Here is a 72,089-nt window from a genome sequence, read left to right on the forward strand (position 1 = left end):
CACAGCTCTGATCCTACTGTCTCATTGGAGCCCAATTATCTGTCTGGTCCTAGATGCTTCAAGTACTGTGTTGGGTTTCCTGAATTTCTACTTGACAGAGGACACTTTCTTTTTCAGAAAGCAGGCAGATCAATTCCTTAAAAATAATCAGTCTTAACTATCAAGACAAATCAACAAAACAACCTCCCTCAACCCAGTCATTTCCTAGTTCACTCATGATGAACCCAAACGTTTTATTAACTTAAATACTGTGTGTCACTGCAAGCTCTAAGAATGAGTACTTATAGGATCTCTTCATATTTGCCTTTTCTGCTTTAAAAACACCAACTTGAATATAATTATAATTTACAATTTTTGCTCAAATTTACTTCAATATGGTTTTTCCCAAACACAGTTTCTGTCTTTCTCTCTATCTCTCTCTATCTGTTATCTATCTATCTATCTATCTATCTATCTATCTATCTATCTATCTGTCTTCTCCCCTAGACAAGTTTTGCTGGGCAGGCAAAGCTTGAACTCAGATTTGGAAGGCACTTATCCTGTCTAATCTTGCACAAGCTGGGGTTTTAGTCATGTTCCCTGTACCTGACTTTATAGTTACATAGTTCTAAATAAATTTTTTATACATAGACACATATTTTTAATATTAAGTACAAAATTTTCCATTAAAAAAAGTGATTTGTTTTTAATCATCATCTTTCTATGAATTGCCATTTATTTTTTGTGTTGCCAAATATTTGTCGAACTAGGAAACATATAGTAAAATCCAATATTGTTACGACAAAACTGCCAGTTTTGCGTTAAACAAATGCAATTATTTGTGCCTATTGTGTGTCAAGGCATAATTTAAAAGACAGTGTGCAAAGAAAACCAAACTGTAGCTTTGGAAGAACTTGCTTCAGTGTTGATTTACAGAGGGCTTTCACCATATTGTCATTATTTTATCTGAAAAAAAAATATAATTTTCTTTATAATTTTATTGTTTGTTTGTAGCTGAAGTTTTCTCTGGTACTGCTCAGACCCACGGACCCTGTAGTGATTATAATATACATCATAATATAATATAGTATATGTGGGAGCCCGTTCTGGGGTTCCTCGTGGCTTTACCCAGCAGGTCCGAATAGAGGATGATCAGGACCACGGGCCTGAGTGCAGGTGTCTGAGATGGCCTGCACTTGGCTGTGCTGGGGGAGGAGGTCTTTTGCTCCACCCCTTGGCGTCTCTATAAAAACCCTGGACCAGAGACAGTCCGGGCCCGTTGGAATAGGTTCCAGGCCCTCTCGAGGCTATCCTTTATTTTCTATCTGTTTATCTCCACAAGATTCTCTGCTATAAATCCTTCTATCTAATATTTCCTGCTGATCGCACTCAAGAAAACTCTGGGAAGCTGTGGGGGTGGTGGGTAAACGCCCCACAAGTATAATATAATATAATATAATAGAATAGAATAATACAATATAATATAATGTGATATGATATGATATAATATAATGTAATATAATATAATATATAACATGTATAATAATATATAAAATAATCACTCAGAAGCTTATATTAATTAAAACTGCTTGGCCATTAGCTCAGACCTACCACTTACTAGCTCTTACTTTGAAACTCAGCCCATTTCTATTCATCTGTATGTTGCCACATGTTCCATAGCTTTACCTGTGTGCCATTACATGCTGCTCTCTGGATGGCAGGCTGGCGTCTCCTCTCAGCCTTCCAGCCTTCCCACAATTCTCCTTGTCTGCTAATCCACCTATACTTCCTGCCTGGCTACTGGCCAATCAGCATCTTATTTATCAACCAATCAGAGCAATACATATTTACAGCATGCAAAACCTCTCACAGCATTTGTTTGTTTGGTTTTTGGAGAGAGGGTTTCTCTATGTAGTCCTGGCTGTCCTGGAACTTGCTATGTATACCAAGCTGGCCTCAAACTCAAAGAGATCCACCTGCCTCTACCTCCCTAGTGTTGGGATTAAAGGCATGTGTCCCAATGCCTGGCAGAACTTCTTAGCTTTAATACTGCTGGTGTCATTCTTGGTGTGCCCTCTTTCTGTCACCTGATTCTGGAGCAATATCTAAACTCTCAGCTAATTCTTTATCCACCTGCTGCCTGCACCTCTGATTCACCATCATGGGCTCTAAACCTCTGAAGCTGCAAGCCCCAAATAAACTTTCTTTTCAAAGTTGTCTTGGTGATAACATTTTATCACAGCAATAGGAAAGTAACTAATACAAGTAATATGTACTCTATCTTTGTTTTTATTCTATGTGTATGGGTGTTTTGCATTCACATATGTCCACAGTGTGTGCAGCCTGGTGTCTGTGGAGGCCAGCAAAGGGCATCAAATTGCCCAGAACTACAGTTACAGATGGTTGTGAGATGCCAAGTGCATGCTGGGAACTGAACCTGGGTCCTCTGGAAAAACAGCGAGTGTTTTTAACAGCTGAGCCATCCATCTTCCATTCCCAATATCTGAATAAGATTATGAGGATAATATTAGGCTTCCAGACACAGTACAAAGACAAGGAAACAAATTCATCAAAATGGGTTTAAGGAATAGAATGTGAAAATGTTAAAGATTTCTCTATGTATGATTGATTATGATGCCAATTGATTTTGTAATTGATCTCATACAACATGATATTAAAATGTATAGTTTTCTATGGCTATCATAGAAAACTATCACTGACTGGCAGACTTCAACCACAGAAATTTATTTCTCCACATTTCTACACACTATAAGTCCAAGATCAGGAAGTTCACAGGATTAGTTTCTTCTGAGGCCTCCCTCTGGACTTGTAGATGACCCTTTATCCCTAGGTCCAAACATGCTTTTCTAGGAGGATATTCATCTATACTTCCTATATGAACATCATAATCATTTAATTAGAGCTGACCTTACTTTGCCTTGATTATTTTTTAAAGGCCCTGTCTGTGAATACAGTCACATTCTGAGGTTCTTAGGGTTTTAGCTTCAACATAAACATTTTGGAGCGGGATCAATTCAGGGTTTATCAGCCACGACAGAATATATTACATATGCATGAAGAATGTAGACTCCTCCATGGTCCAGTGTACTTATAAATTCTGATAAAAAAGCAATAATATACATCCTAGATGATGAGGTTTCTCCACCTTCTCCTAAATGCAATTCTAGAGGAATGAGAAATGTGTAGCATTAACTCATCAAAAATCATGCTTCAAACTATGGAGCTAAATAGACCAGTGTTAAAAATTAAGAGCAATTATTCAATATAAATGTGTTTTCCTCTGTAATTAATAAAATAGGATATGGAATTCTCTTAATTTTGGTTTTATTTATTTCTGTAGCTAAATTGTCAATTTTTATCAATATTTTGATTTTGTTCATTTCTGCATTTCCCAATTCTCTTCTTGCCTGAACATTAATTCTACTTTATTTTAGCCTTTTTATCCTCTCTTCTCAGACCTCGGCTTCTCAGGAGCTATTTCAGTTGAGTAATTTGCATTCCCCCTTCACCACCACAGTTATTAAGTTTTGAGACTTTGATTTGCTGGGTGTGGTGGGGTAGTAGATGAGAATGAGTGCTATGGTCCCTGCACACAGGGAGAGCAGTGACAATATTGTTCTAAATTGTTTTATATTGCTTTGATGAACACCAGGACCAAAGACAGGGGAGGAAAGGGTTTATTTGAACTTACAATTTACCCTTCATCATGAAATAAATGAGGGCAGGAACTTAAGACAGGGTCCTGGAGGTAGGGGACTAAACAGAGGGCATGAAGTAGCGCTTCTGACTTGCTTGTTGTTTGTGGTTTGCTCAACTTGCTTTATTATACGACCCAGGGCCACCTCTTCATGAGTTGTACCACTCACAGTTCCTTGGGTCCTTCCAGGTCAATCATTATTTAAAAAAAAAAAATGTACCATATCCACACCCACAGGCCAGTCTGATGGAGGCAAATCCTCACCTGAGATTTCCTCTTCCCAGATGACACTACCTTGTGTAAACTTGACAAAAAGTAACCAGTAAAGTGAATTCCTTGACATCTTGACACAGAAATGCATCAGTATTAAACTGTATGCTTTCTTATTTTTCCCCAAGATCTCATGCAAATATAAGAATATAATGGACAGTAAAACCTTAAAAGTTCCACAGTCTTTGAAACTCAAACATTTTTAAAAGTTCAGTCTTGCCAGGGGTGTGGGGTGGTGGTGGTGCACACCTTTAATCCCAGCACTTGGAAGGCAGAGGAAGGTGAATCTCTGTGAGTTCGAGGCCAACCTGGTTTATACAGTAAGCTTCAGGACAGCCAGGACTACTCAGAAAAACCTTGTCTCTATAAATCAACCAACCAACCAACCAACCAACCAATCAACCACCAACCAATCAACCAACTAATAAACAAACAAACAAAACCAAAAAGCTTTCCCCAGGTCCTCTCTTCAAACCTCCTTCAACTTAATGTAGGTTTTTTTTTTTTAATTACTCATTAAGTTGGATTTGTGCTGTCCACATAAAATGGAGGTGGGGCACCCACAAAAGCATCATCAACTTACCAGGTATCATATTACTGAAGCAGACTGACTCTCTCTTCCATAGAAGCTATCAACCACTAATATGGCTCCTCAGCTAGTGGTGGGGGCTCATAAGCCCCCCTCCCCCACTCTATGTCACAATGTTGACTGATTTAATCACATTCAGATCTTCTTGTAGACAGACAAGTGTTTTCCTTTCCCCACATCCTCACCAACAAGTTCTGTCATTAATTGTATTGATCTTGGCCATCTGACATGGGTAAGATGATATCTGTTTTTACATGTACAAGGACCTAGATACTGACATATGCCTTACTATTAAGATCAGGGAGGAGGCACAGGGTAACATCCATCCTCAGTTCAGTTCCTGTCCACCAGGGGGTGCAGTTTCCTAACACAGGCTCATTTCCTGCATGATTTCTATCTAAGCAGACTCATTCTTTCTCTGAGTTAACATTTCTTCATGCTAAGCGTCCAGATCATTTTCTAGATGACATTAAAGATGAACTCTTCTCCAGGCTTCATGACTGCTATACTCCTCATTCTCGGTAAGTAAAGTGATGTAAACAGCAAAGTCTTTAGCTGTAAGTTATCTAAGAGCATTATCCTCAGGGTGACACAGAACTAACTCTCTCTCTCTTTCCTCTCCTTGCACTCTAGGAAGGACCCATGGAGACTCTGTGACTCAAACAGGAGGCCAAGTGACCATCTCAGAAAGCAGGTTCCTGACAATAAATTGCACGTATTCAATCACAAATATAGTATTCCCTGCTCTTTTCTGGTATGTTCAATATCCTGGAGAAAGTCTACAGCTCCTCCTGAAAGCCATTACGGCTGGTGAGAAGGGAAGCAGCAGAGGTTTTGAAGCTACATATGATAAAAGATCCACTTCCTTCCACTTGCAGAAAGCCTCGGTCCAAGAGTCAGACTCGGCTGTGTACTACTGTGTTCTCCGTGACACAGTGGTGGAAACCACAGGGGGAGCTGAACACAAACTGAGAGGCAACAGGTGGTCTGGCTGCTGAGAATTTCTGCCTCTGAAATCCCTCTGGCTTCAGCACACCCTGTGCTGTGTGGACTCACACTCTCTGTTGGTGAAAAAATGTAAATGTTCTCATGCCAGACCATGCAACTTCACAAACTATTAAAAGAATGAGCAGTCTCTGGGGCCGAATCTTAAGTTATTTTCCTGCAGTGCTGAGAATCAACCCAGAGCCTTGAACTTGCCAGGCAAGTAGTCTGCCACTGAGCCACTTAAAACCTTATCTATCATTAGATAATCAAATGTGCTGGAGAAAGAGACATCTGCATAATGTGAGCTAACAGGGTTTGGCAGGAAAGGTGCCAGTAAGCTGCAATCCTTCCCTTACAAAGCCCTGTGGGATTCTTAAGGAGAAGGAGGAAGAGCAGGAACTCAGGTGCAAACAGCAACATGAAGAGCTGAAGGGAGGGACACTCATTGTGCAGGAGACAGGTCACTTTCCTGGTAAATCAGACAGAATTTCTTCTATTTTTTGGGAACCCCATCATTTTTCCTCCTCTTCTTCTTCTTCCTCCTCCTCCTTCTCCTTTTGCTCTTCTTCCTTCTCCTTCTCTCTTTTCCTCTCTTTCTTTGAGATGGGGTCTCTTTATGTAGCCTCGACTGTCCTGGAACTCTTTGTAGACCAGGCTGGACTCAAACTCACAGAGATAACCCTGCCTCTGTGTTCTAAATACTGAAAATATAGGCAAGAGTCACTATGCCCGACTATCATTTCTCTCTTATACCCTTCAAATGATCATATGATATCCACCAGTTTCACAGTGAGATTTAGATTAGTGTTAGATCTGGGTACTGTTGGATGGCCACACTGTCATAAAACCAGTGATCACACTGCCTTTACCTCTCATAATTTTCTATTAGGAACATGTTTTGTCCTGTATGAGTGGACTATTCTGGTTTCCTTTTGATTTCTCAGGCAAGCTATGTTTCCATTCCTTTGCTTTCTCCATCTCTATGCATCAGATCTCAGATGTACAGTAAACCTTCACTTATCTAAACAACTTTCACATTTTCATTGGCTTCAGTTTCACTGAGAAATGAGAAGCACTAAGAAAGCAATTTTCAAAACCTTCATTACTTAGCACTTTTCAGTTCCTGTGCGGGATCCTTGACTTTTCCTCCCTCAGTGTTTAATTCAGGAGCAGAGAGCACTGCTGATCCTTAGCATCTATGACAGGATTTGACAACAGTAGGTCTTGAAAAGGATTGTTGAACTAATAATGGCTGATTAAAAGTCCTACCGTTACCACGAGAGCAGAATTTAACATTCACTCAAAAATACACTGTATGCAGATGTGAAATTGTCAAAGAATTAAGAAAAATATTTCATTTTTAAACAGAATTTTATTGTATCTGTTTCTTGACAAAATTCTTTTTTTAAAAAACTGGTGACACAGTAGCAAATAGAACAGGGGGAAAGTCACATTCTAAAGGAAATTTCCATTTTAGGTTCAGACTAAGCTCAGGCTAGTCATTACCACTAGCCTCTGCCATGAATCATTTCAATTCAAACCTTGAAAAATCATTAGGCATCTGCTTTCAGTGAGGAAAGTAAACATTACCTGTCCTGTGTAATGTCCTATGTAGAGCCAGAACTGAACTGAGGCCCTGAAATAAAATCTAATTGACACTCTATCATGTGTTTCTATGGATAGGTAAGAATTTACACCCTGAATCACTTTGCCAGCAGTGAAAAACAACTGCAAAAATTTACCCAAAGGTTTTGAGCAAATCCAGCTCTCACCCCAAGATGGCAGTGTTTGCACTGGTCCTGTCTCCAGGAACTGAGGTGTGTATCAGGTCTCTGATTGGCTGGCTGTACTTCCTGAGCCTTCCTTTATGTGACTGTTTCTATGAAATAGGCAGCAGCTTTGGGGGCAGACTTCTGCAGAAGCATCAATGGAGAAGCAACTGAGTGCCTGCTGGGTGGTTTTATTGCTGTATTTCCAGTGTAAGTTAGAGGAGGATTTAGCCAGGAGCCATAGGAAGTCAAAGAATATATATATATATATATATATAGAATTTGGGGAAAAGATGTAATACCTTGGGATAAGTGGAGGGAGGAAAATAGGCCTATTCCTAGATCACCTGAGATTCACGTGGAGAGTAACGAAGGATATGAACTACAATTACTAAGTATGGATGATTGATTTCTGGTATTTTACACTCTTTTCTGAATAGGGGTTGCTGGGAAGACCCAAGTGGAGCAGAGTCCCCAGTCCCTGACTGTCCTGGAGGGAGAGAACTGCGTCCTCCAATGCAATTACACTGTGAGCCCCGCTGGCAACTTAAGGTGGTACCGACAAGACACAGGCAGAGGTCTTGTGTCCCTGGCAGTCATGACTTACACAGAGAACAAAAAGTCAAATGGAAGATATTCAGCATCTCTGGATGCAGATGCTAAGCACAGCACCCTGCACATCACAGCCTCCCAGCTCGAGGACACTGCCTCCTACATCTGTGTGGTGGGAGCACCATGCTCCACAGATACTTGCAGCCAGTACCAAAACCTCTCCTGGAGGCTTCAAGGAGGCAGAGGTGACAGAACAGTCTTTTTAACACTGTACTAGGGAACTGAATTTCCATTTTTGGCTTATTAGTCTCATTAGAAAGACAATTTTAAAACAGCCTGAAAAGAACGCTTGAGGACAATTTTAATAGATTTTTTTTTTCTTTTTTTGGTTTTTCGAGACAGGGTTTCTCTATGTAGCTTTGCGCCTTTCCTGGAACTCACTTGGTAGCCCAGGCTGGCCTCAGACTCACAGAGATCCGCCTGCCTCTGCCTCCCAAGTGCTGGGATTAAAGTCGTGCGCCACTACCGCCCGGCTTTAATAAATTTTAATAGATTTTGAGAGAAAAACAACAGTATAAGAAAGTAGAGTATCCTGGCAGCTGCCATGATGTGAGGAGATGGAGAAAATGTTAGCCTTTTCAGTTCACCACAGAGGTCAGGAAACAGTGAGAAAGCTTAGAATATCAAGGAAATAAGCTCAGGAGTGCTGAGCCATGGATCTGTATGCAGAGGGCAGCAAGTACCACACTCTTGTGTCCCAGGAAAAAGGATTGCACCAAAAACACATGCTTAAAAATGGAAACAGAAATAGCTTATTAAGGAGGAAAAACACTCCTAAGAATGAATGTGCACTAATGAGCTGAGGAGAGAGTCCAAAAAACATCTGATTACACTGTGTACAGCTCTTCACAAGATCCATTGAACCCCCATCTCTATCATGTACTTTGCCTGAGCATTTTTGCACAATCCAAGTTCCTTAGATGAGTTCCATGTGAGGAGAGGCTTCCAGTCTTCCTTTTTTCATATGTTAACCTTTTACAAAGAGGAATAATTATTTCTAATTTAAACATTTTTGAGAATTTCATACAGGTGTGCCATACTTACATAATTTCTACTTCACCCTCCCTCTTCATCTGCTCCCACATTTTCCTTACTCCATCTCAATCTCATGTCCTCCTCTTTAATTACTGTCACACACACTCACACACACACACACACACACACACACACACACGCTACATCTTGCTGAATCCATTTAGTGTTGCTCCTATGTGTATGTGTTTAGAATGACCTCTTGTGATTGGACAATCTGTCAAGTCTTACCCCTGGGGAAAGCTGATTCTCCCCTTCTCAGCAGTCATTAATTGTCTGCATCTTTTCATCCAGGAGTGGGACCTTATGAGATTTCCCATATCTATACTGACATGTCAGTTGGCACTGTCATTTTGCAGGTCTTGTTTAGGTGATCACATTTTTTGATATTTCTTGGTTGCAACTTCCCTGTCATATACAGAAGACACAGTCTCACAGCAGATGTGCTGGTTCTCTAGCTCTTTCAGTCTTTCATCTTCTCCTTCCCCAATGTTCCTTGAGCCTTGAGTGTGGGGGGTGGATTGTAGACATATCAGTCGAGGTTGGACACTATATGGTCAGTTGTGCTCTGCACTTCGGTGAATTTTGGACATTTGTAATGGTCTCTTGTTTGCTGCAAAATGAAGCTCCTTTGATGACTGGTGAGAGCTTATCTGTGTGTATAATGATCAATATTTAGAATTTTCTTAGAAATTATACTGGTTTAGGGAAGTGACATTAGTATGCTCTCTTGTAGGGATCATGGCCTCATCGGCCATGGGTAAGTGAGCTAGGTTTACAATACCAGGCATGGATTTCTTTCCATGGAATGGGTTTTAAGTCCAGCTAGACAGATGTTGGCAGCTACTAAGATAAACATTGTATATAGCTAGTCATTTTTTTGTGGTTCATACACAGTATACATAATTAGGACTCTTGATTACATTTCTCCTTCAAAAGCATGACCAGCTCCTTTGGATACTGTGAGAGCTAATTCTTAGAGAAGAGGTTTCAAGGATGGGCCCAACTTGATTCTCCAAAATCTTGAATCTCAAGTGTGTGCTGTCTTAAATAATAGGCTCTTATCTTCAGGTTCTGGGAGGCAATCAGTGACAATGGCAATAAAGAATGTTAATTTGTCAGTCTCTTTGGCTTCTCTGACCAACATCTCAGAGAAATTTTTCCATGCTTAGCACTTGGGCTTTGTTAGATAGTTTGTGACTCTTGGGGAGAACATTATCCCTCGAAGTGGAACGCGTTCATTCAAACTATCACCTATCATCTACTATCTGCCTATCTCTATCATCTATCTATCTATCTATCTATCTATCTATCTATCTATCTATCTATCTATCTATCTATTATCTATCTGTCTGTCTACCTTCCTTCCTCCCTTTCTTTCTTTCTTTTCTTCCTTTCTTCCTTCCTTCCTCTCTCCCTCTCTCTTTCTTCCTTTCTTTCGTTCTCTTCCTTCCTCCCTTGCTCCCTTCTTCCCTCCCTTCCTTCCTTCCTCTCCCCTTCCTTTTCTCTTTTCTTTTCTTTATAATCTCTTAGTTATACCTGAACCTTGTTCTGTAAGTGAGGCGGTTTGAATGAGAGTGTCTCCCATAAACTTATATATTTGAATGCTTGGTTACCAGTTGGTACAATTATTTGGTAAGAATTAGGAGGTTTGTGCTTATTGAAGGAGGTCACTAGAGGCAGGTTTTATGTCATTTCAGCTTTCTCTTTCTGCTTCATGCTTGTTTATCAAAACGTAAACTCCCAACTTCTGTTCAATTGACATGTCTGCCTGCTGCCATGCCTCTTGCCATGGTGATCCTAGACTCACTCTAGAAGTGCAAGCTCCCAATAAAATCTTTCTTCTCTAAGTTCCTTTGGTCATGATGCCTCTTCACAATAATAGAAAAATAACTATGACAATAAGGAAAAAGAGAACAAGGGTAAAGATAGTTTTATGAAATTTGCAGAGATTCATTGTGTTTGCCATTAGAACCTCTTGGACCACTCTGCAGTACCTAATGGGATAGTGAACTAATCATGCCACTAAACACAGAGAAGGTGAGTTAGTGTTTAACTAGAAATTTCATCCCTACTGACTAGCATTCACAGTGCTGGAAGGTACACGGCATGGTACTAGAAAAGAAAGGTAATTGTCATTACCACCAGCTACAAATTCTATCACAATAACCCCTGCAAGATGCATTGGAGTAATATCAGCACAGATGCTATGGGAGAAAGCAAACACTTTTAAAAAGTGGATTAATTTCTAACCTGTGTCGGTCACTGCTGAAGTGGACAAGAACCTGAGACTGGATAGGTCACTGGCCTAGGGGAAGACCTAGTACTACTAATCTGTCCAAGGGTACATGGCAATAAAATCACTACTAATGACACATTTACATACCCATGGATGAGTGCATTACAATTCTCAACCATATCAGAGAAGCTTCTTCTTTCAGTAGATGAGCAGTAACACAAACAATCACAACTGGGCAATGTGCAGAGAGTGAGAGACTTTGGAGTACTCAGTCCGAAATGGGATGTCTTCATCATTCCCTCTCCTAAAGACTCAAGAATTTTTGTGTAAGAGGAGGTGGAAAGACTGTAACAGTCAGAAGTGGTGGATGACTCCAAGCAAATAGTGTCTTTCTGACAAAACAGGACTGATGCTCATGTGCACTCACAGAGACTGTGGCAGCAGGCAGAAGACCTGCATAGGTTCAAACCAGACAGGGTCCCAATGCTGAGAGGGGAAGAGGGGGAAGTAAAGATGGGGTCCTACCCATAACCAAGACGCTATTTGAAGTGATACCTGCTGGGAAAAAGAAAACCTGTTTTTTTTTTTTTTTCCTGAGTATACGAACCACATGCTGTTGTCTCATACCCAAGAGTAGTTGACCAACAAAAAATGAACTCCATGCTTGTTTGTTGTTTGTCTCATTTGGTTGTGTTTGTTTGCTTTGATTTTTGTTGTTATAGGATATTTATTTATTTGGTTTGAAAGAGAAAGAGGGGAAATATAAAGTTGGGTGGGTAGGGAGAAGGGAAGAATCTGAAATAGGGGAGGGTAAAAGCATGATCAAAATACGTTGTCTGAAAAAAACTGAAACTACTCCCCAAACAACAACGAAATTAAATAAACACAAGAAGACCTCAGAGGAAGAAAGGGGGGCTAGAAATGCTAGGAAACTTTGGACGTAGGAATGGTAGACTGCGGAATTTCCTGGGCTCCCTTTTGTTTCACAACACCCGTCAGATCATGCAAAGAGTAATAAACTGGAACTGGGAGTGGGCACAGGTTAAAACACTGTCCCAGGAGGAGCCTGTTGCCTACAGTCAGAGGCCCACGGTAAGGAGAGTCTATTATTATTAGGCCAGCTGACTAGTCCAGAGTAGCCAAAAAACACCTAACATTTATCCTGCACAGAACTTAGGAGAAAGGTAGCTGAAAGCTGAGAGAAATCCACCATGCTGCATTCTCTTGCTTTTGCTCCATGTTTTTTATTCATTGAAAATAGATGTTTTTCTCATGTAACATACACTGATAATAGTTTCGCTGTCCTCTACTCCTAATTTATCCCACCTCCTCTCTCATCTGGATCCACTTCCTTTCTGTCTCTCATTAGAAAAAAACCAGGCTTCTAAAGGATAGTGATAAAATAAAATATGATAAGATAAAACAAAAACCCATATGTTAGAGTTGGACAATACAAACCAACCAAAGGAAAGAGACGAAGAGTAGGCTCAAGAAACAGATAGCCACTTGTTTGTACACTCAGAAATTCCATGGAAACTCTAAAGTGGAAGCCATAATATATACCCAAAGGACCTGGTGAAGATCCATGCAGGCTCTGAGCATGCTGCCTCAGTCTCTCTGAATTCATACGTGCTTTGATCATGTTGAGTTAGAGGGCCTAGTTTTCTTGGTGTCCTCCATCCCTTCTGACTCTTAGACTCTTTCTGCCTCCTCTTCAGCAGGTTTCCTTAATCTCTGAGTGGAGGAATGTGAAGTAGACATTTTATTTATGGCTGAGTGTTTCAAAGTCGTAAGTCTCTGTATTTGTTTCTGTCTGCTGCAGGAGGATGCTTCTTTGATGATGACTGAGCATGACACTGATCTATGAGTACAGCAGACTGTCATTAGGAATGGTTTTATTGTTACATTTTTTTTGAAACAGTAGTATTTCCTTTTACCCTAGGACCCTGGGTATCTAGTCTCCAGTTCTTGGTCACCGGAGCAGTGTCAAGTGTGGTTTCTATCTTCTGGAGTGGTTCTTAAGTTAAACCTGATATTGGTTGGTTACTCCCACAAGTTTTACTACCTTTGCCTTAGTACATCTTGCCAGCAGGGCACCATTGAGGATCAAAGGTTTGTAACAGGTTTGGTGTTTATATTTTTCTTTTGATACTTTGCAGAGTACCTTTCAATAACAAAGATGCCTTATATCCCCATACACTATGGATAACGGCTCTATGTAGGCATCAGTGTAACTTCTCCATGATTAATGAGTTGTGTGTTGTCTAAAGCATGGGTGCCTTGTCATCAGTTTGTGGAGAGCAATATATAGTTCTGACAACAACCTGGGTTGGTTGGGGATTTCTATGGATGGTAGATAAGATGTAAATAGGATTAAAATACATTATGTGAAATTCTGAAAGAATTAATAAAAAGTAATTTTAAAATTTGAAAATTGAAATCACAAGGATAATATTGTAGGCTGAAATGAAAAAGGAATATGCAATAGTTTGGAGCCATACAAAATTAATGAACAATGATAAACATTGCTACATAGATAAATAAAAAGTTAATATCTTTTGTAGCATGCTCCCTTTTACCTAGCTTAAAAGATAAATGCATAAGATACTATTATAGATGTGTTCCTAGCAACATAACAGGTAAATATATGTGTAGTTTTATGTGTATAAAAGATTTCTGACATCATTTTAATACAATTTGCATATATGAAATTCATCTAATCATAGGATCATAGCAGCTTTTCCTGTGGAATAAATTGTCATTTCCTTCATTGAAAATGAAGGTGTGCCATTGAATGTCATGCTGGTTTTTTTGGTTCATGGTCAAAGGTAATACCACCCTCCATGTACCTGTAGGACTTCATACTCCCTTACCATCAAGTTTAGCCTTGGCGGGACAACTGTGATTTCAGCTGGATCAACTCTGTTAAAAATTTTGTAGCAAGATATGGTTCTTGCATCTTGTGGACTTGGTGTTAGAGAAGGAGCTGAGAGTTTCATATCCAGATATGCAGGGAGCAGGAAGAGAGAGTCTCCTGGACTTGGCTTAAGTACTTGAAAGCTTAAAGCCCACTCCTAGTGACATACTTCCTCAAACAAGGCCACCCCTCTTAATAGTACCACCCCCATGAACCTGTGGGGACCATTTTCATTTATACCACCACATCCTGTCTTAGTCACTTCTTTACTAATGTGATGAGACATCATGACCAGGTAACTTATAGAAAAGAGTTTAAGAAGGTAAGTCCATGGCCATCGGGGCAGGTAGCATGATGGCAGGCAGCCAGGCGGTAAGGCATAGTGCTGGAGCAGTAGTTGAGAACTTCCATCCTGATCCACAAGCAGGAGACAGAAAGAGCTAACTGGGAATGACTTGGGGTTTTGAAACCTCTGAGCTCATCCCAATGACATACCTCCTCCAAGGAGGCCATACCTCCTAATTCTTACCAAACAGTTCCACCAACCAGGGACCACACATTCAAACATATGAGCCTAAGAGGGGCATTCTAATTCAAACCACTGAAGCAGACTCTATCTCAAAGAAAAAAAAAATTGTTCCTCAGATTTTGACATGGAACCATATTTACTAAGTGAGATTTTAACCCAGTCAGTTTCTCTAGAATTCCTTTAATTAGAAGAAATTCTTTCAAAAGTCAAAGAGGATGTGTTTTATACAGCTGCATTGTCTGGCTCAGAGAGAAGTTATGGAGTGTGAAATACTCCTGAGCTACAAGAACCTCACTCAGAGTTGGTGATATACAAAGTATGAATCACTGAATACAAGGAAGTGGCTGTTAGAGGTAATTCAGGAAATATTTGAAGTTTAACTTGAAATTCATTCATACGTGCTCCCTCACATTGAAGCAGATGTCTCTTAAGTTTGTATTTAACTAAGATGCCAGATTTTTACTTTTAGCTTCTCACATAAGAATGTTTATTTTTAGCAAATCTTTGGTCGCTGACAGTATCCACAAGATGGCAGTCTCTTCTTAGAGACATGGGGGACCTCTCAAGTAGTTTTGAGTGACAGTTTGGGAGGAGGGGTTTGCTGGTGTCACAAGGGTGGGGAAAAGAATTTTGTTTTCCTACTTGGTGGCACAGTATCTTGATGTTTCCTGAAGAAGAAACATTAGAAACGTGAAACTGATTTTTTTTTTAAAAACCAGGCTTAAAATCTGGATCCTCAGTGAAGAGAGAAGAAAGAATAATGAAATCCTTGAGTGTTTCACTACTGGTCCTGTGGCTTCAGTTTAATTGTGAGTTTTGGCACTTCTTTTGGATATAAGGTGTGATATGTGAAGTTGCTGCCTACTCTAGGATAATGGTAGGAACACAGATGTTTTTCATCTCTAGTTAAGGGGTGGGAGGCCCATGGAAAAGCCATTGTAGTGTTAGCATCCATGCGCATCTAGTCTTCCTTGTGTGACCTCTGTCTCTCTTCACAGGGGTGAGCAGCCAGCAGAAGGTGCAGCAGAACCCGGAATCCCTCAGTGTCCCAGAGGGAGCCATGGCCTCTCTCAACTGCACATTCAGTGATAGTGCTTCTAATTACTTTTGGTGGTACAGACAGCATTCTGGGAAAGGCCCTGAGTCGCTTGTGTCCATCATCTCTGATGGTGAAAAGGAAGAAGGCAGATTCACAGTTCACCTCAACAAAGCCAGCCGGCATGTTTCCCTGCATGTCAGAGACTCCCAGCCCAGTGACTCAGCTGTCTACCTTTGTGCAGTGAGAACACAGTGCTCCCCAGGCACCTGCAGCCTGCACAAAAACCTATTGGGCCCCTGACAAGGCCTGAACTAAAGTGTGCTTGATCAGAAAAGTATTTACCTTAAGAAAATCCTGAACACATGGTGCTCTAAGCTTCATGTCTCATATTTCTTCTCATCCTCTTTTTTTCATTACCCACTGAATCTAATTATTGCTGCTCATATGCTTATGGGTGTGGGATCATCTACTAATACACAGGTAACCTACAAGTGGCCATTTTCCTAAAGAAAAATGACTCTCCTTGTGCCAAAGGCCATCAATTGCCAATAGCTCCTCAGCAAGAAAAGGGGCCTCAGGAGACCCTTTCATCTGATGCTTGAATTTTAAGCTGTCTTGATTTTGTGTATGTCTGGTACAGGTAACCACAGGTCCTGTGAGTTCATGTGTGCAACAGCCTTGTCATGCCCAGAGAAAAGTATTTTGAAGCTCTTCTCCTCATCTTCTAGGTCTGTTTGTTTTATTTTGTTTCACTTTTCTTCCAAGATATTCCCTAAGAGTTGTTGGGATGAAGAGTTGGTAGAAGTGTTTCATCTATGCCTGAGCACTTTTCTTAGCACTTTGAGCATTCTTATGCTTGGGTTTCTACATTTTTCAACCCCCTCCTTTGTGACTTTTTTCTAGCATTGGAGAGGCTGATACAGATAACCCACTTAGGTTTGGACACTCAACACCTATTCTCAATACTTTGGGCGGTTACGCATCTCTGTGTCAACTCACGGAAAGAAAGCATCTTTGACCAAGTTTAAGAGCAACAATAATCTGATTGTTGGCTCTTGTCTGAACTCACATTCCTTCTTTGCAGTTGGGAGATACTCTTTGACTTTTTATTTGGATGATTAGATTATCACTGTTGGTTCAAGGCAAGTGCTTCATAAATGGAGTCTCAGATCTGCTTATACCTCTCTGAAATTCCTGAGGTATCCAGGTGCAAACCGCTGGTCCTGCCCGTTGAGTCCATGGGAACATCCTGTGTACTTCTTGGAGTCTGTGTCAAAGTTCTCAGGTATATTTTGGTTCCCACCAGTTTCCACCTTGCTGAATTTTGTGTAGTTCCAATTCAGTTTCCTTTTGCAATCTCACAGTATTCTCTGGGTTCCATGAAGATGTTTCTTGTTAGCTATGAAAATAAAAAGTTTAATATATTTACTAGCACTAGAGACACCTGCAAGGTAGAAGTATCAATACCAGTCAGTGACTATCAGCTGTGAGGCAACCAAGATCAGCATTCACGAAAGCACAACTCAGAGGTGGGTAGAGGGAATCTTTAACATCTTCTGATTGGGTAGGTAGTACCTGAATATCACATGATCATTTCCCAACTTGGGACATGCATAGAGCATGTGGGGCTTAGACTGGTTCAGCCTGTGATCACCCAGAAAACTAACCAATCCCAACACAATTATGTCAGCACTTGTCCAATCCCTTCCGTAGCCCTATAAAGACCCTAGACAAGGAGGGTGACAGTTCCCTCCTCTCTGAAATTATTCTTTTTCTGAAATTTCTCTTACTTTTCCTTAATTTCTCACTTTTCTGTAACTCTTTTAATAAATATTGCCTTGACTTTGCATACACATACAAGAGTCCACATCTTTTGCCTTCATTGATAGCAGATCACAAACTCAGAGACACTGTTCCAGGTCAATTTTTGGTGAATGTCAGTGTCTGGCACCAGGGACTTTGGTCATGTACAACTGAGTTGTGAAAGGGCCTGCTATCTAAAAGCCAAAAAACTAAAAACCAACCAACAAAGCAAAACACAAACTCTGCATTTCTGGGATCCATATACAACTCTGTCCTCGTTCATGAAGACATGAATTAGACTGTTACCTCTTAATCTGTTCTAGGACAAGACAGAGATCAAAACTGCTTTGCAATTTCTTCTGAATCAGCTCTGGACCCTCAAATATCTCATACCTTGTTCAAGTAGCAAAATGAGGTGGCAAACACCAGATGACAGATGGCAAGGTGGCGATACTTCTGTCCATTAAGACTTGATTTTAAGCCATGCCTCCCCGTGTGTGTGTGTGTGTGTGTGTGTGTGTGTGTGTGTGTGTGTGTGTGTGTGTAGACTGAGTTTTCCTCTGACTGCTTAGGTTAAACCCAGAGCTCTGGGAAATAGACTAAACACACACTCAATTGGGGAACTAAATTTTCTCTCTTAGGAACCTAGTTCCAAATCAGAGTCCAGAGCTGCATCCCCTGTGAAAAAAGGGAGACTGAGTAAACTCTGGGAGTTCTGGTGGCTGTATGCCTACAACTAGCTAGTGAGTTCAATCTATTGGTAATGGGAACAGGGACATCTAAGTTCAGGGCTACATCATTGAAGAGGCCAAGTGTTTTTGATAATTTGAACATGCACTTGGAAAGTATAAATGCTGACTTTTGATTTCTAGCTTGTGTCTCTGTCTACAGGTGAACAGCCTAGAAGCAGAGAGAATCCTCAGGCCCTAAGCATCTAAGAAGCTGAAAATTGCCACTTTGTTCAAATGATGATATACTTTGCCCATATATACACTTTTCAGTTTTATGACTTTCCTCTCTTCGATTATTGTTTCCAGTGACCATTACTATTAGTGTCTTATCCAGAAAGCCTTTTCCCATACCAATGAGTTCAAGACTATTTCACATTTCTCTTCTATTAAATTCAGAGTATTTGGACCTATTTTTTGGTCTTTGACCCATTTGGACTTGAGTTTTGTACAGGGTGATAAATTTTCTCCTTGTATTCTTTTACATGTAGCCATTCACTTTGAACAGCATCCTTTGTTAAATATGCTGTCTTTTTTCCCTGGTATGTATACCTGGCTTCTTTATCAAATGAGACATTCATAGGCATGTGGACTTATATCTGGGTCTTCACTTCTTTTCCATCCATCAGCGTGTCTGGTATTTATGTTGACACCATACTGTTTTTCTGATTACCACTCTGCAATACAATTAAAATCTGGGGTAGTGATACTTTATGAAGTTCTTTTATTTTTCATGATTATTTTAGCTATCCTGAGTATTTTGTGTTTCATTATGAAGCAGAAAAATTAGTTGATTTCTATTTCCCTGGAGAACTGTGTTGGAATTTTGACAGAGATTGCACTGAATCTGTCAATTACTATTGGTAGGATGACTGCTTTCACTATATTAATCCTACCAATCCCTGAGCAGGGGAGATGCTTTCATCATCTGATTCCTTCTGTTTCTTTCTTCTGTGTTTTAAAATTGTTGATGTACTAGTTCCTCACCTGCATGATTAGTTTATCCAGGATATTTTATTATGTTTGAGGACATTGTGACTTGTGTTGTTTCCCTCATTTCTGTCTGTTGTTTTTAGATTTCACAGTTTTTTGTTTTGTTTGTATGTTTTCTATTTTTGTTTTGTTTTAACGTGGGGTGTCCATTTCTTTTACCTTGTCTGCAGTGCCTGGATTCCTTCTTCTGTTTCTTCTGCTTCATTGGTAAATCTTACCTCTGAGTCTTTGGTTTGACTTCCTAAATTGTAATTTCCCAGTTTTATCTCAGTTTGTATTTTCTTTAGTAATTCTATTTCTACTTGTAGGTCTTAAAACTGTTTACTTCATTTTATTCCACTGTTTGTTTATGTTTTCACAGACTTCATTATGGGATTTATTCATATTCTCTTTAAGATCCTTGGAAAAAATTATAATATCTATTTTTTAAGTCCTTTTCCCTTGTTTCAGCTATATTGCATTTTCAGGATCTGTTCTAAGTATGGGTACTGGGTTCTGGTGGAGACATGTTGTCTTGGTTATTAATGATTGTTATGTGCACATGTCTAGAGTTGGGGTGATTGTATTTTTATATTTTAATAACTGCTGTTTTTTTATTCAGTGGATGTTTTATTCCTTGGTTTCTGATGAACTCTGTGGATCTTAGTGAAGCATGGTTGTTATTGCCTTGTAGGGAGTGCTTCTATGGGCCAGTTTATGGCAGAAAGGCATAGATGTAGACTAGGAGAAAAGCTGAGAGGCTTCATTAACAAGCTAAGGAGATGCTGTTCACACCTAAAGGTGGGATCCATAAGAAGTTGGGGGTGTGGTTCGAAGAGAGTATCCTGAAGTAGGTTGCAGTAAGGCAAAGAATTATGTGGAGACATGGGGATGGAAGGGGTGGGACCCTGGGTCTGACCCAAGAGTTGTAGTGTCCAGTGAATGAAGTTGAGGAAGGGAACTGTGAGCAGGTTGTTACCAGGCTGAGGATGAGAATGGAGAGACTGTAATGGAGGACAGGAAGGATAGTGTGAATGACCTACCTGAGTTCCTTCCAGTGTGGTCACTGGGCTGGAAACTGCTTTTGTTTGTCGGACGGTGAGAGGAAGGGAAGGGGGTGGACTGGAGGGGATGCTGATGTAGTCCACAGGAAGGAGGGAAGCTGAGGCCTCTGCAAGGTTTGGTGGAGTCCCTGGGGGAGGGAAGCAGAGAGCAAGGACAGGACCTACAAGTGGTCTGCTACAGTGCTGGGAATGGTACCCGGGGAACTGAAACAGAGGACAGGAAAGTCAGTGACTCTGGCCCATCTGCTTCCCAACCCTGTGTGTACACTGGGTTCCCTGCTGTGGGATGTTCGGTATGTCCTGTGGGAGCCCTTCTTGGGTTCTTTGTGGCGTTACCCAGCAGGTCTGCATAGAGGATGATTAGGACCATGGGCCTGAGTGCAGGTGTCTGAGATGGTCTGCACTTGGCTGTGCTGGGGGATGGTCTGTATGTCAAGTTGTTCTGATTGATCAATAAATGAAACCTGATCGGCTGTGGCTAGGCAGGAAGGATAGGCGGGACTAACAGAGAGGAGAAATAAAAGGACAGGAAGGCAGAAGGACTGACTGCCAGATGCCAGATGCCGCCAGCACAAGAAGCATGTGAAGATGCTGGTAAGCCACGAGCCACGTGGCAAGGTATAGATTTCTAGAAATGGGTTACTTTAAGATATAAGAAAAGTTAGCAAGAAGCCTGCCACGGCCGGCCATACAGTTTGTATGCAATATAAGTCTCTGTGTTTACTTGGTTGGGTCTAAGCGGCTGTGGGACTGGCGGGTGACAAAGATTTGTCCTGACTGTGGGCAAGGTAGGAAAACTCCAGCTACAGTTCCCAGACAGACAGTTTATAGCTGTTCAGAGTTGACAGGAAGGAAAGGCAATGGACTAGAAGCAGGGGATGCTGGGAGGGTCCACAGGCAGGAGGAAAGATTGGTTTATTGCAAGGTTTGGCAGATTCTCCAGGGAATCCACGACTTCTCTTTCATCAGTAATTCAATCTAGATGCTGTGGAAGTGAGTGAGTGAAATGGATGGTACCATCCTCAAGACCAAATGACTTCTGAGAATTTTACTAAGAATAGGTAAGCACTTTTGTGATTCAAGGCAAATATCTCTGGAAAGGAAGATACATACATAAAAACATATCTGTATTGTCAACAAGAGTTCACTGAAATAGAACATTTTTCTCTTGCAATTCAAGCCCATGGGAGACCTAAAATAGCCTTTTCCCAAGTGCCATACCCCTCAAGGATAAATACTGCCTCTGAGAAAAGAGAGAAATCTTTGGTGAGTGATTCAGAATTCTGAGATATGGAAGTGGATTATTAAACACAGTTCTAGACCAATTAAATGTTGTTACACACACACACACATACACAAACACATCGAATATGTATATTTATATATGAAAACATAATATATATTTATATGTGAAGCATTATACATATGCTATGTTAGATTTAAGTACAAGAAACAGGCTCACTAGTGTGTACAAATACTATTCTTGATCCCTCAGCACATGGACCCCCTTGATATGACATACTGCTGTTTTACATGTCTGAGTCCTTCGCAGGCCTCACTGGTTACTAGTGCAACCACAAGGTGGTAGCAGATCTCAGCTGCTGGGGAGTATGCAGAGGATTCACTTCCTTGTGCTGATTGTGCAGGCTTAGGGCAGAAGCCCAGCCTTTCTCTCAGTGGTTGAGTAGATGACTCAAGAGCAGAATTGTTACTGAGAAAGAACAACACCCTGGTTGCTGTAGCTGACCTGCTAGTCATCCCGATTTTGCCCTTGATCTTAGTTTAATTGGAAGAACAATGAAGACATTTGTTCCTACTTTATTCATGTATCTGTGGTTGAAGTTGGATGGTGAGTTAATATTTTAGGGTCATATGATACTCAATGGGCATTTCTGAGACACTCAGGTGGAACTATACTTTATTCAGGTTTTCTCTGTTATAAAAAAAAAAAAAAAAAAAAAAGACAGAATTCTGCAAACTGATGACCTGACAGCCTTTCTCCTTTCTTTCCATCTTTCTGCACAGGGGTGATCCAAGGTGAGCAGGTGGAGCAGCATCCTTCCACCCTGAGAGTCCAGGAGGGAGACAGCGCTGTCATCAACTGCACTTACACAGACAGTGCCTCGTCCTACTTCTCTTGGTATAAGCAAGGACCTGGAGAGCATCCTCAGCTTGTCATTGACATTCGTTCAACTGTGGAAAGAAAGCAAAGACAGATCATTTTACAGGATAAGAAAGCCAAACACTTCTCCCTGCACATCACAGACACCCGGCCTGGAGACTCTGCCTTGTACTTCTGTGCTGCAAGTGCACACTGCTCCACAGGCACCTGCAGCCTGTCCTCAAACCTGCCGCAGGGACTGGAGCCCCATCCACATCCTGTGTCTCAGGCACAGCATTTGTAAGTTGGTAGTTGGCAAGTGCCAAGTATAGTGTAGATATTTAAAACACAAAATAAGAAAGTTATCTTTGAGTCACTTAAAACTATTTTGGACAGTGGTTTTTTTTTTTTTTTTTTCTTTGCTTCATTTAAAAAAATTACTCTAGCCAAGCAGTGGAGGCACATGCCTTTAATACCAGCACTTGGGAGGCACAGCCAGGCAGATCTCTGTGAGTTTGAGGCCAGCCTGGTATACAGTGGGAGAGCCAGGACAAGCAACAAAAATACACAGAGAAACCCTGTCTTGAAAAACCAAAACAAAAAAAAATTCTAAAAATTGATATAAAAATTCATGATTCTTTTTCCATGGTTGTAGTACATATGATTATCACAGAGAACCAGAACTCACTGTGCTGCAGAAAAGAAGAGGCTGTGGCACACTTAGCTCTAGGTAGGACATCTAGATCAAACACCTTCCTCTGAAGGTCAGAGGTCACTGAGGAAGAGGGGATGGAAAGACTGTAAGAGCCATAGGTGGGGAATGACTACAAGGAGACAGTGTTTTCTGGACTCAGCAGGGCAGCTGCACACATGGACCCACAGAGGTTAACAGCACACATAAGACTTGAAAAGGATCAGACCAGACACAATCCCAGCAAGCAGAGGGAAGGTTGGCATCCCACCTTCAGCTAAGGAACTAGGAACATTTTGCAGCTGCTAGGAAAAAGATTCAGGTTTCTTTGAAGATCAATCCCTTAGTGCATAGACAAACCTCCACTGAAGGCCACACATCTATGAGTATATAAACAGGACAAACTGTAATGCAAACCTTGTTGTATTTTTTTTAAAGTCAGGGCAGAGGACACAAAACTGAATTGGTAAGGAAGACTGGATGGATCTTTCAAGAGTGGAGGGAGCAGTTGAATATAATCAAAATGAATTGTATGACATTCTCTAAGAACTAATAAAATGAGAAAAAACAGATAAGTTTTATCAGAGGTGTTCCTGTGTGTGTGTGTTTGTGTGTCTCACAGCTGATGAGAGCAAGTGCAGAGTCCACAGCCAAACACTGGGCAGAGATAAGAGAGTCCTGCAGAGGAGGGGGAAGAAGTACTGGAGGAACCAGAGGGACAACAGAAGTGCATTGCCTACAGAGTCAACTGACTAAGACTTATGGGGTCTTGCTGAGATTAGGGAGCCTGTAGGGGTCTGACCTAGGTCCTCTGCATATGTTAAGGCCGAGTGCCTTGGTCTTCTTATGGGATTCCTAACAGTGGGAGCAGGGGTTGTCTCTGAATCTTTTGCCCGCCTATGGGTCCCTTTTCCTCCTACTGGTTTGCCTTGTCCAGCCTTGATGTGACAGTGTTTTCTTGTAGTTCATTATGTCATATTTCACAACAGATCGTTCTTTGAACAGTCAACTCACAAATAATGACAAGGAGACTTCTTATTAAGTATAAAATCTTGGCCTTAGCTTAGGCTTGTTCCTAATTAGCTCTTATAATTTAATTTTATCTATTTATATTAATCTACATTTTGCCTCATGGCATAACACCTCTCCTCCATTCTGTACATCTGACTTCCCTCATGTCTCACTGGTAAATCCCCCGTCTCAGATTCTCCCCAGAGTTCCTTACTACCTGGAATTCCCTCCCATCTTTTCCTGTCTAGCTATTGGATATTCTGATATTTATTAAACCAATCAGAAGGCACCTGAGGGAGATGAGGTAAAACAGCAACACATCTTTACACAGTGTGATCAAATATCCCACAACAGTGTTTGGTTGATATTCCTGGGTGGCCTGCTCTTTTCTGAAGTTAAACAGAAGGGCGGTGGATCTGGAGAGATGGAAGGTAGATGGGGAGAGTCTGGGGGAAGGAGAGGGTGGGGAATTTGCCATTGGCATATAATATATGAGAGAAGAATAAAAAATAATGTCATAGAACATGTAATGAGCACAGCAGAGTAACTGGCCTATCAGTTAAAAAAAAAAGTACACTCTATCTTATTGGTTAGGGTGCAAAATAAATTGTCAAATTGCATTTCTGAACTCCAAAAATCTACTTCAAATGGCACAGCATAGAACAGAATCTCTGAGGTGAGTGCTTGCCAAAGCTAGATTGAATGCTACATCTAATAAAACCTCAGTGCCAGGCATGAGAAACCGCCTTCAAGTTGTTGGTCAGGGGCTTCAAGAGCCTCTTCCAAATGACCTAGGCTATTTCCATCGGTTTGATTGCCTCATAGAATTTGTAGGTAAGGCTATTTTGCTAAGAACACCACATGCTTTAGACATAGGAATGGAGGAATTTATCTAGAAATGACCTGAAGACTCTTCCCAAAGAATGAGTTCTCATAGTATGTGCAAGATTCCAAGGGAGAAAAGCAATAAATATTCCTACCAAGCTATATAAAGGCTATGAACCAAAACAATGACCTCAATGTCAAGACATCCATAAGGATGCAATGTAGCACTTCTATGTTGGTAAAAACTAACACATATGTCTTACTGGATTTAAGGCCTGCTAAGTAGGAAGTAAATAAGACCCAATACTGCAAACCTAGTTAACTACCCATGTCTGAAGAGGTCGTAGACCATAGGAGAACCTACTCTAGCCACTTTCTTAATTAATGTAGCTTGTAACAGTATTACAAAAACTTATAATTTAACACACATATAAGAACAGTTCTCACCCCTCATTAAAGAAGTTTCATTTTGAAGCAGATGTAGGTTACTCCAATCATTGACAACTGATGAAATGCAGAGAATAAGCGGCTGTGAGGTCTCCAGTCCAAGTTATTATATTTAAAATGCAATTCCTACACCTAAGGCCAGGGAAAACCACAGAAAAGGAGCAGGAGGGATTGTAAGAGCCAGAGGACCAGGACACCAGCTGAGAAGATGACATCAGGGGGAAAACTTCCTCAGTGTCAATGTGACTGCAAATAGATAGGGTATAAACCTTATAGAAATCAGTGTGAAGGTTCCTCCAAATGCTGAACATACATCTACATAAAGATCTCTTATACCACTATTGAGGATTTAACCTAAAGAGTCTGATATTTCTATAGGGATACTTGTTTGTCTATGTTGATTATGTTCTATTCATAATCACTAGGAATTGGAAACACCTACTGATGTTCACCAACTGAAGAGTGAATTGTGAAAATGTGGTACATTTACACTGTGGGATATTACTCATCTGTTAAATGAAATTATGAAATTTTCAGGTAAATAGGAGGGGAGGGATAACTAACACTAAAGGCATTTTGAACAAATCAGTATGGAAAATCTGTTATGGAAACATCTTGAAACACATGCTCCAACCAAATTTGAGCCTAGCTATAATCTGTGAGTAAACACAGACTTACAAGGCAACTTGACATGATTATTTAGCAAAATACCAATAGTAGTTCCCCTATGCTTAAGGCCTCCTGAACCAAGGGATTTTTGGCCACATTGTGGTACTAGGCATGAATTCCCTCCTGTTGAGGAGGCTTCTAATCCAATCAGAAAGCATTGCTATTCTGTAGCAGTCAGGCCACTGCCGCAACCCTGAGCACATATTATGTGGAAGTTCAGTACTGTAGCATGCAGGGTCCAGCTCTGGTCAAAACTACTGCTATGCTTTCTTCCCCAGCAGCCTGCATAAGACCTTCCAGTGCTATGAATTCAAGCCAGCAGGGTGGACTTCCCCCAGTCAGTTCAAGGTTGGTTTCTCTATGTCATGTAACAGTAGAATGTGGTGGCTTTAAGCATTGCATCTCACCATCTAGTTACAGTGGGCAGCCAAGAACTATGACAATATCCAGTGTTGTTTTGTATACCTCTGGGGCCTCCCTGATCAATAACTGAGATTGTTATTTAGTAAACTCACCTAAATTCTCCCAAAGCTAGATTTATGCATGTGAAAGACCATAATGAGTATTAAAGTGATAAATTATTGATATTCTTTGTAGAACATGTAGGTGATAGATTATTCATATTGGAAGAATATTTCATGAGGGGATAATGAAGCACATGCTCCAGAGTCCCTTACCCAAACAGACTCAAGGTCTAAGGAGAGCCCAGTGGATGATCACATGGTCCAGAGTTTTAAATTGTGTTCAAAAGTGAACCATGATTAAGAGTTATTTCCTGGATTCCCCTCAATTACACTTTTCATTTGCCAGGTGAAGATAAAATGGCCAAAATCTTATCTTAGATCTGGCTGGGATGAATGCTGGGTTGGACTTATTAGTATAACCCACTGTTATTCATTCTACACACAGGTCTTGCCATCAAGATTTCACAGCCTTTGGCTAGTGGTGTTCAAAGTTATGTTAATTTGCTTCTTGACTCCTTAACTCAAAGTCACGTTGGTTTATTTCCAGACAGTTTCTGATGTTGGAATCTGTATCTTCCCTCCCTAAATTACTGTTTATAATTCTGCTTCCAATATTAATTTCTGCCCTCACTGTTTGCTGTACCACACAGTGCACTCTGATCTGTCTAAAGAAGATTGAATCCTTTGTGTTCTTCATTTTGTGCAAAAATGCCTCATTGAATGGTACCTTTTTGGTTCTCAATGACTTCATATTGACTGACACCACACACACACTCTTTCTCTCACATACACACATTAACACATATACATACCACACAGAAGGAGGTGGAGAGGGAAAGAGAGAGAGAGAGAGAGAGAGAGAGAGAGAGAGAGAGACAGAGACAGAGACAGAGACAGAGACAGAGAGAAATGAGAATTGTGGTAGTGGCATTGGAAGGCTATGCTCACAACTCCTGCCCCCTGGTGTTCATTCATGGCATAGTCTCCTCCTGTGGGCAGGACCTAGAATATGGTGTGTGACACTTAGGAATGATGTTGTACTTTATAAGAAAGGCAAAGGGACTGCAGGGGGGGGGGGGACGACGACAACGACGACGACTAAATCTCGAATTAGACTGATGTTTGTTGAATTTGACTTTGAGTTCATCAATGTGAAGATTGTCCCTCAGGGTCCTTTCCCACAGGTGCAACACACTAATCTGGGTCTTCAGTGCCTCCTGAAGCTCGCACTAGGAAGCCAGCCTTTCTCAGGCATGGAAGGCTTTCAGACTTACTGTGAGAAAGGTGAAAAGACATGTCACCTATAGATCTCCTGACGATGGGATTGAGGGAGCTGGATGGTGATGTGCCCTGAGTCACAAGTACAGAGCTGGACACAAATGATTGGAGACTAGCAGGTAAGAGATCAGATCCCAGCTTCAGACTTGTTCAGGGAGTTGGCATGTTCCAGGAAGGCGACACACAGAGAAAGTGGAATCTTGGGAAATGCTTCACTCCTATGGGACAGATCTTAGTTGCATCTACTTGTTTCTCCTTTTGCAAAGAAAAGACCTGAGTTCTCTTTCAGTAGAATTATGACCCCGAGGGACAAGAGATGAGGAACTGCCCCTCAGCCTCAGAACAGCTGCTATAAACACACAGATGCAGCCATCAGGCTGAGGCACCACCTGGGCTCTGCATCCTCCTGCAGCATCAGTGCTGTGTGGGGAGCTCACCCGAAAGGAGGGTCCTGTTCAGAGTGAAACAGCACAGTTTTCTGGGACACCATTTTTTACCTCCGTCAAAATTTCACCCAAAATATCATACAACATTGGGGGACGTTCCTAGCTCTAATACTATTTGAGACAGTGATGGGTTGAGATGAGGTAAGGTCAGATGTAAGTTGTTTTTGAAAAGCTTCTATGCTTGCTTTTTATTACTAGTCTCATTTCTCAAGCAGTCAACTTTTTGGTGACGTCTTTAAACTGCATGTTCTCTGTTGTTATGAACTCATGGTGCATTGTTTCCTGCCTTCACCACACACAATATCACACCAGCGCTGCTGTCCCTTTCACTCTGGATGCAGAACTCCTACATTAGCTTTGCCCAATCCACTTCCTTCCTATGTGTTCATATTTTTAATCAACATTCAGAACAAACTTTTATTGGAGCAGGAGTATCCCAATTTTTTAAATGCATTCCAAAACTTGGAAATCATTACATTATACTTACTCTGGGGTTATGTTCTTGTTTCTTTTCTTTTTCTACTGTGATGATTTTCTTTAAATTATTTCATGTGTGAAGGTTTTTTTTTTTTTTTTTTTTTTTTTTTTTTTTTTTTTTTAATGAGTCTGAGAGTGGTTTTGTGTAAATGTGTGGTATTTATGTACAGGTTCTAAGGAGGAGAGAAGAGAACATCAGGTCCCCTGGAGCTGGAGTTACAGGCAGCTGTGAGCCACCCACATGGATGCTGGAGCGAGAACTAAGGCCTCCTTGAAGGACAAGGACCCTTATCTGCTGAGCCATCTCTCAGGCCCCAGAAAAGGGTCTTTAGTCAGAACACATACCTGTTTCCTAAATTAAACCTTTACCTGTACTGGGCTGAGCTTGGGGAGTCTAGTTGAAGAGACAGAGGGGGAGGGGTTATATAAGCAAGGGGGTTAAAGGTCATGACAGGAGAACCCACAGACACAGTTGGGAGCTCATGGACTCTAGACCAACAGCTAGGGAGCCTGCATGGGACCTACCTAGGCCCTCTACATGTGGATGATAGTTCTGTAGCTTGGTCTGTTTGATGGGCCCCTAGCAGTGGGACCAGGATCTGTCTTTTTGGAACCTATTCCCTGTGGTGGGAGGCCTAGCTCATGCAGTGGGGAGGAGCTTGGTCCTGCCTCAATTGATAGGCCCTGCTTTGTTGACTCCCATGGTAAGTTTTTCTTTTCTGAGGAGCAGATGGGGGTGGGGGCAGTAGAAAGGACAAGGGTGGAGGAGAGGAGGGAGGGGAAACTGTGGTTGTTATGTAAAATAAGAAAAAATTAACAATAAAAAAACTCAAAACAACACCTTTAGCTGTTGCTTCTCACATCCTTTTCTTGGGCATTTTGATGGCATTGTGTAGAAATCTGGTAACTATGCAGTGTTCTGATTCCTATGTCCCTGCTACTTGTTTTGAAATGTGTAAAGATGCAGTGATTTTCTCACTCTAAAATATCTTATTCTCCCATTTCAGTTCATAACTTTATATTCTTCTTTTCTAAAAACTCATGAATTTCTACTTAGAAAGAATTGAGTTTCCTTTGTGCATGATGAAAGCCTTGGATTCACACTCAGAAGTCAACAAAGACGGGGAAGTCTATTGTAGCTGTGAACTTGTTATTTCTCAAATGAGCCTCTAGAGGATGCTCCTTTCTCAAAGGTAAGTGGTGTTTTCACAGATTAGAATAAATTCACAGAAACCTTCCTTTCCCCCTACCCTGCCACACCTCTCTCTCCTTAGAGCCCTTCATGTCCCTTTTGACATTACATTACCTGTGTTCTACTACCCTACCGCTTTCTCCTAAGCTCTCTCTTCTTTGCAGGGGAGGGGAATTTAATGGGTTATGAGAGGAGTTGTAGAGGAAGCAGGGTGGTAGTGATGGATATGATCTGAATACATTATGTACATGTACGAAGTTACTAAATAGTTACTTTTTTTAAACCTCCTCTACTGCTTCGGTAGGTGTTCTGACAGAACATACTTTATGCAGATGCCAGAGACAGGCCAAGGGAAAGACTGTCCCTTCCTCATGTCTCTCCATTGTCCTGATGACAAAGGTATCTAAACCTCCTTAAGTTCAGAGCAACCCCTGCCTACCTCTCCCAGTTTTCATGCTGTTCATGTTTCACTTTTAGTCTCATTTCTCAAGCAACTGTCTTTGTAGTGAAAACTTTGAAATGCATTCCTCTACTGTTATGAACTCAAGTGCATTGTTCCAAGCAGTCACATGTGCAGTAGCACACCACCGCTGCTCCCCCTGTCGCTCTGGAACACAGGACTCCTATATTGGTTTTCCCTATTGCACTCCCTTCTTATGCTGTCATTGAAAGTTTTCTGTACCTTGATAGTGGGTTTCTCTGGTGATGCAATAAATCATATCAGGCCAAGTTAATAAGACCAGGTTTAATGCGAGCAAAGCAACTCCTGGGTGACTCTTGGAAAGGAATCCGGAGAGAAATCACATTGCAGGTCTAGAGACCATGTCGTAAGTACCCTGTACATGTGGTCTTGAGCATCTCTAGGAGAGGAGCCCACCCTTGGTGGGCTTTCTGAGGGGCAGGATCTGGAATTGGAGGAATGGAGCCTGAGCAGAGATTCCCAACAGTAATATTTAAAACAATATTTGGAACAAACCTTTACTGGTGCAGGAGTATCCCAATTTTTAAAATGATTCTAAAACTATTAAACCATTGCATCTATACTTACTCTATCATTATGATGCTGTCCGTTTTGCTACTGCAGTCATTTTACTTAAATTATTTCATGGGTGATGATTCTTTTTATTTTTCAATGTGTATGAGAGTGGGTCTATGTAAAATGTATGGTACCTGTGTACAGGTTCTCAGGAGGACAGAAGAGACTGTCAGGTCCCAGGAGCTGGAGCTACAGACAGCTGTGAGCCACCTAAAGTAGATGCTGGGGAGGGAACTAAGACCTCTTGGAAGGACAAGGACCCTTATCTGCTAAGCCATTTCTCAGGCCTCAGTAAAGGGTCTTTAGTCAGAACATGCATCTGTTTCCTGAGTTAAACCTTTAGCTGTTGCTTCTCTGAGTGTGCTTGGCTCTGTGTGTGGCTGAGGCTTTTTCTGCTTGGGAGGGGCTGGTCCTCTCCTGCTTCCTGGATCCCTAACCCCACACAACCCCAGAGTCATCTCAAAATGCCCTGCCCCCCACTGTGTTCCACCTAGACTCTCAGCCAGGTCTGGCTTGGGAGGAGCTTCAGGCTCAGAAGGCTAGGAGGGAACTCTGCAGTGTCTGGCCTGGCAGGGTTCCTGGGCAGAGCTGACTGGTTGCAGGAGGAGGGACATTCAACAGCCATCCTGACACCACAGCCCAGGGCTTGGTTCCTTGCTTCTGTCTCCAGCAGCCAGACAAGCACCATGAAGAGGCTGCTGTGCTCTCTGCTGGGGCTGCTGTGCACCCAGGTTTGCTGTGAGTCTGGCTGTCCACATTCAGGGACAGAGAGGATTGTGTCAGCACATGGAGGGTGGGGAAGCAGACCAGGAGTCCTGCAGAGCTCCCACCTTCTCAGAGGACATGGGGTGTGTTCAGGGTTCTGTGGATGCTCAGTGACCCCCATCTGTGTCTCTTTCTCTGTTTCTACCCAGGGGTGAAAGGTGAACAAGTGAAGCAGAGTCCTGTGTCCTTGGTTCTGCAGGAGGGAGAGCGTGCAGAGCTGCAGTGCAATTTTTCCACAGTTTTGACCAGTGTGCAGTGGTTTCACCAAAGTCCTGGGGGACATCTGAAGAGCCTGTTTTACAATCCTTCTGGAACAAAGAAGAGTGGAAGACTGATGTCTACGACACTCACTCAGGAACGTCGCAGCTCTCTGTACATTTCCTCCTCTCAGACCACAGACTCAGGCACTTATTTCTGTGCTATGAGTGCACAGTGCTCCCCACACACCTGCAGCCAGTGCACAAACCTTCAGCGGGGTGGGTGTGGCTCTTCCCTATCATGAGACATCAAATTTTCACCATAGAATATCTGCTTGATTTAATATCCGTTTTCTGTATAGAAAGAGTTTTAACTTCTGGTAAGCTTTTGGCTATGTAGGTTAAGTATTTGGGTCTTTGAATTCTCAATATATTCTCCCTCCTGAATCATAAATATCCATCTTAGAACTAATTGAGGACTTATAAGTAACATTTTACAGATGAGCATATTGTATTTATGTGTTTTGGAATAAATATGATTATACACATATGTGTAACAATGATTAATGAAAGAAACAGCCATTAAGTTGGAAGAGAGCAAGGAGGGAACACAGGAAGTTTTGGAGGGAGGGATTGACATGATTATATTATAATCTTAAAAATAAAGAAATGATAATAAATGAGTGAAAGGAAACTAAAGTTTATAATTTAATAATCACCATGTATACAATTAGTCTATATAAGAGGTCAATAAATTTGACATGAAATCCAAACATTTGTTTATTTTATAAGCTTTATTGCAAATAACAATCATTGTCATCTCCTTTTGTCTTATGACTGGCTTCTCTCATTCTCCAGAATGAGGTAGTTTTTGGCTCAATAGAAAGATAGGGAACCATGGGGACACATGGAGAAAAGTCTGGGAGGGGAAGAGAGAAACTAGGCTATAGCTGACCTCAACAAAGACACATTCACATTCCATGTCAAAAACATTAGCTCCAGAGGAAGATTCAACACATTTCTTTCTTCAAGGCATGGTCTTCTAAGCTCAGGACACTGTTGAGTGAAGACCTTATTTGTCCACAGAGAGGCAGTGCTGCTTCAGAGCAGGTGAAGGCTGTGGCTCTTCCACACACTGCTCAATAAGCTAGAGATGATTATTTAAAATAACAAAACCATTATCTCCTCAACCCTTAAGTTTAACTAGAGAAGAAAACATGCATCTGTCTAGCCTTTTACCTATATTATACCTGAATATCCAGAGTCCATAGTGAGGACAAATAGGAATTTTCAAGTGAACACTATGAAGATATATGCTATCCTTCATGGCCGGGGCCACATCACTTTCTCTAATGTACATTTCTAAGGTTATCACACACACTTGGTCTGATCTTGATATGACCTGTGCCTAGAATTATGTTATATATCCTTTCAACTGGGAAATCTACTCATGGTTTGAAGCCAGCTCAGTCTTCTCCATCAGGATCTTCTCTGACTGCATCAGGAAGCAGTGTCCACACCCTTCCTTCATCATCCTGTCTAGACTCACAGGTATCTTCAGTAGGCTTCAGTTTTCTGTTCTTGAGTGCTGAGACAAGAACAAAGATAGAACAGTGTGTGTCATGAAAGACACCCAAGCACTCCCATATAGTAGGTGGTTAGGCACTCAGAAAATACACAGGACTTCTTCCTCATCCTGTTTAACTTTTTCAGTTTTCAAGTCCCTATTTTCAGTCATATGATATTTTAAATCTAGTGAAAACTTTAGAAATAAGAAGTCCATTTGTTTTAAACCACCTAGTCCTCCTGGTACTATCAGAGAAATGCAGATTTTGGACATTGCCCAGCTGGTTTTCAGTCTTGCTTTGGTCCAGCATTTCCTTACTGTGCTCCCTTTCCTCCCTTTTGGAATAGTAATGTATATTCTATGCTGTTGTATGTTAGAAGTTTCAAGTTAACCCCCAGGATAATGGGATTAATCCACAGAGTCTATGTAATGAGCAAAGGAATTTATTTGGGGGTTAACTCATAACCAAGGGAGACTTATCATAGGGTCCATGAAAGTTGAGCTATGTCCCACGCTGATTTGCCTGGTCCAAGGTCTCAGCATCCAAATCCACAAGGTAGCAAAGAGAGAGAGAGAGAGAGAGAGAGAGAGAGAGAGAGAGAGAGAGAGAGAGAGCATATTCATCCATCCCAGGTCTTAATGGTCCCTCCACAGCTACTCCCCAGAGGCATGTATGTCAAGGACATAGGCAGGTGTAACAGCTGTCTGTCACCTCACTAGGGGTCGTACTTCAGGGCATGGTTCAAACAGCCACTCATTACAGTGTACTTTTATAGATGAATATAACCAAGACAGCAATGATTCAAAGAAGGATGTTTGAGTGAAAAACAAACAAAAAAAGATTAGGAAAACATGTAAATAATAAGTGCCAGTAAGCTCATACTAAATATTAACAGAGAAGCCCTGTCCCTGAATTTTTTCAGGACAGGCCAACTTTAACAACCTGGCACAAACTATAGATCATATCTGGGAAAGCACAATAGCAAAGCAGAAGGCCGTATCCAGATTGAGGAAACACTGACCAGATTGGTTTCTATAGCTATGTTCTGACATTCAACAGTAATAAACATGTCTTATAAATTGATGTAAATGTTTGCCATATGTAGTCAGAATGTTTCTCCATTCCCTCTGGGCCTCTTGCAGACCCACAGTCACTTATAAAATAATCACTCAGTGGCTTACTATTATTTATAACTGCTTGGCCATTACCTCAGGCTTATTACTGACTAGCTCTATACTTAAATTAACCCATGATTTTTATCTATGTTTAGCCACATGGCTTGGTACCTTTTCTCAGTTCTGCTTTGTCATCTTGCTTCCTCTGTGTCTCACTGGCAGCTTTTGACTCAGCCCTTCCTCTTCCTGTCTCTTTCCTGGATTTCCTGCCTGGCTATAACCTGACTCGACATAGGGCAGAGCAGCGTCTTTATTAGCCTATCATAGCAACACATATTCACAGGGTACAGAAAGACATCCCACAGCAGACACAGGAGGTACAAAATCATGTCCAAGACCAATCCAGGTAACACAGTGCACTTAAGGTAAAAGGTCCTCTGTCTTGTTTCCTGGAGCTTCTCTTGTTCCCCAAGACATTGCTCACCACGCATTTTCGCCCATTATAGTGGTTTGAAAGAAAATGTCCCCCAAAGGGAGTGGCACTATTAGGTGATGTGGCTTTGTTGGAGGAAGTGTTTCACTGTGTGGGTGGGTTTAGGTCTCTGTGGTTCAAGATACTCCCAGTGTCATGGACCATTTTCAGGTTTCCTTCTGATCAAGATGCAGCCAGCACCATGTCTACCTATTATTGTGAGATATCCACTGGAGTCTGCTAAAGGAGTATTATGGAGTTTATTAGGATATAAACTGAGGAAATACACTCACAAATACAGAACCGAGTAGACAGCTGAAGTCATGCTCTTTTCTGACCTAGAGTGAATCTACCTTGCAGTTCTATCATACCAGGAAGCAGGAAGCAGGGAGAAGGGACCTCATGACTCCTCTCCTTTTCCTTTTAAGAGGTCATGTACAATGGCAGGAAGCATCGCCTTCTTTGGGCCTCATAGCCCAAGGTTATGGGCTGAGCAAATATCACTACAGCCCACATACTGCACTGCTCCCCACAATATGATAATGGACTTAACCTTTAAAACTGTAAGTGAGCCACACCAATTAAAGGTTTCCTTATAAGAGTTGCTGTGGTCATGGTGTAACTTCACAGCAGTAGACCAGTGACCAAAGATCCAATCCCACCAGTATACTTAATCCTCATTTTCCTGAATGAATGATCTCTTTTGTTGATTCCTAAAATATTAGGCTTTATTTTTTAAAGATTTGACTTTTATTTACATATGTGTGTGCTCACCCATGTGCGTCTACACAAACCTGTGTGTACACATGGGTACACACACCTGTGTGCATACAAAGGCCAGAAGATGGTGTCCAATTACTCAAAGCGGGAGTTGCACATTTTGCTGGGAGCTCAGCTTCTTAAAACAGGTTCTGAACTTTCATCTTTATGCTTAGCAGCAAGTGCCTTTAACTGACAAGCCACTTCTCCACCAACTTTAAGATTTATCTTCACTAGGAAGTATTGTGTGTCAATTAAAATCAAGGAAAGACAAGGCAACATTTAGCATGAGACTAACTGGCCAGCACAACACTCAAACCCAATGTGCTCCAAAGCCTCACCACAGAGGCTGTGGCCATGCAGCATGGAGAGCATCTACCTGCTCCATGGAGAACTAGAGAAGGGCACAGCCCTGCCATCCTGAGCTCCCCAGGCTGCTGTGGCTCCCATGGTCTCCTGCTCATCCACAGAGACTGCAGTCCAGGGCATGTGCTGCCTCTCAGCACTCAGCAGTGAGGTGGGCAGAGGTGTACATCTCAGATACCAGAAGCTTGTCCCCAATTAACATGTTGATCGGTTATTTAAATTCATAGTGAGACCTGGAGCTCTTTCAGAGACCTAGTTTGTACTTTCTCTTCTGATTGCCTATTGATTCATTTCATCCATTGGTATATCAAGAGCAAGTGAATAATTAAGAACTACAGACTAGGATTTTGGAGCCCACTACCTATGATGGAAAAGCTCACATAGCCTTGAGACAGTGCGAGGTCCTTGGACCTGCCTCTACTAAATGTACCTCCCCATGGGAGGCCTTACATTCTTGTATGAGGGAATGGGGAATGGGGAATGGGTTGGGAAGGGGAAGTTGGAGGGGCAGGAGGAGGGAAGAGGAGGATCTTTGATTGGTATGTAAAATGAATAAAATATTTTCTTAATATAAAAAGAGCTACAGACTAAATGATAATAAAGCAGTACCCAAAATCTAAACACCAATTTATGTGGCATTAACATACTCCTAAGTTCTTTCAGGTTATATATATCACGTACACATAATAGACTGGAGTCACAGAGAAACATGGCAAAATTATCATGAGGTCATTTTGTACATGAAAAAAAATACCCAGAATTTAACAAGTGAGACTGAATACTTCAGGGAAATAGTATAGAAGCTTCTAGGACTTGTAATAAGCCAAGTTTTTGTTTTGGAGAGAACAGGACATTGTCTGAATAAAACTTGTTATTAGACATTTACAAACTAATCAGGTTTTGTAAAAGTGAGTTTTCAGATTAGTATGACCCCCCCCCACTCTCTGTCTGTCTGTCTGTCTGTCTCTCTGTGTGTGTGTGTGTGTGTGTGTGTGTGTGTGTGTGTATGTGTGTAATCCAATGGTTAACATTCCTCGATTGCTCTCCACATTTATTTATTCATGTACTTGTTTTTATTTATTTATTTATTTGGTACAGGTTCTCACTGAAGCTCACCAATTGCACTATACTGTCTCACTAAAGAGACCCCAAGACTTCTCTGTCTCTACTTCCCAGAGCTCTGAATGCAGGTGCACCCACATCAACTGGATTCTTAAGTGGCTGCTGGAGATCAACACATAGGTCCTCATGATTTACAGCAGGCAAGGGACACACTGAGCCTCTCTTTAGTCTGTAAGGACTATGAATTTATTCATGTTACAGTTTCACAGACCATAAACAGGTATAGCATCCTGATGCACTGCCCTTTACCATGTGATTTTAAAGTAGCTCTGTTAATTGATGAACTTATGGACCCTAGTAGTAAAGGAGAAAGATTATTTCAGATGCCAGGGTTTCTCAGGGAAATTCACAGACCTGTGAGGATTTTTTTAAAGTAAGCTTTATTAGAAAATAGATGTAGAGAAGTAAACATAATACAATGATCTGTAAGTGCATTAAAGACTGCACATGGTTCATGATGAATCTGACTTTGGGGCACCCAAATTATCCCTCTAAATAACAACCATGAGTTCAAAGCAGCTTTATGCTCAGCAGGGATGGGTTTTCCCATTCTCCCTTTTAAGTGCTGCCTCATTTAACTACCAAGAAAGACCAGAAGCAAATAAAAGTCCATGGTGAACTACACTTTTTCTCTCTGTATAAGGAACTTGTGGCCTGTGATCATACAAAGCCCCATTTCCTGCTTGAGGCGATGTAGGAAACACAGTCAGTACAAGTGCAGTCAGTGTCAGGCACTGAGACACTCAACACTGATCTAAGGCTGAGGAGACAACACTCAGAGAGGGACATGTGCCACAAGCCTCTCCGCAGCCTGCTGTGTGTGCTGGTGGCCTTGGCCTTCTCTGGTATGGATGTCTCACATATAGCTAAGTATATTAAGCAGGAAGCATTGTTCTAGGCATGTAGCAGTTGACATGGACATGATGGGGTACAGGGATTAGAGAGAAGCAAGCAGAATATGTCTTCAGTTAGGTTTGTCTTGGGCCTTAAGGTACAGAATACCAACAGTGTTATATTCACACTATGACAGAATAAGCTTTTTTCTTTCTTTTGATTTTTCTGCAGGATCCAGTTTGGGCCAGAAAGTGACTCAAGTCCAGTCAACTGCAAGCACACAGGAGGGGGAAGAGGTCACCCTGGACTGTTCATATGAGACAAGTCAAAACTTGTACCATCTTTTTTGGTACAAGAAGCTTCTTAGTGGAGAGATGATTTTTCTTATTCGCCAAATTTCTTCTTCTACTCGTACTGAGAAGAGCAGTCGCTACTCTGTTGTCTTCCAGAAATCAACAAAGTCCATCAGACTTGTTATTTCAGCCTCACAGCTAGAAGATTCAGTGAAGTATTACTGTGCGCTCTGGGAACCCACTCACAGTGTTTGAAATGATAGCACAAGCTGAACAAAAACTGGAGCTCCTTAAGCACAGCCTCTCTCGGGAAGTCCAGAAGAGAAGCACACCTGCACATCCCAGACAAGAAGTTCCCAACCATGGCTCCTTCATATGTGGTCTGCATCAGAAGTGTGTTTCTGAGTAAAACCTCATATTATGAAATTTAGAAACAGTTGTAGTGAGTGTCTTTGTCTTGAAAGTATTTAGCTAAAAATAGACCACAAAGAGCATGTGTAGTATTCTCTGTACTTGGGAATCTTACACCACAATAATCTAAAGTATTAGTTTTTCTTTAAGTTGGTCACAGCACATAGCTCAGACTAGGCATCTGGAAGAGCAAAGAACATCATTTCTTTGTGAAACTGAGAGAGCAGAGCCATCATGAGTGAAGTTGTCAGAGACACATTAGCAGGAGTTCACCCCCAGGAAACTGCTGCTTCTGGGGAGTCCCTGCAAATCACTGTCTTTGCATCTGGCCTGAGTCTGAGATACAGAAGGACAGCTAGACCAGAATAGGGAAGGACGGCAGCATGAGGGCAGCATCTGATGGTAATCATACTTTTGAAAACACTGGCTCATAAGTCAATCCCTTTCATTTTGAGGGACTTCAAAATATCCATCCATTGACAACATGCTACACACAGATTTAACCTAACATAAAGAAAAGCTCTAGAAGTGAGGAGTAGAGAGTGGATGGTAAATTGAGTTGGAACCTCATTTAAATCATATGTGCCTGGGCCTGAATCAACTGAGGTATATCAAAAATATAAATGTGTATAAATATATCCTACCTGTTTCTCAACTCCTCTGCAATTGCTTTTTCCATGTCCATCCTCCAAACAGAACAACATGGGGAAGGAAATTCTGGAAAACGTGTTTTCAGATATATTTTCAAAGATTTGTTTATTTATTTTATATTGTTTGTGTAACTGTTTTTCCTGCATGTATGTGTGTGTACTGTGTGCATGTTTGGTGCTCATGGATGCCAGAGGAGGGCCTCTGCAAGAGACACAAGTGCTCTTAACTACTGAGTCAATGTTCTAGTTCCTGTTTCCAGATAGTTTACATTGAGACTACAAATCTACCATAGAGCTTCTGGGTAAGCTGTGGGATTAGATGTTAGATTTTTGAGATAAGAGGAGATAGAGGCAAGGGAAAACCACAATAGGTCATTTAAGAGAAAGAGATAAAGCAAATGGAAAGTATCTGAGATCTTACTTTCTCCACAAAGAATCAGTCAAGCAACCAATCTGTAACAAGCTACTCCTGCCGCTTACCACCACCTGCAGCCAGCATTGAAGTGTCTGCCTGCATGGTCTCCCTGAGAGCCACAGAGAGAAAATTCAGCTGTCCTAATACATTTTCTATGGTCTCTGCTTCAGTTCCTGGCTCTGGATTCCTGCCCTGAGTTCTAACTTGGTTCCCTCAATGATGGACAGTGAGGTAGAAATATGATTTGAAATACTCTCTTTCTAATCCAGACTGGTTTTGATCTGTGTTTTATCATAGAAAATCCAAACCAAAATAGAACAGGGCCTCACATCATAGAAAAGTGGTCTTTAATCACTGAAATCCTCTTTTGGAAGAACCAACTGGTAACTTGTTTGGATTCATGACACTAGCAGCCTTTCCCTTATGTAGAGATATAAAATCAACCCAAGCAGAAGGAGAAAGAACCTCATCCTGAAGATGATGAATCAATGACTGTGTCCTCGATGCCTTTTATTTCATGATACTGTGTATTTTAATGTTTTAAATTTATTATTATTGTGCACTTTTACACACACATATTATTTGCTTTGATTGTATTCCCTAATTATCCTCTCTGACAATCCTCCCTCTACCCTCAAACTTCCTTCCAAAAAGTCTCATTTTTAACTTATATTTATATCTTTTTCTTGTGGCCCACTGTACCTTAGTAGGGTTTCTTCCATGAGCATGGATGTGGGCAGTGGATTTACTTGAATAAAGACAACTGCTTATCGGTATATGCCACTGAGGAATATGACTTCCCCTCACCAAGCAAGCACCAACAGACAACAGATGTAGCTCTTCCGATTGCGTTGAACCTCCTGACAATGACAATGTTTAAAGATCCAATCTTGTGCTGGTAGACACTGCTTTTGTGAGTTCATAAGTGCAATACTCATGTCATTTCCAGAAGATTGTATTTATTCATATCTATGTTTATAATTTGTTAGGTTGCTGTCTTATAATTTAATCTTGCTTTCAAAAAGCTTTTATGACTCATGTCTTACAATTTCTCTATTGTCTAACACTGTGACTCACATGCTTCCTCTCTCATTTTAATTTTAGTCCTTCTTTCCTCCTTTTCCTTTCCTTATTCATTTTATGATATAATGTTACCTCAAAAGAAGCACATTGTCACCCAAACACTGTCTTTGAACTCTATTTGGGATTTGGAAAAGTGCCCTAGTGTTTTCTACTGTAAGTCAGCTCTGGGACTTCTGCTGAGTCATTATGTCTGGTAGTTCAGGCACATTCCCTGCTAAAAAGGGTAGGTAACATAAGTCCAAGTAAAGACAAATCACCAGAGAAGTCACATGAGACAAACAGGATAAAACAGAGGAGAAAGTTAGAAGAAACATCCATCAGATGCACAAAGGACAATGAATAAACACAAAATATATGAGAAAACCATCCACTATGACATCTACCTAAACTCACAACTCCTCAGTAGCAGACGCTAAAGAGAATGGGACAGCTAAAATACAAGGTAAAGACTAAGTTTTCTCCTTTGAAAGAATATAAAGGACCATCTATGGGAGTCAATTAAGCCTAAGAACAATGTAAGAGACTCAAACTCAGTGACTAAATAAGAAAGTTATCAAAGTAAACAAAATAATCAGGCTGGCTCTCAGAAAGTATCTTTTTTACTTGTTTGGGCCATCTGGCCCTCAAGCCCGTTAGGGATGAGCCATCCCACAATGTAAAATTCAAATTCTCTACTCTGAGCCTTTGCCTTGCCTGCCCATAGCACTGTCCCATAAAATCCCAGCATGGCGATGTTCTGCACTTCCTGTAAGTCTTGACTCAAATGCAACCATCTGTGAAGACTTTTCCTTTTTCCTCTTTGAAAATCAGGCTCTAGCCTACTCCAAATGTGGAAAAGGGAAGTATTTATTTTCAAAAATTTTATTTATAACTTAAATCATTTTATCAGTCTTAAAAAGTAGTACTGAATATAATGAACCTCTAGAAGAGTTAGAGTCATATTTGTGGATGGGAAAGCATAAGCAGCTCCCTGAGATGGAAGTTTCTAGTTCCTATATGACACTCGAACAGAAGGGGTTGGAAGTTAAGAGTGTTGGTATCTGAACAGGACCAACAGAGGAAAGAGGAGGACCCAGAGAGCTACAAAAGACTCAGCTCAGAATCAGTTTAGTGAACTCCCAGCGTTAGAATATGCCCCCCTCCCACCTCTAAAGGATGAAGCTTGACTTCCTCCTCCTCCGAGGCTCATCTTCTGTCTTTTCCTGACATCCAGTCCTTTATCTGTTCTTGGGAACATACTCTGTAAAACCCTAGATGACTACCAGCATTACTGCTACATCTGCTTTCCTTGTCCCCTCCTACTGGCTCCTTGGCTCTCCCTTTGATGCCCCTTCTGGTTTCATGCCATGTTTATTCTGTTTTGTATAATTTTGTTTCTTTTCCTTTTTCAGCCCTCTGCTAGGCTCTCTTTTCTTCTTTCTCATGTCCTTTTCAATTTCTCTGACTAGTGGCATTCCTCCACATATCTATGTATGTATAATCATTAATATCTAGAGCCTGTATATGAGAAAAACATGCAATATTTGTCTTTTTTAAACTCAAAAGGAAGTAGTTTTTACTGAACCTCTGCCACCAGAGATCTGAAGCATTTTGATATTCAAGCTGAGCTCCCGGCTGCCCTCTGGTGCTTGTGAGTTAAATTGTGAGAACACGTAGTGGTGGCAGCAGCTGTCTTTTCTGACCTGAAGTTACAACTTGGTGATAATCATGGCCGGAGGATTCAGACAGAAGGTTGTGGTGTTTGATCCACTGCTGTCTTATGTGACTGTGATTCATGTAGGAGTGCCAAATGTGATTCTTGAGTGTTCTGAGCTGGAAAGCAGAAAATGGCTTAAGATATGGGCCTCAGCCTTGTTGCCCAAGGTACGGTGTTTTTCTTTGCTAAGTGTAATTGTGTTTATATGCTGTCCCTTTTTTTTACTCCAGATATGTCCTGGGAGGTAAGAACAAATCAGTGATGGAGAAGAAACCACCTTAGAAAACATGGCACAGTGAGCTCTTGTCATGTTCCACTTTGCCTCCACCCTTCCAAGGTAATACAAGGTTTTCCGATGGGCCCTAAGACATGTGATGGAGCACAGACATCTGGGAGAAGCTGGGAAAGCTGTCCTTAGGATGCACTGACAAGTAGATCTCAGAAGACTCCCCATGGGCTTTGTCTTGTGGGCAGACACTGCAACCTCAGTGAGTGCCTGCTGGTCTTCAGTGGAGGACATGGTGAGCAGACCCAGCAAGTGTCTGAGGTACGGGAGCTACTGTGATGTGTGATTTCCATGTGTTTTCCTGTTTAGTGATCACTGGACATGCCAAAGTTCTTGAAGCTTCCCTCCTTAAATGGCATAGTGATATTCTAGAAACAAAGATTTGGGTTGAAGTTCTGAACCTGCCACTTATTTGTTGAGGGGATTTTGGAGGATTACTTTATAATATTTTAGTTGAGGGGAATTTGGGAGACTGCTTTATAATTCTCATGCTTGATTTCCTCATTCTTGATGTAATTGTTGGTAATATCTACTGCAAATTTCTTTATGATGGATAAATGCAATGATGGCTGCCAATGCTTAGTAGCCTGTGCCAAAAAAGTAAATAAAGTTATTTACAGAAAGAGAAATTGGATCAATCTGAGGTATATGTAACCTACTGCGTCTATTTTTTTGTCCATATGTACATGTGTTCAGACATAACATAGCAGGATTGGTAAACCACAGTGAAAGCTTGTCTCTGGGGGAAACTATTAAACTATTCTACTTCTCTCATCAGCTTTGACAGGTCTTCATTTAGGAGTAGAACCATGTGGACTCTCCCCATCCATGTTGCCATGCCGACTGGTGTTATCATAACATTGGCTCTGCTCAGGAAACCCCTATTTTTGTATTCATGGGGCCATTTCCCTTAGAGTGCTTATGGGAAACTGTGTTAGACACAGGTATCTTGTCCTCTGGCTCTTACAATCTTTCTACTACCTCTTCTGTGATTCTCTTGAGTCTTAGGTGTAGGGGTTGCATTGCAGATGTATCAGTTGGATTCAGTACCAGAAAGAAATCAGGAAATTCACAGGTAAATGGACAGAGCTAGAAAAGGTCATACTAAGTGACATAACCCAGATCCAGAAAGATAAATATTGTAGGTTTTCATTTATATAGATGTTAGCTGTTGAGTCAAAGAATAAGTAAGCTACAATCTGTATAACCACACGTTAGGTATTGAGTAAGGGACTGGGGGAGGGACAGATCTCCATGAAGGGGGATAGAATAGATTGTTATAGATGGATGAGGAAGGAGTCTGGGACAGGATGGTCAGATGAGGAGGGAGAGGGAATGGAGGGGCAGGTGAAGAAATATAGGGTGGGATATTTAAAATTAAGGGCCATTTGAGGGACCCTATAGAAACCTAATAGAGTAGAACCATAGTGGCTACACTAGTTTGTACTATCACCAACAGTGAGCAACTATCCCCCTGTCTCCACACCCATGTCATCGTTTGTTGTCATTTTCTCCAGCCATTCTGACTGGAATAAAATTAACTCTTAAAATAATATTAATTTTCATTGTATATATGCATAACTATTTAATTTTAATTTTCCCTGATGGATAAAGATGTTGACCATTTAAAAATTTTCTCACTGGGCCATGGTGGTGCATGCCTTTAATCCCAGCACTCAGGAAGCAGAGGCAGGTGGTGGATCTTTCTGAGTTTGAGGCCAGCCTAGACTACAGAATGAGTTCCAGGACAAGATCCAAAGATACACAGAGAAACCCTGTCTCAAAAAACCAAAAAAAAAAAATTCCTCAAATTTGTGTTTCTTTTTTGAAAACTCTCTGCATATTTCAAATCTCCAATTTTTTAATCAGTTTTTTTTTCTTGGTATTTAGTTCTTTATATACACCTGTTTTCTGTCATGTATGCCTGGTAAAGATGTTTCCCATTCTCTAGGCTGACTTTTCATTCAAGTGATGGTGTTCTTTGCTGTACAGAAGCTTTTTAATCTGATGGAGTACTGATTTTTTATTGTTGGTCTTCATGTTCATGCTACTAGAGTCTAGTTCAGAATGGCTTTTTAAAAATTGTGCTTTGAAGTTGAAGCAAATTTCCTACTTTCTCTTTTAACAGTTCAGGACATCAGGTCTTATGCTGAGGCTCTTGATATATTTGAAGCTTAATTTTGCTCAGGGTGAAACGTATCTAGTTATGTTTATTAGGATGAATCCTACTTGATCACAGTTGATGCAATCTTTTTGAAGTGCTCTTGAGTTCAGTTTGCAAGTGCTATATTGAGAATTATTGCATCTCTGTGCATTATGGGAATCGGTCTATACCTTTCTCTTTCTGTTAGTCCTTTTTTCTGGTTTTGATATCAGGGCAATATTGGATTTATAAAATGAATTTGAAAAAGTTCCTTCTCTTTTGATTTATGAAATAACCTGAGGAATATCTGTGTTAGTTATTTGAAGTTCTGGTAAAACCCTCTGCTAAATTCGTCTGACCCTCAGCTTTTCCTAGTTGAAAGACTTTAATTTTTCTTCTTTCTTTTTTTAGACAGAGTCTATTACATAGCTATGGCTTTCCTGGAACCTACTGTGTATACCAGACTGACCTCGGACTCACAGATATCCACCTGCCCCTGCTTTACAAGTTCTGCAACTATAGGCATATTCCACTGTTCCCTAATAGTTGTGGGATTTTCAATTACTGCTTCCAGTAATTGAATTTGTTGCAATACATGTGTTTCAATGTTTTTACTTCATCTTCATTTAACTTGGGGAAGTTATATGCATCTAGAAATTCACCTATTTTTTTTTAGATTTTCCAGTTTAGTGGAATATAAATGTTTATATTAGATTCCTCTGATTCTCTGAATTTCCTTTGTGTCTGTGATGTTTCCCTTTTCATCTCTAATTTTATTATTTTTATTTTTATGACTTATTGGTTAACTTAGGTAAAGGCTTGTTAGTATTTCCAAAGACCAAGCTTAGGTTTAATTAACAAATTATAGTGCTTGCTTTGAATTACCTTCATCCCTGATTTGGTGATCTCTTCCCATCTATTATTTTACGGGTGTTGTTTGTTCACGTTTTTCTAAGGCTTCCAAGTGTTTCTTTAGCTATCGATTGAAGATTTCTCATTTTTTCCATGTAGGTGGACACTGTTATAAATTTTTCTCTTGCAGGATGTGGCTAAATGTCTTTAATTCTAGCCCCCAGAAGGCATATGCAATTGAATCTTTGTGATTTTGAGGTCAACCTGGAAAAAACTCACAACTACGTACATACAGAGTTCCAGGATAGCCAGGAATACACATAGAGAGACCCTGTCTGAAAAATTCAAAACTGAATAAATGAACTTCTTCTTATGAATGCTTCTATTGTGCCCCATGGAATTTGCTGTGTTTTCATTTTCATTCAATTCCAGGAATTTTAAATTTTCCTTTTTGATTTCTTTGTTAGCTTCATTACCATTCAGTAGTAGGATGTGTAGTCTCCATGACCTTGTGTATTTTCTGTAATTCCCACTGCTGTGAACAGTTAGTTTTAATACATTGTGATAGATAGAATTTGTGATATTATTTCAATTGTCCTACATTTGTTGAGAATTGCTTTATGTCCTAATACATGGTCAATTTGTAAGACTTTGCATGGGCTACTGAGAAGTATGTGTATTCTTTAGTGCTTGGGGTGAAAATTCTTTAGATGTTGTTATATCCATTTGATTTATGATATCATTTAATTCCAATACTTCTCTGTGTAGTTTTTGCCTGGATGACCTAACTATTTGTAAGAGTATAGTGTTGAAGTCACCCCTTATCATTGTATTGGGGTTAATTTTTGGTTTTAGTTTTTTAGAAATTCGGTGACCTGTGTTTGGTGTATGTGTTTAGAACTATAATATTCTCTTTGGAGAATGTTTCTTTAGTTACTATGAATTGTTACCTCTTTATTTATTTTGAATTGCTTTGATTTGAAGTCTATTTTCCCATATATTACAGTACTTATTCCTGCTTTACCTTAGTTTTCTTTGAATACTTTTTTTTTTTTTCATTTTTTTTTGGCAATTTATTTTGTTCTATTCATTCACAGTTAATACAGAAAATACTTGGAAACATTTCCATATAATGTTTGACACAGAAATCATCAAATAGAAGTATACAATGTTGACAGGAGGCAGTACATTTATAATTTATAACCCCAAATGTATTTATAAATTAGAAATGGAAAGATCTACAAATGAAATTATGGAGGTTCACCAAAGTCATTTAATCTGTCAGTTTCTCATTTATTATTATGTCTTAATAATATTCTATTGTATTGAATACTTTTTATTCCATGTTTCTTTACCCTGTCTTTGATGTTAAGGTATGTTTCTTGGAAGCAGCAAAAAGATGCTACAATCTTCTAGCATATGTTTTTATGTGTGGTATTGACTCTTGTATTTCTTTTCTTTTATCTTTTTTTTTTTTTTTTTTTTTTTTTGGTTTTTCGAGACAGGGTTTTTCTGCGTAGTTTTGCGCCTTTCCTGGAGCTCACTTGGTAGCCCAGGCTGGCCTGGAACTCACAGCGATCCGCCTGGCTCTGCCTCCCGAGTGCTGGGATTAAAGGCGTGTGTCACCACCGCCCGGCCGACTCTTGTATTTTATTCATCTATTTGTTCTTGTTCTGCTGAAGTATATTCATTCCTTCTTTGTGTTGTGTAAGCATACTTATCATCATTCTTTTGAATTCTTTGTCTGGAAATTTTTCTGTGTCATTTGTATGTACCATTAATATGGGATTAGTAATGTGGAGATGATACATTGTCTTGGTTTTTTATCTTGTTTCTGTGTTAGGAATTGCACATGTGAAGTACATTGTAGGCTGAGATTTTTCCTTCCTTTTCCTGTTCCTTCCTTTGAATTGCTCCTCTCTCCCCGAACCCTGCTTTTTGTTCAAGCTGCGTGTCTACTTTCAGTGGAAGCGTGTATAATGTTCAGGAAAGGACTAAGAGATAATAATGTTGAGATACCCAATATTGTCCATGGGCTGGTGCAGAATCATCCATAGCAGTGCATGTTGGATTAAGCAGGAGGAGTCAGGTAGTGTACTTGCTTCAAGAAGCTGGGTGGACTTGGTCCCCAGAACAAAATTTCTAGGAGTTTTATATGGGTCCAGTGCAGTAGGATGGCCAGGGTCTGGAGGAGAGTTTCTGAATGGCATACATTGGTTTGCACAGCAGAAGACATGTTCTTTATTTGCTGTAGGATGCCAGTAGGTTGTTTCTTGTGCACTAAGTTCCTGGGTGGTGTAGGCATGTCTTCCTTACTTATTGTAGGAGGCTGTGTGGGCTAGACTCCTGGAGCTAAATTCCTGGGAGCTTTAGTGGCCCAGTTCATGAGGCCATGGACAACATGCCTGAAGCCTAGTTCCCAGGTGGTATAGGTGGTCTCAGCAGGAGAAGAGGGGTCTACTCTGATATCCCAATGGAAGTATTTATAATTATAAACCTTTAAAACCTGCTTTAAAGTTTGTAACATTTAAAATTACATTCATTGTGTGTGTGTGTGTGTGTGTGTGTGTGTGTGTGTGTGTGTGTACATGCTAGGAGAGAGAGAACATGTGTGTGTGAGGGCATATGCATGTATGTATGTATGTATGTATGTATGTATGTATGTATGTATGTACAAGGAAAACTTTCAGGAGTTGTTTATTTCCTTCTACCAACAATGTTTCAGGGATTGAATTCAAGGTGTCTGGCTTCAAGGCAAGTGTTTTCACTCATTAAACCATCTTGATTCCTAGAGAACTGCTTTTGATATATCCAAAACATTCTTATATTTTTTTGCTTTTGTTTTTCATTTGATTCTAAAAAATTAAAATTCTTCCATGTTTCTTTTTCAATAAATCATGAGCCTTTTTGTTTTTTTTTTCTTTCTATTATGTAGTTGTGTAGTTTCTCTTGCTATTTACTTCTAATATTATGGTACTTCACTCTTATAAAAAATAAGAAATAATTTTAATTCTTCTGTATTTTTAAGACTTAAATTATGATCAACAATGTAATCTGTTTTAGAGAAAGTTACATATCTGTTGAGAAAAATGCATACTTTAGAGCTTTATTTGAATGTTGTGTAAATGTTTGTAAAGCCATATGATCCATGGTGCCTTTCAGTTCTGAAATTTTTTTCCTGATTGTTGGGTGTTGGTGTTGTAAAGTTGAGCATAGCTAAGTTCCAATGATGAGTGGCTATTATAGTCACTAAGTGTTAAGCACCAGGGCACATCCTTGTGTGTGTGTGTTGGCGGCGGTGGGAGGAGGGTTTCTGTTTTCTTTGCGGGGAGGCAAGTGCCAGTTGCTCAAGAGTGCTGCAATCACTTAAGGTGATTCCCCTTTGTATGTACCAGGCTTGTTTCTGATCCCTATCAGTTTTACAACCTATTCATTAGGCAGGTTTTCACTGGCTCCAGAGTCTGTCCAATTTGTAAACATTAGGGTGTCTAATGTCTAAACCAGGTGTTGTCTCCTGAACGTGTTGGGAGTTGGGGAGGCAGAAGACCACTGGAATCTGTTACTGGAGGAATCAATTAATGTTTTCTAATTCTACTCAGTAATAAATATCCTTTGTGATGGATGAGGCCGTTGGGGGTTGTCTCAGCAATATTTATTCTAATGAATAAATATGAAACTGTGTGTTATAGGTAGACAATATTAAATCAGTTCTCAGCTCTGCATTCTGTTTTCTCAAGAACAAATATTGACTAAAAGCAGAAAATAAACACATGAATAAAATGTAATAGTATAAAGGAGGATTGCAGCGGGTAGGAACTGTCCACCAGGTGGCAGAGCATCTCTGTTGCTGCACTTAGGGACTTTTTGGTTGACTTCTGAAAGGGCCTCTGCAGTCAACAGCCATCTGTGCAGACAACTGAAGAACTTGCAGTGAGTGCTGTGGAGGACAGAGGAGGAGAGCTGATCACAGAAGCATCTGGCCTGGTGAAAACCACAGTCCCTAGGGAGAGCTATGAAGACACTGACTGGACCTTTTGTCCTGTGCTTGTGGCTGCAGCTGAACTGTGAGTGAGAGCTTTTGGGAAACAAGGCATTTGGCAATGTTCATTATCAGTCTGAGGGGTGGACTGGTTCCTCCAGATTGACTGAAATCAATGTGGGAAGAAAAGCAAAGTCTGGGGAATGGTGGCCTGACGGTCTTCCTGCTGTTTTCTTTTGCACAGGTGTGAGCAGAGGAGAGCAGCTGGAACAGCAGCCTTCTCTCCTGAGTGTCCAGGAGGGAGACAGCGCCGTTATCAACTGCACCTACACAGACACTAATTATTACTTCTACTGGTACAAGCAGGAGCCTGGGGCAGGTCTCCAGCTCCTTATAAATGTTCCTTCAAGTGTGGACAGAAAAGAGGAACAAGGACTTGTGGTCCTACTAAATAAGAAGAACAAACAACTCTCCCTGAACTTCACAGTTGCCCATCCTGAGGACTCAGCCACGTACTTCTGTGCAGCAAGTGCACAGTGCTCCCCAGGCATCCGCTGCCTGTGCATAAAACTAGACCAGGGCTGGAGACAGACATATTTTCCATTGTTGAGATGAGGAATTCTCTGTATTTTATCTGTTTCTGGACATACAACAAGTGCTAGAGCATCTTGAAGGATCTCTTAATGAGAATAACTGATTATTTATCAACGTGTAGACTTGACTGTCGGGTGCCAACTAGATTGCCCCACTCCAAATATATCTCTGTGTCACTTGTAGAGAATATTCATCATGATGGAAAGGCTCTTATCTTTTAATAAAGGTACTTAATGCATCTATTAGAAGATTATGAGTACACAGTGTAGGACAACCATTAAATTGTAAAGCAAAATTTCCCATAAAGTTTCACTACAATTAGCACCATACAGAGCAGTTTTGACTTCCACGTGTACCCTGGCATGACTATTTCCCAATGCCAACCATAAGCCTATTTTTTATGTTGTTATGATGTATTTTACACAGAACTCTATTATTCCTATCGTAATCACCTTTACTTTGAGCTGAATGGTGGTACTTGAAGTGTGATGTTGCCTTTTGCAAAGATAAATTGGTTCTTGAAGTCACTTAAGTGTCTCTAGAATAAGAGTTTTCTCAGCCTCTCCCTTGTTTCTCTTGAGCTCTCATTCATTTGTGCCACCAAACCCTTTCAATTTCCCTGAATTTTTCCACTTCCACAATATTTAAAAGAACATTTTTGTTTCTAATACAGTAATTAAGGTTTCCTTTTATGGAGGGGTTATGACAAACATTCCACACACAGACTAGAAGGTCAGAGTGGACTTTGGAATTAATAATCATGACAGAGTCCAGCATGTCTGTCCTTGGCAGGAATGGTCACTCAGTCATGTCTGTACCATAGAAGGGTCCTCTCTCTATAGTCTCCCAGGGTGGTCTACTGTACACCTGTGTGGTTTGGACACTTATGTTTCCTGTGTGATGCCATCATTACTGTGAGAGGAGTACTAAGCACTCCAGATCCTTTGTTTAGATCATTAGTAGTGACAGTGCTGCTGCTGGGGTTCACTAAGTGGAAAACAGTCAGATCATATTTTTCTTCAGAACAGACAGTTAAGAAAAAGCTCAAATGTTTATTTTCTGAAATGCCTTATGGTTAACAGTTAATGTTAGACACACTGATGCTTTTGCTTGCTATCACTATCATTTTTATATCTATATGCAATCTCTAATTCCTTTATCAAAATGACCATTTATCTTAGTCAGAGTAGCTATTGCTATGCTGAAACACCATGGACAAAGGCAACTTGGAGAGTAAAGGGTTTATTTCAGCTTACAGTTCCACATAACAGTCCATCATTGAGGGAAGTCAGGACAGGAATTCAAACAGAGCAGGATCATGGAGGCAGGAGCTGATACAAAGGCCTTGGAGGGGTGCTGCTTACTGGCTTGCTCTCCATGACTTGCTAATGGGTGTGTCTTCTTTCTCAAATTCAGAGGACACAGTCCCATATTGGTTGTTCTGGTCTTGTGGCTTTTACAAATTTTCTTTCCCCTCCATCCTCCCTGATCCCTGAGACTTAGTTGTAGAATTGTGTTGTAGATGCATCAGCTGGGTTTGGGCAAACTATGTTCAGTTGTCTCTGAATTTTGACCTGTTGGGGATCTTTGTAGTATCCTCTACCTGCTGCAAAAAGAAGATTCTCTGATGTGAATGCTGTGCTTATCTGTGGGCATAAGGTTAAGTATTTAGAATGTAGTTAGACATTATATGGGTTGAGGGAAGCAGAAGTAGTAGGCTTTCCTCTAGGTTCCATGGCCTCACCAATCCCAGAAGTTTTCTGGGTTTACAGTGCCAGACAAAAATTCCCTCTTGATGAGTGGGGCTTGAGTACAATTAGATGGCTGTTCATTACCATCAAGATGTGACTGCCATTACAGCATCTTTGGGAATATCTTGTTGTGCTGGTCAAATCTTTACCGAAGGGTGTCACTATTAATTGCTTTTGGTCCTTGACAGCTTACAGAGTACCTTCCACTGTCTTTAACAATAAGGACTTAGCTTCAAATTCTGAGAAGCAGCTATAGGCAACTGTAATACCCTATACTATTTGGGGAAACTCTTGGACTCCCCTAAGCAACAACTTGAAAAGAGAATTTTCATCCATGGCACTGGTTTTTTGTTAGATAGGCTCTTGAGAGTGCATTACCACCTCAAGTAGCATACTTAGTGTGTGTGTGTGTGTGTGTGTGTGTGTGTGTGTGTGATGAGTAACATATTTACATATACTATACATTATTTTAAATGAACACTGTAGCTAGAAGTTTTCCTGTGCCCTGCCTGGTCCACAGCCACTCAGACCCAAGTAAATACAGAGAGGCTTATATTAATTAATACTTCTTTGCCATTAGGTCAGGCTAACTACTGACTAGCTCTTACACTTAAAGTCAGACCATTTCTGTAAATCTATATGTTGCCACATGTTCCATGACATTACCTGTGTGCCATTACATGCTGCTCCCTGGACAGCAGGCTGGCATCTCCTGACTCAGCCTTCCTCTTTCCAGAATTCTCCTTGTCTTCTTATCCCACCTATACTTCCTGCCTGGCTACTGGCCAATCAGTATTCATTAAACCAGTATACAAAAGCATTATTCCACAGCAGAACGCAAAATATGATCACCTATGGCTATTTATTTATTCATTTATTTTGAAACAATGTCTCACTGTGTAGCTCTGGATGTCCTAGAACTCACTTTGTATACCATGCTGGCCTCAAACTCACAGAGATCCACACGCCTCTACCTTCCAAGTGCTGAGATTAAAAGAGTGTGCCACTACACCAGGCTCCCCTATGGCTTTTAAAAAATACCTGGTGTTATTTATTCCTTCTTCTTCCCTTCTCTCTCTCTATTGCTCTCCTCCCAGCAACACCAGTTAAAGGTCCCCTCCTTATTTTCTTTATTTCTATTTTATTAATTTCTGCTCTGATTTTTAATATTTCTTGTCTACTGAATTGGTTAATTTCCAAATCATGACTTGCATCATTACACCATTTCTTTGTGCTCTTTCTGATTCTATCTTTCTTTTTTGCTTTCTTTTTATTTGTTCTTTGTGTCTTTCACATCATGCATCTTGATCCCCTTCATTTCCTGTTTCCTTGTATCCATCCTCTGCCCTGGCAACCTCCCCCCAAAATAACATAAAACAAAACTTAAGAGGAGAGAAGAAAAAAAGGAAAAAAAAAACTCTCATCAGAGAAGCTGTAGTGTGACATAGTGAATCATGCAGTAACCCTTTTATCCATATATTTTTATGTATATGTGTTCATTGTAAAGAGTCTTTGCTCTAGTTTGAGGTCTCTGTTTCTGCTACTCGATCGATGTTGGGTCCTCACTTGGACTCCTCTTGGATATCCTGTTTTTGCCCTGTACTGGTGAGTGCTGCAGCTGGTGAGGAGCAGGGACAGCTCTCCAACTCTTATTATCTTAGGGCCAGCTCTCCCACCGCCATAGACAGCAAGGGGTGGAGGCTGGAGTGGGGGTGTCTTTCCCTCACCTGCACCGCCATATGGCAGGTGAGGGGCAGGACCAGATCTCCCATGCTTGCATTCTTGGGGCTGCTCACCTGTGCCCCCATCAACAGGATCAACTCTACTGTGCTGCCCAAAGGAGGTGCAGGGCCTGCTTTCTCAAGTGTTGCAGCTCATAAAGAGGAGGGTCAGTCAGCTCTCTCATCAGCTACAAGTAGGAAGGGCAAGGTTTGGCATCTTTCTCTCACTCCAACCACAGCACCACATACAAGGGAGCAGAGCCAGTACCAGCTATGCCCCTTTCATGCACTCAGAGCTGACTCCCCTGTGATTGGTTATGGCTTTCTGTAACAGGTCTGTGTTATTGATGTAATCAAAGTTCTTATTAAATAAAAAACACAGAAACAATGTAAAAGAGAAAGCCGAGAGGTCAGAGCTCAGAGCTAAAATCTCACCCTTCTGCTTGCAGTGTCCCAGCTTCCCGAAAGAGAGCTGTATCCTGTCTGTTCATTTTTTTTATAGTATGTTGTTCTGCCTTCTCATTGGTTGTAAATCCAAACACATGACTGCCTTGTCACTGTCTGAATGTACAGCCCCCTAGGTCTTAAAGGCATATGTCTCCAATGCTGGCTGTATCCCTGAACACACAGAGATCTATGGGATTAAAGGCGTGTGCTACCACCGCCACACTCTGTCTATGGCTCTAATAGCTCTGAACCCCGGGCAACTTTATTTATTAACATACAATCAAAATCACATTTCAGTACAATTAGAATACCACCACATTTCCCCTTTTCTATTTTAATAAAAAGAAAAAAATCAAAAGGTTATAACTAACAAAAGAAAAACTATATACAAAAGTACAATAACTATATACAATATATACAAGTAATAAATACCTAAACAGGTATTTGACAAATCAGAGAAAATAATTCCATTATCTATCCTATTTTGGTAAATCCAAGATGTATCTAATGCACTTTCTATCCTAATTAATTTTCAACTATAACTAACTAATCTTCAACCATAACTAACTAAACTTCAACTCCCTCAGAGACCCAAGAAGGGAATAATATTAGCTAACAAAAATAAAAACAGGAAGTGAATGCAAGCAACTTCCAAAAAATTTGTGAGTTGACAGAAACAGCCAGCTGCCTGGGCAGTCACCTGAGGTTTCTCCGCAGTGTTGGAGCATCATCTTCAGCCTATAGGCTTAGTGTATCTGACAGACTCATTTGTGATGTAGGATGTACACAAGGTCAACAGTTCAACCTCACCTTGGGTGAGAGCAGTCCACGTACCAGAAACACCTGAATTCCACTAGTGTCCTGTCGTGATTCAGGATTTTAAATTCTGGAAATTGTTGACAGTTTTTTAATTCAGCTGTTCATTCTTCTTGGCTGTGTATATATGGCTTCATCTCAGCATCCCCTTCTTCTCCACATCCCTCTATTAAATGCCAGTCTACTTTCAAGAGGCATGAGCTTTTAGCTGCTGTTCCATTGCACAACAGAAGCCATCGGCCCTCTGGCTGTTAAGCTGCCTTCGAAGAAAAGGGCACCGTACCTTTTCCGGATGCGAAGGCCACTTCAGGGATGGGGCCATATTGTCTTGGCCTCAGAAGATGCCTTTTGAAAAAGCCATAACCACACTTGTTTTGGCAAGAATCAGTAGTCCCTTGTTTCGTGTTCTGTCTGTCCATTTTGTCCTGTTGATTCGAGGATACTTTGTTGTCCAGTGGCTAACTTTTGCCACAATGAAAGTTGACTCCATATGCAGTTTCTTCAATGCCCATATTTTCTCTGAAGTAGATTGGTACTGCCAGGAGCCGACATGTCTCAAAAAAGAAAAATTTTCTAAGTTATTAAAACATTTTAAATGCCATATTCTGTAGATCTCTGAAGGGTTTGAAGATGACCTGTCTAAAACATCTCTGCTCAATTTTTAAAACATATCTAATATGACTACAAGTTCTATTGTAATGTCTAACTACTAACTTTCATTTCTTTGTATCCTAATAGTTGGTAATAATAACATTCAAGGATCAGAAATTTGCATTACAATGTTAAATGAATGGTATAAGTACAATTAGAAATATACATATAGCATTTTCTAACAATATCAGTTTCAAATTTGTATACAATATAAAACAATCCAATCCAATGTAAAGTATTTAAAACTAGTAATTGTCTTTTTCTTTTCTTTCTTTCTTTTCCTTCCTTTTTTTAAAAATAAGAACCTTAAATCTAATCTCCTTTGCTTAGCCTTTTTCCTAACCCTTGACAACAACTTGTAACCAACCCCCCTAAATACTGAAAATTATCCCAGACCCAAAACCCATTAAAAAGACCAAAAAACCACCCGCCCCACACCACCTCTTTGGGAATGTGGGCGTTGTATTCTTAAAATTGCTTCCTGCTGGGTATGGGCGAAGTTTTCTTTATCCTGAGAGAAAAATTTTAGGTTAATTGTCAAATTCTAGGAGAGGTAACTATATCCTTCATTATCCAGTCTGTGTATAATGCCAAAGTTCAGGGTTTATCTCAAGTCCTTATTCAAGTAGTCTTTGAGACTGGATCATCTCAGCTAGTCATCTCAAAATTGCTCTGAGCACCTTGTAGTTCAAAGCTGATCTGTGAATGATGTTTGTCAGCTTAATGATATTATTATTGTCCACGTGGAATTGTTGTTGTTGTGGGGCCCCATCTTCTTTCTGGAGACTTCAGTTGATGTTAGGCCTGGCCGTGATTTCCTGCAGAAAACTGATAAGAGACTCGAACACAAAAACATATACGCAGCTAACCTTTTTTCTAGAATTAGTTAGTACTCTATATGACCATTCATATCTTAACAAAGTTTAAAATGTATATATATATTAATCTTGTAAATTTTGATATAAAATTTATACTTTAAGAAAAGTTTGAAGAATCAGAATAGAATCAAAAGAGTTGAGATTAGTAATAGAATAGTCCCTTAATTAATTTTGCCTTTGTCCTGTACCATAGCAGAAGATGGCTCTTTTATTCTGGCATGATACAGGGAGTTTGCATTTTCCTTTTAACAACATGCTTGAGTTTAAAGAAGGAGAGAGCCATTCTCCAACTCCAAAGTCAGCTTTAAATTTTAATTGAACTGGGACTATTAGAAGACCAACAGTGTTAAATCTTTAGAGAAAAGCAGAAACAAACATTTAGGAAGACATAAAATTTTTTAGATAATATAAACCCATACAATGTTTCATTCTGTTTCTTGGGATAGATGATTTGTCCCTTTTCTTCAGTTGTCTCATTTGTCCATTGTTCTTCAGATTCCTTAACCTTCATTATCCTAAAAGAAAAAAACAAAAACCTTTCCCCAAGACTAATTTTGGGGATGTTTCCTTTTGACAAGTTATTATCTGATTAAATGAAAAGGCATGTGTTATTGATACAAGTTAGTTTAAATTGGATGTTCATGCTGGTTGATGAACTATCACCTCCTCTAATTAAGAGGTCTCTCTTGTTCAAATCAAACCTTTATCAATTTTGATGGTACCCACAGCTTATCTTCTCCTGTAGAAACAAAAGCAAAACCTCATCGCCAATGTAATACATACCCTGGTTTCCATTCTGAGGTCAGCACATCCTTAAAGTATATAGGCTGATTTAATTCTGTAGTTTTTTCTATTATCCAATGTCTCTCTGCAGCTGTTGTTCCTTTCTCATTGGCATTCAGAAAATTCAAAGTTAGAAGAGCATTATGCAGTCTATTTCTGGGGTTTTTTGTTACCCATTTCTGTTTATTTAGCATATCCTTTAGAGTTCTGTTTGATCTTTCTATAACTGCTTGACCTGTAGGATTATGTGGTATGCCTGTAATATGCTTTATATTGTAATAAGCAAAAAACTGTTTCATTTTAACAGAGACATATGATGGAGCATTGTCAGTTTTGATTTGTGCAGGTATACCCATGATGGCCATAACTTCTAGCAAATGAGTGATTACAGAATCAGCTTTTTCAGAACTCAAAGCAGTTGCCCATTGAAATCCTGAATAAGTATCGATAGTGTGGTGTACATATTTCAATTTTCCAAATTCTGCATAGTGAAACACGTCCATCTGCCAGATTTCATTTCTCTGTACCCTATGGGTTACATCCTGCTGGTAATGGCGTTTGATTGTAGAAGGAACAAGTAGGACATTTCTTTACTATTTCTTTGGCTTGTTGCCAGGTTATGGAAAAATCCTTTTTTAAACCTTTACTATTGACGTGATGTTTTTTATGAAATTCTGAGGCCTCCAGCACATTTCCTATCAATAATTTATCAATCTCATCATTGCCTTGTGCTAGAGGACCTGGCAGACCAGTATGGGATCGAATGTGAGTTATATATAAAGGATGATTCCTTTTCCTGATTGTATCTTGTAATTGAATAAATAGTGAAGTTAATTCTGAAGCATCAGGGATAAATTCTGCAGTCTCAATATGTAACACCACTCTTTCAGCATACTGAGAGTCAGTTACTATGTTGAGAGGTTCTGAAAAATCCATTAATACCAACAAAATAGCATACAGTTCTGATTTTTGAACTGAATTATACGGACTTTGAACCACTTTACTTAAATTTTCTGATTTGTAACCTGTCTTTCCTTCTTTGTTGGCATCTGTATAAAATGTATGAACTCCAGATATGGGTTTTTGCTGTACAATTCGAGGCAAGATCCAATCAGCTCTCTTTATAAGATCAATTCTATTGCTTTTGGGATATTTGCTGTTAATTTCTCCCAAAAAATTACTGCAAGCTCTTTGCCAAGGTTCACTTTCTGTCCATAATTTTTCAATGTCCTCCTTAGTTAATGATACAACAATTTCTGCTGGGTCTATGCCTGCTAATTGACGAAGTCTCAATTTTCCTTTGTAAATTAAGTCACAGATTTTTTCCACATATGTTTTTAATTTTTTATTTGGTTTATTTGATAAAAATATCCATTCCAATATAATATCTTCCCTCTGCATTAATATTCCAGTAGGAGAACGCCTAGAAGGTAAAATAACCAAAATGCAATCCATCTTTGGATCAATACGATCCACGTGTCTTCATACACTTTCTTTTCTACCAAGGCTAATTCTTTCTCAGCTTCAGGTGATAATTCTCTTGGACTATTTAAGTCCTTGTCACCTTCTAAGGTTTTGAACAAATTAGTCAGTTTATCATTTTTTACCCCAACAATAGTTCGTAGATGAGAAATATCTCCAAATAATCTTTGAAAGTCATTAAGAGTCTGTAGTCTATCTCTCTGAATTTGCACCTTTTGGGGTCTAATTTTTTGTAGCTCTATTTTATATCCTAAATAATTAATAGAATCTCCTCTTTGTATCTTTTCAGGAGCAATTTGTAATCCCCAGCAAGGCAAAATTTTCTTTACTTCTTCAAACATTATTTCTAAAGTATCTGCATTTGAGTCAGCTAGTAAAATATCGTCCATATAATGATAAATTATAGATTTAGGAATTTTTTTACGTATCACTTCCAATGGCTGTTGTACAAAGTATTGGCACAGAGTTGGGCTATTCAACATTCCCTGTGGGAGGACCCTCCATTGAAATCTTTTAACTGGTTGAGAATTATTATAAGTAGGCACTGTAAAAGTAAATCTTTCTCTGTCTTCTTGTAAGGGTATTGAAAAGAAACAGTCTTTTAAATCAATAACTATGAGAGGCCATTCTTTTGGTAACAGAGTAGGCAAAGGCATCCCAGATTGTAGAGAGCCCATTGGCTGAATTACTTTGTTAATTGCTCTAAGGTCTGTTACCATTCTCCATTTACCAGATTTCTTTTTAATAACAAATACAGGAGAATTCCAAGGGTTGGTTGATTCTTCAATATGCTGAGCATTTAACTGTTCTTCTACTATCTCTTCTAAAGCCTGGAGTTTCTCTGTTGTTAAAGGCCATTGCTGGACCTATACAGGCTTGTCTGTTAACCATTTTAAAGGTAGAGCTGTTGGTGTCTTTGGAAGATCATCAGTTATTGTGCCCTGTTCTTGTATAATATGGATGGCTGGTGACCACTCATTAGAACAATATCTTCTAATATTTCTCTCAGTAACATGTGCTAGTTTATGATTTGTTTCTGAGATTGGAGGGATGTTAATCTGAGTATTCCATTGTTGCAACAAGTCTCGACCCCACAGGTTCATAGTTATGTTAGCCACATATGGTTTTAATTTTCCTCTCTGTCCTTCTGGACCTATACATTCGAGCCATCTTGCACTCTGTTTCACCTGAGATAATGTCCCAATTCCTAACAGTTGAACGTTTACCTCCTGAAGAGGCCAAGTTGGATGCCAAAATTCTGGTGCAATTATGGTAACGTCCGCACCTGTGTCTACCAGACCAGACAACAAAACACCATTTATTTTTATCGTTTATTTTGGTCTGTGTTCATTAATAGAATTTTGCCAAAAATTTTTCTTTATATTTTCTCCTGAATTTTCTATTCTCTCTGTTTCATCATCCAGACCAGCATGATTTATTCCAATAGGCATTTGGTTATTTAATCGCTCAGAGCAGCGATTTCCTCTATGGCTGTAGGAAAGGTTTGAACTGGATTTGCAATGGGGGCCTGCATGAGGCCCCTGTGAGAGTTTCCCCAAGACTGAGGCAAAGGATTACCCTGTCTGTCCTTTGTTGATCTACATTCGTTGGTCCAGTGTTTTCCCTTACCACACCTTCTGCATACTCCAGAAGGAAGGGGCATTCTGTTGCCATTGTTCCTTGAAGAAACATTGTTTCTAGGAATGACCTGTCTACAGTCCCTTTTCAAATATCCTTGCTTTCCACATCCAAAACATCTAACACTCCTCAAACCTTTTGAAATTGCTTCTCCTATCCACATATCATCATGCTCATCAGCTTCATCATTAACTGTGTCTCTAATCCAATCTTCCAAAGGTGCAGATTTTGCCCTTAATGGCCTGATTATTCTTTTGCATGCTGCATTCACATTCTCAAAGGCCAAAGATTCAATTATTGCCTTACTAGCTTCTGAATCTGACACCATTCTCTTTACTGCTGAAGCCAGTCTTTGTAAAAAATCTGTAAAAGACTCTTTTGGGCCTTGCATCACCTTTGTAAATGACTCAGATTTTTTTCCTGGTTCCTCAACTCTGTCCCATGCATTCAAGGCTGCCGTTCGACATAAAATTAGGGTTTGGACATCATATAAACATTGTGTTTGTACTGAAGCATATTGGCCTTCTCCAATAAGCTGATCCTGGCAAACTTGTATTCCTTTATCCCTCCATTGTTTTTCTATGTTTTTAGCCTCCTCCTTAAGCCAGGTCAGAAATTGAAGTCTCTGGATGGGTTCCAGAACACCTTGTGCAAGGTCCCACCAGTCCTGTGGTACTATCCTATTATATGTTGACCAAGAGTTTAACATTTGCTTTACATATGGGGAATGCATGCCATAAGATACTATTGCCTCCTTAAACCTTTTTAAATCCAACATTTCAATTAGAGCCCAAATATTTTGTGTAGCCATTTGATCAGGCATCTGCTGTACCGTTACAGGATAAATTAAGGGTGACTGTGTGAAAACAGGCTTTCTTTCTGCAACCTTATGATCCCGACTTGAAACAACTTCACTGTTAATTTCTTCTGTCTGAATTTTTACAGGTTTAACAAGTTCTTCTAAAGCTGTTATCCTGGCACTTAAATTGACTATCTTTTTAAATATTAAAATGTGGATCAGCATAGTGATAAGCTGCATAATTCCACCAATACTAATATTATATAGTTCTTCCATTGTCAGACTGCCTAAAATTTCGAACAAAAACCAATTTTCTTCCAATGTACACATAAAACCCATGTGTTTTTTTTTTTTTTTTTTTTTTTTTTTTGGTTTTTCGAGACAGGGTTTCTCTTGTGTAGCTTTGCGCCTTTCCTGGAACTCACTTGGTAACCTAGGTTGGCCTCGAACTCACAGAGATCCGCCTGTCTCTGCCTCCTGAGTGCTGGGATTAAAGGCGTGCGCCACCACCGCCCAGCGTGCGCCACCACCGCCTGGCCCATTTGTTTTTTAATGTGGAAAAAATTCTCTTTTAGATAGTTTCCTTTAAAATATCTGATATGTTATGACTTACCAAATCTGCATAGAACAGTAGAAATCCGAGGGGATTTTCAAAGCAGCCACCTAGTGTCCCAGGTATAAATCCAGAAAGAGAGAGAAAGAGAGGGGGGGAAGAGAGAGAGAGAGAGAGAATGCACAAGAAAGCGTAGCCTGCTAAAGCTTAAATCCAGCCACGTGTTCCCTCTTGTGCCGAGTCAAGGCTTGGGTCTGGCTTCCTTAAGCTCCGACCACGTGCATTGGCTTTACAGGCAGGGCCCTGTTCGGCAGGGCAGGTCTGAGTTGTTTGTAGCACCGGCTTTAAGCAAGCTGCTCACAGACCTAGGCCCAGGCTAAGAAGCCGCAGCTCAGACTAGGAAGCCGCCTGCCGCCTGCCGCCGCCTGCGCCCTTGCGGGAAAGCGGACCTGACGCCAAGCCAAGTGGTTTTTAATGGATTCTTGTCATGTTGGGCGCCAGATATTGATGTAATCAACAGTCTTATTAAATAAGAAACACAGAAACAATGTAAAAGATAAAGCCGAGAGGTCAGATCTCAGAGCTAAAATCTCAGCTAAAATCTCACCCTTCTGCTTGCGGTGTCCCAGCTTCCCAAAAGAGAGCTGTATCCTGTCTGTTCATTTTTTTTATAGTATGTTGGTCTGCCTTCTCATTGGTTGTAAACCCAAGCACATGACTGCCTCGTCACTGTCTGAATGTACAGCCCCCTAGGTCTTAAAGGCATATGTCTCCAATGCTGGCTGTATCCCTGAACACACAGAGATTTATGGGATTAAAGGCGTGTGCTACCACCGCCACACTCTGTCTATGGCTCTAATAGCTCTGACCCCCCGGGCAACTTTATTTATTAACATACAATCAAAATCACATTTCAGTACAATTAGAATACCACCACACCGTGTCTTTTGTAAAGAAGAGATTATTTGATAAGAGCTGAGGACTACACTTAACTGTGGGTACAGTGATAGATATTTAGAATGTAGTTAGGGATTATGCTGGTTTAGTAAGTTAACAGTTGTATGTTGTCCTGGGTAGTTGACTAAGTTTTCAGTACCAGGCATGGTATTTCTCTTGTTATTTCTTATGTCCAATTAGAGAGCTTTTGATTGCCACCTATTTATGAGGGCCGCTATTCCATCTATAGGTTTTCATGCCATATTGGTCCTTGTAGTTTATGGCATCATAGCTGGTTAGAGTAATTGATTGCTTCTAACTTTTGGAAGCTTGCATGTCAACCTCTGGTACCATGAAAGTTAATCATCAGGAGAAAGACTTCAAGTCTGATCAAGCTGGGATGCTCTGGATCTTGTGTTTCAAATGTATAGTGTCGGCAGCAATAGGGACTCGCTGGCAGCTTCTGGGATGGAAACCAAGGTCAAGAATACAATAGTCTATAACGTTTTATGAGTCTCTTGAAATTCTGGGACCAATAATTTGAACTAGGGATTCATGTGACTGGTATTGAGCTTCTTTTTAAAAGTATCTATGGCTCTTGGGGGAAGAATTGTCAGCCCAGATGAAAACAGTTAATGTAAATTGTGTGTGTGTATGTATGCACAGATTTTATAATTATGTGTATTTCATGTAGTTTTGGTAAATAGATACTAATATGTTTTCTTATAACTATTTTAGACATTTTTACTGTTATTTCACCCTCCTTGCTCTCTCTCCTTCTGTGTTGACTTCCCTTTCCCTTCCAAATACCCTGCCCTCATTTTTCCTGTTTCACCCATTAAATTACATTTGTCCTCCTATTCCTTTCTCTAGTGCTTCTCCCCATGTTCCATTTTGTACCTTTCTGGCTTCTGTGGTTTCTCCAAGTTATACATTTCCCTCTGAAGATTTGGAGTTAGGAGCCTATATAATTCCCATTGGAGTTACGAGTTCAGTAGCAGAACATGTGGCATTGGTCTTTTTGGGTCTCAGTCAACTCATTCAAAATAATCTTTTCTAGTTCCATCTATCTACCTGCAAAGTTTATGATGCAATTTTCCTCTACATTGAAGAATATTTCATAAAGCATAGGGGTCACCTTTTCCTTATTTCATCAATTGAAGGACATTTAGTTGTTTTCATTACCTAGTAACTGTGAACAGAGCAGCAATGAATATAGCTAATTAAGTATCTGTGGAGCAGGATGTAGAGTTCTTTAGACATATACCAAGAAGTGGCATTGCTGGGTCATGTGGTAGATTTTGTCTTTAGTGTTTTAAAGATTCTCCACAATGGTTTCCAGAGTACCTGCACCAATTTTTGTTCCCCCAACAAGTGAATGAGGGTTCCTTTCCCCCTACAATCTCCCCCAGGCTTTGTTGTCAGTTGTATATATTGATTTGAGATACTCTAACTGGGGTGGGATGAAATCTCAAAGTTGTTTTAATTTGCATTTTTCTAATTGCTAATGATGATGAACAATTTTGAGATCTTTCTTGGCCATTTTTATTTTTCCTTTTGATAACTCCATCTAGACAGTCTTGTCTTCTGACCATCTGCATCTTCTTCACCAGGAAGTGATGATGTGTAAAGGGCTGGTTTCCTGAAGTCACTTTTGTTGGTGGTGTCAGTCCACTAGGGGGCACTGCAGGGTTCCTAGAAACTTCTTTTTCTTAAGGTGCCTAGAGGTTTGAAGAGCTGAGAAGAGACATAATGTAATCCACTCACAAAGCAAGGAGTAGGGGTGACTGCCTGGAGTTCACCAGATATTTAGCTCCTAATCATTCTATATAAAACCATAGATATCTAGAGCCTGTTCACTGGATCCCATGTGCCTATAAATCTATTTTAAGAACAATTCTCTCAACAATATTGAATCTCACTGGGCATTATAATGATGAACAATCAAGAGAGAACAACTTCACTGTTTCATTTTTAAAAAGTTTCATTTTGAAAATCCCCCAAATTCAAAGAACTAGAAATTATTCCAGTACACTTTATAACACACACACACACACACACACAGAGAGAGAGAGAGAGAGAGAGAGAGAGAGAGAGAGAGAGAGAGACAGAAAGACAGAGAGAGACAGAGACAGAGACAGAGAGACAGAGACAGAACATATACTCTAAACTAAAAAGAAAAAGAACAACTACATGAAAAAAACTGGAAAATCTTAGGTATGAAAAATAAAAGGAATAGGGCCTCACTGAACTTGAGCTAGCATTCACAGCCTGATTAGAATCAGCTGTATTTTCCTGTACAGCAGTTCAAAACAACTAGGCAGAAGGCAAGTGATGGAAAAAAATCAGGGTGGAAACATGGCCAGCCTTGTTTTTTTTTAGTCAACAAAACTGTCATTGGGAACATTTTTTTATGCACATGATGATTTGCTAATATCAAGAGGATCATTGCATGCTGATTTTTTATATTGTGTAATTTAAGAATCCTACTAGCACTTTCTCACTCAGTGTATTAACCACACTTATGGGAGGGCCTGTTCCCAGCAGTAGGTGGCCAACACAGAATGAACCCAATGATGTTTTATATCACATTGCATAGTTTGTATGTTCTTTTTGGTCCTATTGAATTTTTATCGGTATTATATGGTTTCCTATCATGTTTTTATGGGTGTGTGTGTGTGTGTGTGTGTGTGTGTGTGTGTGTGTGTGTTCTTCATTATTGTTTTTAAATTCTGGTGTGGGGATTTTTTGTTTGTTTGCCTGCTTGTTTTCTTTCTAAAGAGAGGCAAAAAGAAAGGTCATGCAGTTGGTTGGGTGAGAATGTGGGAGAGGTCTGAGAGGAATTGGAGGAGAGGGGACTAGGATCATAATATATTGTATAAAATTCTTTTAGAAGATTAAAAAAATAGTGCTAAGATCTTTCAAGGATCTGCTTAAGCCACAGGAGCTCTTAGGTTTCATACCAGTATTTTGCATTTATGTATTCCCCTTCCTCACACAATTTTTTCCCAAGTCCTCTTCTAATAAGTGTTACATCAGAAATATACTGTCCTGGGACCTGCATATTGGCCTACACAGTTGTGGAGCATTTTCAGTGCAGAGTCATGTGGTGGAGGTAGGTGGGGTTTCTTGTTCAGATGAAAGAGGAAGGCAGGTGATTTGGAGAGAACCTGTTGTGTGTAAGCACAAGTGTGTCTGCCCACAAGACTCGACACCCTCATATCTGGAGAGAAGACACTCCAGAAATTGGACAGGGGCCATGGAGAGGAACCTGGGAGCTGTGCTGGGGATTCTGTGGGTGTGGATTTGCTGTGAGTTGTGCTCACCTAAGCTGCTTTAGGGATTCTCCAGAAATGTCAGTGGTGGAGGGGATGAGCCAACCCAAAGCTCCTGTGCAGTCATCCTCATGGTGTCTCCTGGGACATTAGACAGGTGTGGGTGAAAACTTCTCACTGATTCTGGTTTGCTTTTGTTTCCCAACAGGGGTGAGAGGAGTTGAGGTGGAGCAGAGTCCTTCAGCCCTGAGTCTCCAGGAGGGAACCAGTTCTGCTCTGAGATGCAATTTTTCTACCACCATGAAAAGTGTGCAATGGTTCCAGCAGAATCCCAGGGGCAGCCTCACCAATCTTTTTTACCTGGCTCCAGGAACAAAGGAGAATGGGAGGTTAAAGTCAACATTCAACTCCAAGGAGAGCTACAGCACGCTGCACATCAGGGCTGCCCAGCTGGAGGACTCAGGCACCTACCTACCTCTGTGCTGCAGAAGCACAGTGCTTCCAGCAAGCCTGAAGCCTGACACCAAACTGCAGCTGTGTGTGCAGCTACAGCTCTGACACAGGCAGACTCTGCAGCAGCTTTTACACCGTTCTGGCTTCATTATATCTCTACCAGTTACAAAGAAAATGTGAGGAAATAGAACAATATTGTTGTAGAAGTTCACACTTAAATTCAGTTGATATGATACTGACTTGTACAAGGATAAATGTTCCAAAAAATGAAAAAAAGAATTCTATAACACATGATGACTATCAAAAAAGGACAAATGTTCATAAACATCAGCCTACATAACTAAAATCTACGCTTTATCAAATGCTTGTGCTAATGTCATAAAATATAAACCCCCCTTACACACTCCACAATCAATTCTGTCTTTTCTCAACATTGGAAACTCTGAGCAACTGTTTCCATCCTGTGTTTAAAGAGCATGAGACAACACTTCCAGCTATTCTGCTCAATATGAAGTTGATAAAAGAATTAAATTTGAAGATCTAATATATCAATTTGTAGAATGGCAAGGCAAATAAATCTTATTAACCTAGACACGATTTCAACAATATTTTGATATTTTAAAATATATAATACATTATGCAACATAAAACAAATATTTCACATCAAAAATTATGAGAGCCAAAAGATAAATGACCAACTAGAGAGACGTATTTGCAATTTGCATTACAATAATACAGCAATTGATTCTACAAAATATTTATATATTTGCAATGTAATATACAAAAGCAAAATTTCTCTCTAAAACACTTCCTTCAAAAGAAAAACTTGAAACCTCCTAAGGTCACTCAATAGGGGAATAATTAGTTATACAGTAATTAAAAGTGATCCAAACACTGCAGTTTCCCAAGTGTTGGCAGATTATATTCCACAGTTGAAAAACTCTGATCTGCAATTTGTCTCTGTAAGGAACTGGAAAGCAGCCATGTTCCTTCATTCCTGAATTGTCTGTCCATCATGTTTTCACTTTGAAACAGCACTGAGTGGTTACAACAGTGACTGGACTGGCTAAAACATTTACTTTCTAAAGCTTCACAAATTCACTGATCCCTTTGTGATTTATTCAGCTTCATCCCCATTGTAACTACATCTGTTTCAAATATAGATTATCTGAGCTTCCAGGATAATAAACATTTCCTAATTGTCAATAACATTTATGTGAGCATGGCTAGAAGTGTCGACACTAGAAATGACAGATTCTACAGTAGGAATTACTAATTCAGTCATCTCAGAGAATTCACAAATAGCAACCACCATAATCCTAGATTCTTGATAGTGTGTGGTATGGAATTAGGTGAGATTGGAATATATTAATTAGGCACAGAATATATTAATTAGACAACACATTAAAAAGGTTGTCTGATAGATGTTGGTAGATGTTTTTCCTAATCTCATTCCTGATTAATCTGGACTTGAAAGTTTTATCTAATGAACAAAGGAGCTTAAGGACTACAGAGAGCAGTTTTAAAAGCTTTCTAGACAAGATGTACAATAAACTTTAAAAAACAGTATAAATATTACTTTCTTCTATAAATCCTTAAAATCAAAATCAAAATTCAAGTTAAATCAAAATATAAGACACAAAAGAATTGTATCAATTGAGAAAAAGCACCTTCCATTCTTCTACATTTGTCTCGACAGTCATCATGACTGGTTCATCCTCTCCATCCCACCCTTTCAGAAGGCCTGTGAGCTCTCACACCTGAAGTTGACAATGCCCATTCTCTTTTTAAATCCGGTCCACAATAGTATCTTCCCGTTGTACAATAGCTTTTGTCCCATTACAGTCATCAGTCATCATCTCCATTTCCCGTACTGAGTCTTTTAGATTTCTTTCTCATTTCTCAGTTCTAAACTTGAAGTTTCTCACTAGCTCCCATTAAGGTCTGAATTTCGTCAGAATGTTAAACAAGTTCACAGATCTTTTTAGATAATTGAAATCAGTTGTCACCGTCTCCTCCTCTTCCTGATGAAGTGATTCCTTTTGTGAATCTTAAGCTGTTCAATAACTTCCTAATTTGCTGTTTCTGCCTCTTCATTGAAAAAGCCAGTTGATCATTGACTTTCTTCTCTTTATGTGACTTTTTTCCCACATTCTTTAACTTCCTGTCTTTTTATTCCAACTGGTTTTCTGTAGCTGGAGGGCTTCTCTCCAGGTTCCACCAAGCCCCGCAGTCCCACAATACATGTATAAAATAATCACTCAGACGCTTATATTACTTACAAACTGTATGGCCGTGGCAGGCTTCTTGCTAACTGTTCTTTTATCTTAAATTAACCCATTTTTATAAATCTATACCTTGCCACGTGGCTGGTGGCTTACCGGCGTCTTACATGTTGCTTATCCTGGCGGTGGCTGCAATGTGTCTACCTCCTTCTTCCTGTTTCCCCAATTCTCCTCTCTCCTTGTCCCGCCTATGCTTCCTGCCTGGTCACTGGCCATCAGTGTTTTATTTATATAGAGTGATATCCACAGCAGTTTTCATGTCGGAGAATTTCATCATGTAAAAACCAAGTATCACATCCACCTCTTGAGCCACCTCCAGCTCATTTTCCAGTCTCATTTCTTTTGTGTTTAGTTGATTTTCATGTTTGCTCCTCCTTCTCCAGCCTGTTCAACTTCTTCAAAGCCAGCTCTGCTTCTGATACTGTCACCTTCATCAGTGACCGAGTAATTCTGAAGAGAGGTACCATGTTTTCATCTTCATCTTTTACTTTATCTGCTTCCACCTTCACTGAGGCAATCGAAGAATTATCTGCCAACAATTCTCCAGTGGCAGGCCATATGGATTGGATTTGACTATTTCTTTCCAGTGTATATTAAGTGACATCTTGAATTCTTTCACTGTCTTTCCCTTCTAAACCAAGCTTTGCAACCGGGGCCAGTCACTCATCTATAGCAACCACCACTCCTGGTTCAGCCCCAGGCCAGCTTCTCTTTTCTTAGAGCCACCCTCACGCACTTGGACTCCCACCAACTCTTCCTGAACAAGTCAAAGCACAGTGATTGCTAGGTGACACCATGCCTTGCCTTGATATTTTCCATATAAGTTACAACACTTTTCAGTTGCTAAACTAATTTTAACGCAGTGCAAACTCTGTTGTGTTTTATAATAATCTAGGCCACTTTTTCTGTATTTCTGGATTACATTATCGATTTATATATGTTGAACAATCCTTGGATCTCTGGGATGAAGCCTACTTCATTACAGTAGATGATTCTTTTTTAATGTATCTTGTATTCAGTGTACAAGCATTTTTTGAGAATTTTTCATCTATGTTCATAACAGATATTGATGTGTAATTTTCTGTCTTTTTTGCATCTTTGTGTGTTTAAATGTCAGGGTAATTAGGTTCACATAAAGAGAATTAGATAGTAGTCTTCTGCTTCTACTTTTTGGTATAATTTGGAGTTGGGGCTAGTAATGAGTTGTTCAGTTTCCATGAATTTGTGCATTTTCTGTTGTTTCTGATATGCACGAATCCTATTTTTAATCTAATTTGTTGGTCTCTTTCTTTTTATCAGGGAATTGAAACCATTAATATTCAGAGTTATCCATGAGCAGTGTTCATTGGTCCCTGTTATTTATTGCTGTGGTGTGTATTTCCATCCTCTTTTGATTTGCTGCTCTGGAATTATTTATTCTTTGTGCTTTTCTTGGGTGTGGTTAATCTCTTAATATTTCTTTCTGTCATCTTCTGTAGCGCTGGATTGGTAAGTAGATACTACTTAAATTTGGATTTATCTTGGAAGGTTTTTGTTTCTTTATCAATTATGATTGATGGTTTTCCTGGTTTTAGTAGTATGGGCTGGCATCTGTCTCTCAAAGTTTGTGTTACATCTGTCCAAGCTCTTCTGGCCTTTATAGTCTCAAGTGAAGTGTCAGTTATTATTATACTGTGTTTGCCTTCATATGTTACTTAGTCTTTTTCCTTTCAGTTTTTAATATACTTTCTTTCTTCTGTAAAGTCAATGTTTTGATTATAATGAGTCAACAGAGAATTTCTTTTCTGGTCCAGTCTATTTGGTGTTCTGTATGCTTTTTGTACCTTGATAGGTACCTTCTTATTTATGTCTGAGAAATTTTCTTCTATGATTTTGTTGAAAATATTTATGTACCAATGACTTAGATTTCTTCTCTTTCCTCTATCTATGCTATTTGTAGATTCAGTCTTTTCATGGTGTCTCTGATTTCCTGGATATTTCATCCTAGGATTTTTGTAAATTTAAGATTTTGTTTGACTGAGATGTCCATTTCTTTTACCTTGTCTTCAATGCCTGAGAGTCTCTCTTCTATGTCTTCTGCTCTGTTGGTGAACCTCTGAGGCTTTGGTTTGATGTCCTAAATTTTTCATTTCCACTTTTATCTCACTTAGTGTTTTCTTCAGTGATTATATTTCTACTTGCATATCTTGAACTGTTTTCTATATTTTATTCCACTGTTTGTGGTTTCAAAGATTTTACTAAGGGATTTATTCATATCCTCTTAATGGTCCTTGGGCAAATTCATTATATGTATTTTCGATTACCTTGTCTTGTGGTTTAGCTCTATTGCATTTCCAGGATCAATTGTACACTAGGGTTACTGGATTCTGGTGGAGATATACTGTCTTTTCTATTAATGATTGTGTTTTGTGCAGGTGTTTGGTGTTGGGATAATGTTGTTTCTATGTTTTGATATCTGGTATTGCCTTTGTTTAGTGAGTGTTTCCTTTCTCAGTTTCTGCTGAAACTTCTTGGTCTTAGTGAATTATTGTTATTATTGGTTGCCTAGTAGCAGGTGTTTCTGTGGGCCAACATGTGACAGAAAGGAATAGATGTGGCCTAGGATAAAATGCTGAGAGAGACTCCAGTAACAAGCTAAGGAGATCCTGTTCATACCTAGAGGTGAGATCCACAGGGAGTTTGGATGAAGTAGGTTGCAGTAAGGCAATGAATGATGTGGAGAGATGGAGTTGAAAATACTAGGGACCTTGGGTCTGACCCAAGAGATGCAGTGTCCAGTGAATGAAGTTCAGTAAGGGACCTGTGAGCAGGTTGTTACCAGGCTGATGATGAGAATGGAGAGACAGTAATGAAGGACAGGAAGGATAGAGTGAATAACCTATATAACTGGCCATGAGTCCCTGCCAGTGTGGTCACTAAGGTAGAAACTGTTTTATATGTTGGAGGGTGGCATGAAGGAAAGGGGATGGACTAGAGGGGATGCTGAGAGGATCCACAGGAAGGAGGGAAGCTGAGTCCTCCAAAGGGTCAGGTGGGGAATGGAAGCAGAGAGGAATGACAGGACCCTACTATAGTCTGCAACAGGGTTGGGATGACACTGGGAAAACTGCAATGTAGGACATCAAGGAAAGTGAAGA

At 40.1% G+C, this 72,089-nt stretch overlaps 1 pseudogene and 3 gene segments (V, D, J or C); all 4 read left to right on the top strand.

The window, feature by feature from the left end:
• Positions 1-7,470: 7,470 nt before the first annotated feature.
• LOC119088467 lies at positions 7,471-8,141 on the top strand. The segment is given in 2 exon segments: positions 7,471-7,522; positions 7,753-8,141. Coding segments are annotated over 2 exon segments (441 nt in total).
• Positions 8,142-21,945: 13,804 nt separating this feature from the next.
• Positions 21,946-22,652, top strand: LOC114688629. The segment is given in 2 exon segments: positions 21,946-22,096; positions 22,273-22,652. Coding segments are annotated over 2 exon segments (432 nt in total).
• Positions 22,653-31,433: 8,781 nt separating this feature from the next.
• Positions 31,434-32,185, top strand: LOC119088468 (annotated as a pseudogene).
• Positions 32,186-49,175: 16,990 nt separating this feature from the next.
• Positions 49,176-50,505, top strand: LOC119088469. The segment is given in 2 exon segments: positions 49,176-49,975; positions 50,135-50,505. Coding segments are annotated over 2 exon segments (423 nt in total).
• Positions 50,506-72,089: the final 21,584 nt, after the last annotated feature.

This window comes from Peromyscus leucopus, chromosome 9 (assembly GCF_004664715.2).
Source record: "Peromyscus leucopus breed LL Stock chromosome 9, UCI_PerLeu_2.1, whole genome shotgun sequence".
Taxonomy (NCBI): domain Eukaryota; kingdom Metazoa; phylum Chordata; class Mammalia; order Rodentia; family Cricetidae; genus Peromyscus; species Peromyscus leucopus.